Genomic DNA, 72,089 nt, shown 5'->3' with positions numbered 1-72,089 from the left:
ACTTTGCCGGCCTCCCATAAGGAGGTGGAGGCCAGTCCCCCTCTACTTTGAATCCAGGCTGGACAGAGTGGCTTGCTTGTAACCAATAGAATGCAAGGGAAGTAATGCTCCGTGGCTCTGTGTTGGGTCAGCAGAGGCCTTGCAGTTCCTGTCTCGGTCTCAAACACTCCCTCTTGGAACATTTCTTCTTGGAATCTAGATGCCATGCTGTGAGGAGTCCAAGCCCAAACAAGAGGCAGTTGACAGCTACAGCAACTGAGATTTGCTTACTTGGCAGCCCAGCCTTCCAGTCATCTCAGCTCAGGCACCAGACACAAGAGTGAAGAAGTCTCCTGATGGTTCTAGCCTGAGCTGAGTCCCCGATAGCGGAGAGCATAAACTACTCAGCCCCTCTCTGCCTTGTCCAAATTCCTCACCCACAAATCTGTGACCTGAAATAGCCCTTGTTTTATACCACTGAATTTGGGCTAGTTTATTAAACAGCAAATGAAAATGACAGCAGCACCCATGATGTTCAGATAATGCATTGCTGGAGGTCAAATTGGGAAACAGGAGATGGGTGGTATGACCATATAATTTATTGTTTAACCTGGAATACTTCTGAAAGTTTAAGGGGCACTATTAATATACATGTCACAATAATGAGCATAAACTGGAATTCTTCTGGAATCCTGGCCACCCTAGTAATGGGTCTACCTCATCACTGATGCTCCTTTCCTTCTCTTCCTGTTCTGTGGGGAGAAAAGCCTGGGCTTGGCTTTAGAAGATCTGAATTTATCTTCCTGTTGTCATTTTACCAGCTGAATGGCATTGGATACCACTGATACTAGATAATCTCAGATGACCTTCTAAAACCTCAGTTTTCTAGTCTGCAAAATGGAAATCATAGTTCTTTTCTCTCTTCAGTCTTCAAGCCATAGCAATTAACTTCTTCATCCTATGGCGTTGCAGAAATTGTCATGGAAGGAGTCCTCAGTGACTGGCTCATGGCCAATCCAAAAAGCTCTGTTCAGTTCTCACCTTACATGACCCTTCAGTGGCATCCAACTGTGATGGTTCATTTTGTGTGTCAATTTAACTTGGCCATGGGGTACCCAGATATTTGGCTAAATATTATTCTAGGTGTGTCTGGGAGGGCATTTCTGGATGAGATTAACACGTGAATCAGTAGACTGAGTAAAGCAGATGCTCCTCTAGGCAACTTTAAAGTAAAAGGATGGAAAAAAGATACAGCATGCGAACATTAACCAAAATAAAGTAGAAGTGGCTACGTTAAGATCAGATAAAGTAGACTTCATGGCTAAGAAAATTTCTAGAGGTATGAAGGGACACTATATAATGATAAAAGGGGTCAATCCTCCAAGAAGGTAGAAATCTTAAGTGTGCAAGGAAATAGTGAATTACATAGACGGCGGTCATATTGTTGTGTGTCTTGAAGGATGCCTCATCTAAGAAGACAAGGAGAATGAAATGAACAAAGACACTGTGTACAATTGGAGGACTGGAAGATGATACAGGTGAGAGTGAAGATGAAGTAAGATGAAGAGCCAGAGGTGGACCACCTCTCATATCACCCTAAATGCCACTCTAAAGATATCAGCACATATCTGTAGCTGCCAGAGAGTGTGGATGGCCACAGGCTGAACAGTGACATTGAACCAATTCCCTCCCCCCTCTACTTTTTCAATCTACTCTTAAAATGTCAGTTGATAAATTAATCAACATTGACAGTAAAAGAGTTTGTGCTGGACTTTTCTGTCCTGATCCCCTGTAATTCTGTCTGAGGAGGAAAACTGGGCAACTCGGCTTCTCTGGCCTATATTAGATGTTGATGAATATTTGTTAAGATGAACAAAGTGTACTTTAACACAAGTTGAACTAAAGTCGAGGCCTCTGGGAAAACTTTGGAACACTAATGAAAATATCGTTTTAGATGCTTAATGAAAAATATTTACCCTTAATGAACCTTAAGTGAGCTGCAAATTATTCGTATTCAGTTCAGTACCTGGTGGTTATTTAGCTAAGTCTTGATTACATGTAATGTAATTGTCAATGGATAACGCTGCAGTGCTGAGTTTCCCCTCCTCCCCCTGCCTGGACACACTTTTCAGAAAAGGACACTTTCCTGTTTGGACAGCAGATGGAGGCTCCCATGGGAATTCTCTGTATGCCCTGCAAGCAGTCCAAGCATCTGACTTCCATTCTCCACTCACAGCTGGGGCAAGTGCGAGACGTCAGCAGAAAGTTGGAGGTTTGCTAACAGGGGGGTTATCTTGGCACTCAGTTGCAATTAAATCCAGTGGGTTAAAAGCTTCTGAAGGCATTACCCTCCTTTAAACAGGGCACTTCTAAAGAGTGTTTCCACAATGAACAATATTCATCACCAATGTTATATACGGCTACCTTTTACCCTCAAATAATGTTTTCTTTCCTTGGAAGGGAAAGCAACTTTCCCATCATCATAATTGAATCCAAACATCTGTCACCCACAAAGGCATGGTTTTAGAGGTCAGCTAATGGATGGGTATCTGGCTTACAGAGCACCCTGAACCACAGGGTGCCACACATTTACACCCACACCTACATGCACATGCACATACCCCAAATGCATTGCTCCAGAAAACTATACTTTTCGCGATCATTTCTTTGAATAAAGGTAAGACAGCAATGAATGTAGCTGGAATAGTCAAAAGAGCAAGGGACCTGGGGACAGCAGACCTTGGTTCTGCCTTCACATCACCATAACCTCTCTAGCTCTCAATTTCCACACCTGTGAAAAATGTGACTGATGAAGCCACCCCCACCATTTAACGCTTGTAACCCACCAATGACCTTATGTGTTCGTGCATTTGTGCATTGGCATGAAGGTCCCTCCACCAGCTGCGTTCTACTAGAGGCTTGTCATCCTTCAAGGCTCAGCGTTTTTGATGTTGCTTCCCCAAGGAAGCCCTCCATGGTTCCCTCAGGTAGAGTGACCAGCTCACTTTTTAGCATCCCAGAAACCTTGCAACTAGTTGCATTATTGTATCATTGCATTCTATGGCAACCACTTACTCATGTGCCAGTTTTCCAATCTAAACGATTAATCCACAGAGAACAGACCAGGGCTTATTTTTCTCCATTTCCCTGGTGGCAAGCAAAGGATTAGCACAATGTAGGTGCTAAGAAAAGGTTGAAGGAAAGAATAAACAATTGGATGAGTAATTACTTGAATGACACAACACCCTAAAGACAACATCACATAAGAAAATCTGTCAGCTGACCCCCAGGCTCTCCCCCTCCACAATGATAAGAAAGTGGTCTTGCTGAAATCCATTGCTTGTCACATCTCATGCTTTTGGTTCATCACCTTCAGGGTACAGCCCAGACTCCCCATCAAGGTAACCCATGTCATTAGGACTGAATTGTTATCTCTTTCACCGCTCTCCTCCCCTCTCCTGCCATCTGCTACGTTCCAGGGAATACAGTCAAATTTCCTGACATACTATGCTCTCTCATACCTTCAGGTCTATCCCTCTGCCCTACCTCCATCTTCCCTCTTCACCTAGCTAGTCCCTACCTGTCTCCAAGGCTCAGCTAAACTGACTCTGCCTCCAGAAAGCTTTCCTAGATTCCATAAACTTTCTATTCTCTGCCTGCCAGAATGCCATCCTTGACCTTAACAGGTTTGTCTGTTTGAGGGTCTGTAAGCAACTTGAAGACAGAGGCTGGGCCCTCCCTGCCTCCTGCCCTAATCTAGCGCTCTGTGCACCCAGATCACCAGACATAAGTTTCTGCATCTGACAAGGATTTCTGAAATGGAGTAAAACAGCAAGAGCAATGCTCAGAAGACAGTATTAAAGCAGACTAGGGGAAGGTATACTTCAGAAGAGAGTATTACAGCAGATTGGAGGCTGGGCCAGCCTCCCTGGGTTCTTAGGACGAACGATCTGATCCCAGGAGGAAGGAAGTTTCTTGGGAAGGGGGAGAGGAGGAAAAACACAAGCAATTTTAAAATGTAAATATTGGAAGCAGTAAGACTTTGTTTTGTACACCAAGCTTATGAATTGCCTCCATTATTTTGAAGTCAAGGAAACCATGGCCGATTACTGACAGGAGAAGATGGCGGAAGAGTAAGACGCAGAGATCACCTTCCTCCCCACAGATACACCAGAAATACATCTACACGTGGAACAACTCCTACAGAACACCTACTGAACACTGGCAGAAGACCTCAGACCTCCCAAAAGGCAAGAAACCCCCCACGTACCTGGGTAGGGCAAAAGAAAAAAGAATAAACAGAGACAAAAGAATAGGAACGGGACCTGCACCAGTGGGAGGGAGCAGTGAAGGAGGAAAGGTTTCCACACACTAGGAGCCCCTTCGTGGGCAGAGACTGCGGGTGGCAGAGGGGAGGAAGCTTCGGGGCCGCAGAGGAGAGCACAGCCACAGGGGTGCAGAGGGCAAAGCGGAGAGATTCCTGCACAGAGGATCGGTGCCGACCTGCACTCACCAGCCCAAGAGGCTTGTCTGCTCACCCGCCGGGATGGGCGTGGCTGGGAGCTGAGGCTCGGGCTTCGGAGGTCAGATCCCAGGGAGAGGACTGGGGTTGGCGGTGTGAACACAGCCTGAAGGGGTTAGTGCACCACGGCTAGATGGGAGGCCCTAGGTGGCCATGAGAGGACATGGCTGAGGCTGGACATCCCTCCTGTAAGGTCCACTTGGGCACTTTTAGTTTTTTAAGGAACCTCCATACTGTTCTCCATAGTGGCAGCCATAAAAAGAAATGAAATTGAGTTATTTGTAGTGAGGTGGATGGACCTAGATTCTGTCATACAGAGTGAAGTAAGTCAGAGAGAGAAAAACAAATACCGTATGCTAACACATATGGAATCTAAGAAAAAAAAAAATGTCATGAAGAACCTAGGGGTAAGACGGGAATAAAGACACAGACCTACTAGAGAATGGACTTGAGGACACAGGAAGGGGGAAGGGTAAGCTGGGACGAAGTGAGAGAGTGGCATGGACATACATACACTACCAAACGTAAAATAGATAGCTAGTGGGAAGCAGCTGCATAGCACAGGGAGATCAGCTCGGTGCTTTGTGACCACCTAGAGAGGTGGGATAGGGAGGGTGGGAGGGAGGGAGACGCAAAAGGGAAGAGATATGGGAACATATGTGTACGTATAACTGATTCACTTTGTTATAAAGCAGAAACTAACACACCATTGTAAAGCAATTATACCCCAATAAAGATGTTAAAAAAAAAAAAAAGGAAACCATGGCAAAAATATTTATTTATGGATCGAATGCATGCTTATTTAGCACCTACTTTGTGCCAAAACCAGAATTAGGCTTTGGGGACACAGGGAATCAACACTGACTCACCTGCAAGGAGCCCCTGGTCATAGAGGAAACACCTCAATCACCCTTGCTGATGCTATGTAATGTGTGTAGAGTGATAATGCCTGGATTGATCGGAAGGAAGGCTTCCCGGGGGAGGTGTCCTATGGGCAGTTCACTGAGGAGTGAATGAGAGCTCATTAGGAGAAGAATGAGGTGTCAGGCGGCGGCCAGCTGTCTTTATTCCACATCTGTGAATGTAAGAGTCTTCCATCCAATGGGTGGGGCTGAGCCCATCTGTGACCACAGATGGTTCCAGGGAGGAGCTGGCGGTCACCCACACTGACTGATGTGAAATCTGCAGTTGGGGACGTCTGGGGGTGTGTGCAGCATGCTCCAGCATCGGAACTCTCCGTCCTGCACTTGGCATGTTCCCCTGACATGGGAACATTCCCCTTGCATCTGGCCGAACTGGAGCTGGTGCTGGAGACACAGAGACCTCCCCAGCCTGGCGGGCCCCTCTGCCCAAGTGGAATGCTCCCCAGGAGGAGACCCATCAGCAACTCCTGCCTTCATCTGCTTTTCATCATCCTCCCTTCTCGTGTTAACAAAACATTTTCGTATTCGCCAACTGCTTGATGCTGGGTCAGGAAGCTCACCCTCACGTGGGAAGCCCAAAGGGTGAAGCTCCTCGACCAGGCACTTCTGTAAATCGCAGTTTATTTAGGTCTAGGGGTGTGGTCCCAGCGCTGGCAAGCCCTGCACCATGCTTCAGATTCCCAGGGCAATCTGGTTCGTATCAGCTGAGCAGTCCCCAGGCCCCAGCTGGCTGCAGAGCGCTCTCTGGCAGAGGTCTGAGCTCTAACAAGGCTCTGTTTGTCTGCAGACCACATTTTGGTACCTGCTAACAGAATCAGGGTGCATCCGGGATCATTCATCCCACAGTTTCTTAAGTTGCTGTCAATAGGACTTTGGCTAAACCTCTTCCTCATCTCTCCAAATAAGTTACGGAAAGAGCAGCTTTCTGGGCCATCACGCATGTCAGCAGTCAAGCGACAGCCCCTGGGAGGTCCCACAACCCGACTGAGGGTATTGCTGGTGAGTTGGTGTTGTTTGAAGCCAGGATCTCAAAAGCACTAGGACGCCTTGGAAAGGGAGGAATCCCACCATCACCGCTCCACTGTGGAGTTAGTACACCCTAAGGGGTTTTCCAAGAAACAGAGGCACATGTACAGAAATGCACAGGAAAACAGGTGACTGTCCTCTCTGTTGGTGGTGACAATGGCAGGGATGCTCAGGCACCTGGGAGAGCACATGGAAATATGATGGCAGTGTTCTGGGCCTTCCATGCTGTTTGTATGTTTTGGGAATTTACGGTGCTGATTCCCAGCACCCAGATTCTCACCATGGACGGGAGTGGGCTTTCAATGATCGCATATGCTTCCCTGGCACAGAGATCCAGCAGAAAACGGGTCCAGCCAGGTGGAATGCAGGGAGTGGGATGCCCTGGCTGTCAACCTTCCTTCTGAGCTCTGACGCAAAGTGAGGACAGCAGGAGAAGCAGCCTGGAGAAAGGTCCCCGGTGCAGGTGAGGGCTTGCAGCCTGGCCAGTGCCTAGGGAGGGCGGGAAACCTAGCAAAGGGAGAAGCCCGCTAATACATAAAGGAGCATGAGAAGCTGGAGGGAGCTGAGACCTTGGGTCAAGTTAAAATTAATAAATACTGAGAGGCAAGAAGAGATGCCAGTAGCAAGTGAGGGGCAGAGGAGTCCAGAAACCCAGAAGAGATGCAGTCAAGTGAGCTGTTGGGTTGCAGCGATTTTTATTAAGCTCAGTTCCTATGGTAGATTACCAAATGGCCCCAGAGATTCCAGCTCCTCCCATCCAGTGCCGAGTCTTTCTTCACCCCCTTGAGCTGGACTTGTGACTTGCTTTGGCCAATGGGATAAGTAGCCCATGTGACACAAGCAGAAACTTGCTTGCCCACTAGGGTTCCCCCTCTCACTGCTCTTGGAACTCCACTGTCATGTGATTACATCTGGGAACCTTTTGGATAATGAGAGACATGGAGTCCAATTCTCCCTTTCCCCCTCCTCCGCCTCTCTTCTTCTTCCTTGACTTTTTACTGTTAAGTTTTGAGAGTACTTTATATATTCTAGATACTAGTCCTTTGTTGGATATGTGGATTGCAAATATTTTGTCCCAGGCTGTAGCTTATCTTTTCATCCTCTTAAAAGGGTCTTTTGTGGAATAAAAATTTTTGTATTTATAAAGTCTAATTTATCAATTTTTCGATTTATAAATTGTGCTTTTGGTGCTAAGTCTAAGAACTCTTTGTCTAACCCTAGGTCCTGGAGGTTTTCTTGGGTGATTTTTTGTTCTGTTTCTTACATTTAAGTCCATCATGTATTTTGAGTTTGAGTTAATTTTTATAAAGTTGTAACACTTAGGTTGAAATTCTTTTTTCATTCCTTTCCTTTACTTTTTCTTTCTTTCTTTCTTTCTTTTTTTTTTTTTTTGCAGTTGGGTTGGGGGTGAGTGGGCCATATGAATGTCCAATTGCTCCAGCACTTTTGTTGAAAAGGCTATCTTTCTTCCATTGAATGTTTTTTGCACTTTTGTCAAAACTCAGGTAGGCATATTTTTGTGGCTCTGTTTCTTAGTTTTTTATCCCATTCCACTGATCTATGTGTCTCTCCCTCCGCTGATACCACACAATCTTGATTATCATAAGTATATAGTAAGTGTTAAAATCAGGTAGACTAATTCTTCCCATTTTATTATTCCTTTAAAAATTTGTTTTAGCTATTCAAGATCCTTTACCTTTTCATATAAATTATGGAATAATTTTGGCTATATCTGCAAAACAATCTTGCCGGGAATTCGATAAAATGGCATTAAACCTGTATGTCAACTTGGGGAGAATTGACATTTTTACTATATAGTTCTTAGCATACAAGTCCTGTACATATTTTGTTAGATTCATACCTAAGTATTTCATTTTTCTGAGCAATTATAAATGGTACTGTATTTGGTATATTTATTTAAAAATAGAAGTTTATGTTTGCTATTCCATAAATGAAAAACAGGTATCACTTGTCATAAATAGAGAATAATCACAAAAATACAGTCAAACGTCATTTAATTGTGCCTTACTTTATGGCTCTTCGCAGATACTGTTTTTTACATATTGAAGGTTTGCAGCAACTCTGCGTCAAGCAAGTCTTTCGGCGCCCTTTTTTCCCATAGCGTTTGCTCACACTGTGTCTCTGTGTCACATTATGGTTATTCTATCACCATCTCAAACTTTTTCATTATTATTGTATTAGTTACGGTGATCTATGATCAGTGGTCTTTGCTGTTATTATTGCAACTGCATATGTGGTAGAAATAGCAAGAGAACTAGAATTACAAGTGGAGTCTGAAGATGTGACTGAATTGCTGCCATCTCACAATAAAATTTTAGTGGTTGAGGAGCTGCTTCTTATGGATGAGCAAAGAAAATGGTTTTTCGGGACGGAATCTACTCCTGCTGAAGATGCTGTGAAGATTGTTGAAATGACGACAAAGTGTTTAGACTACTACATAAATTTAGTTGTAAAGCACTGGAAGGGTTTGAAAGGATGGACTCCAATTTTGAAAGACGTTCTACTGTGTAAAATGCTATCGGATAGCATTGCATGTTATGGAGAAAAGGGTTTGTGAAAGTAGAGCCAAGCAGTGAGGAAAACTTCACTCTTGTCTTATTTTAAGAAATTGTCTCAGCCACGCCAGCCTTTAGCAACCCCCGCCCTGGTCAGTCAGCAGCCATCAGCATCGAGGCAAGACGCTCCACCAGCAAAGAGACTACGATTCGCTGAAGGCTCAGATGATGGTTAGCGTTTTTTAGCAATAAAGTACTTTTTAATTGAGTAGATACATTTTTAGACATAATGGTACTGCACACTCCCGGGATGTCTGTTTGCTCAGTTCCACTCACTAGGTGAGTGTCTTTGAATAAATAGCCTTGTCTGAACCTGGCTGGGGAGGCAAGGGGGCTAAGGGTGAGGGAGGTAAGGAAGCATGGGGCAAAGCAAAGAGAAGCCCCTGAGTTCACAGCTCAGACCTGCCACGCAAAGAGGGGAAGCAATTTGTCCAAGGATGCACGTTCATCAGATGAGAGCCGGGATTTGGACTCCAGGTTTACCTGGGCCCTTCCCACATGCCCCTCGGCCTCTACGGAGATTCAGAGGACCAGGATGGAGCAGTCTACAGTGCTGAGCACGCAGGTGATCCAAGAGCAGGAGGGGCTGCCGCCGAGCCCCCAGGCTAAGGGGAGGACGTGTGTCTTCCCTCTGCCCTAGACAGCGCCCAGCTAGGGCCCATACTGCATCCTTGGAGCTCCAGACAGAGGTCTCGTCCCAACTTCTTCCCCAGCAGGGCTGAGCGCGCTGCAACAGTTCAGCGCAGCTCCCAGCAAACCCCAAGTGAACCCTTGGGGGCTTTATTTTCATTTCTTCTTGGCAGGACGTAACTTCCTGCTTCTAAGAAAAACATCTTTCAGCAGAGCCATGAACCAGGCCCAGGGTGTCCACACATCCCCCAGCTCTGACGGAACAGCAACGTGATGAGCTAAACGGAGCCTGATTGGAAGCACATGGAGCCTGTTTCCTTTCAAAATCCCCGAGGGTCTCAGGCCTGGAGGAGAGAGGTGTTTGATAAGTCATGTCGGAGCTTTTATCAGGTCCACTGTGTGCGAGCAAAAGCCAGGCAAAGGAGGAGGAGACCAAGGGCCCCACTCGGGAGGACTGAGGAGCCGGAGCTGCCAGGCCAAGTTCAGGACCAAAAACCAGAGGGAGACCAGTGTTTACTGAGCCCTACTATGTGCTAGGTGCTGGGCTAATCCAGGGTCAGGAGAAGTAAGACAAGTGCCCGTCCCGACTGGTGCAGAAAAGGGTTCACAGACCGTAGTTACAGGGCACAGAGAGGAAAGGCAGGATATCTTACTGTGAGCAGATGTCCACCTGGCACACCATGATGCCGAGCTGTGACTGGTGCTCTGTCCTCATCCTCACCTCTGTGGATAAAGCGGAGGTGTATTTGCCTGAGCCAAGGGTGCACTGTTCTGAGTCTTCCCCCTCTCTCCTCCCTTGTAGCAGACAGATCTGTTCCTGGCCCAGCGTCTCAGGGAGCTCCACACAAGAACAGAGAGGTTCAGGGTAGGACAGGGAGGGGCAGTGAGGAGTTGGAAGAGGGAAGCAGCTGAGGGCCTGAAGGGTCCAGCAGTGCAACATTGTCTGTAGGAAGCCCACGCCCCCCTCCCTAGGCAGCTGGGGTGGGGTTCCACGTCTGGACCTCACCAGTAAGAGCAGCACAGCTTGGTCAGACTGGGGTACCTGCAGACAACTGGTCTTGCCAACTATCATGGCCAGGTTGTAGGTCACACATAGTAGCCACTGGGTTTGTCACTAAGCTTTGGTGGCTTGTAAACAAATATCCTTTACAATATAATTTCCTTTCCAATATAATCTTCACTTCATTAATCATTTCCTTGCAAGCTCTGGGAAACAGCATTGCTCCTAAGAACATTACAGAGGCTCTTTCTTATACATATATGACAGGAAAGGGTTCTAAGACCACTGGACTTGGGAATCTGACAGCAATGTTTCCAATTGTACTTTCTTGACTGACTCAGTCTTCAGTTATCAGTTTTCTTATCTGTGAAATGGGAACAAGACACTTATCTTATGGATTTGGCGGGTTATTTTCATTATTCATGTATTCCTTTTTGTTACAAAAAGATTAGATTTCTTAGGATACATAAGATAGACTAAAATGGTATAAAAATAAAAGATGGGGAATTCTCTGGTGCTCCAGTGGTTAGGGCTCTGTGCTTCCACTGCAGGGGGCACAGGTTTGATCCCTGGTTTGGGAATTAATATCCCACATACCACGCGGCCAAAAAATAAAATTTAAATTTAAGAAAAAGAGGGGAGGGCTTCCCTGGTGGCGCAGTGGTTGGGAGTCCGCCTGCCGATGCAGGGGACGCGGGTTCGTGCCCTGGTCAGGGAGGATCCCGCATGCCGCGGAGCGGCTGGGCCCGTGGGCCGTGGCTGCTGGGCCTGCGCGTCTGGGGCCTGTGCTCCGCAGCGGGAGAGGCCGCAACAGTGAGAGCCCCGTGTACCACAAAAAAAAAAAAAAAAAAAAAAAAGAGGGGAGAGAGTCAAAAGAGAGGGTAGAAATTGAATTCAAAACTAAGGCCAACAACCACTTTCCATAATGATATTTCACTTTCTAAGGGTGAAGAACAGTTTTCTCTCTAAGAATTCTTGCTACATGTGAAAATAGGACCCAGTGTTTTCTGCAGTTCATGGAGGTCATATGATGATGAGGGACAAGTGCCCACAAGAATCTCAGCAGTTCTTGGTACCTAGATGAGGCAGCAGTTAAGCCTGGAAGTCTTTAAAGAGAATGCCGTGTGGGATCATGAATGATGTCCTAGGGAAATAGTATCAGTTCTTAGACAGGGAAAACTTTCAGGCTGGATCAATAGCATCATGCAACAAAGCAATTTAGTAAAGCGATTGTGCGCTGCAGGTGCCCGAGACTCTTGGCTTAGCTGTCCTGGTGTAGACGCAGATGTCACAATACCAGGAAGAATGACATAGCTAATGATCTTTCAAGAAATCATCCTTATCACATGTCAACAAATTGAAGATTGTCCTCTCCAACAGCTACAAGATGGGCAGCTGCTCTCAGTTGCTGATTAAATGCAGACCCCATAAGCGTTGGCAAGAAGTTGAGCAGAGGAAGTGTTGGCCTCCTCCTGGGAAAATTGAGATGCCCAACAATGACTCAGGCCTCAGCTTTTGCTTAGGGGAGGGTGTGTGTGTGTCTGTCTGTGTGTTCCGTAATCATCTGTAGAAAATTAGTTTGAATCCACTAGAAAATGCAGACTTTAATGGGGGATCGAGGCCGTAACATATATATACCTTATTAAAACACTATCGTTTTAGTCTTGAAAATATTCAGAGCTGGTGAACTCAGTTAATCAAATAATCAAATAGTTAATCAAATAATCTCATAAAGTACTCCAAACTTGAGGTTGAGCAATGCTGTTTCCCAGGAATTTTTAGTGAAATGAATTATTTAAAGAGATTATTGTTTGTAAACCACTTAGGTTGAGAATTGTCAACGAAAACTATAACTTGAGTTTTTTAATAGCTGGTTCTACTCTCAAGCAACACGTAGCTATAATGCATAGTCGTTTGGGCCACAGACTGAGATACTACAGCTCATCATCCGCATAGAATACGACACATGTATTTATATTACTTACATTCTCTATACCAGGCAATTACATGTCCATTTTAACTGAGGATCTTATAAGATAATGAATAATTTTGGAGGTATATTTTTCAGTGCTAGAATGTATTTTTCTAAACTTTAACTTTATAACAGTGATACACTTAGTAGTAAAAAATCCAAACAATGCTGAAAGTGTGGAAGAAAACTCTCCCTCCACTTTCCCTCCCTATGCAACTCTCCAAGGGCAATCACTTTTCAAAGATTTTGATTTTGCTTTTCCTGTCTGTGACCTCCACTCTCTCAATAATATGTTCAGAGCTCTATTTCTTGACCTGTCAACTCTCAACAGTGCCTCTTGGCTCCCCCTATTAAAAAAAAAAAAAAGAAAAGAAAATTTAAATTACTTACACCAGATTTTACTCAGCCAAAACTTTATTTATATATATAATTATATTAGTTCTCCTTTAGCTCTTTTAGCTTACCTTCACGATTTAAAAATATGCTCAAAGCTATTTCTTGATCTCTATTTTACAGGACACGTTTTTGAGTCTCCATCAGGTTAATTGAAGAAATTAAGACTTCTGCTTTCCCTGCTCTTCCCCTTCCTCCCTCATCTCGTTTTCTGTCATTTCTATTTTTAATTCAAACTGTTAAGGTTTATATTTTCTTTCTCCTCTGTCAATATACCGTATTTTATTGAATATATAGCGCATCATCAATTCTATGGCACATCATGGTTTGATGTTCCATTAAGTTTAAAAAAATGCTGCCAATGATATTGCATCAATTATAAAATTTGAAAAACAGTATCTTTTTTATGAGTTTATGAAAGATGGCAGTCTCCTGTGCTTGCCTATCAGTTAGTTCTAAAAATAAAAAGAAACTACTTCTATAATATTATTATTGTGTAATATTCCAGTAGAGTGATTAGGACCATAGAGAAGAAATATAAGCTTTTGTCACTAAACCAGTGCTTCTCCAGTGGAATTGCTCTATGTCAGGGAGATTCCCTTTTCTTATTGTCCATAATTTTCCCCAAATCATGCAACATTTTTGTGTTTTTCATGTGGTTTTCTTATACACCTTTCTTGGAATGTTTATTGTATATATTTTTCTTATCATTTTAAAAAACAATGTTTTGCCTTCACCTTATCACTAAGATTGTCTGGTCTTGAAATCATATTATATGTTGTAAAATCCACTTTTTCCTTGAAAATATTCTTCTTGGGACCCTCTGGTTGGACCAGTTGGTTTCTAGACCTACCACATATCTGTTGTCCTTAGATTTTCTCAGCATTGAGTACTGGTTTATATCTTCAATTTCTCAAAAGCATACATTTTCTCCTCTTCATTAGATAACTTCTTCATTATTTTGCAGCATAGCCTCAGGTGATTTTTTCTCCAAAGGAGTGAAAAGAAAGTGTGTATTTCCAGATCTGCAAATACTCTGAGACATTTTCTGACTAAACTTGTTTATTTATCTCTGCTTCCTCACCAAACCCCACTAAAACGATAGTGATGTTTTTAAAGCACAAACAGTTTTTTGAAAGAGATAAGAGAGTAGCTAATATCAACACAATGTTGTAAGTTACAGAGGCGAGGACAAATGGTATGTGGCTGAGCAGAATCCACGAGCCTCAAATGGTAAATGGCTCAGCATTTAGATAATGGCTAGTCCACCACTGTCCTCCACAGGCACAGAAACTGGTAACCCAGCTGCCTCTGGGATGAGGGTACACAGGGAGTTTGCCAGCAGTGTATTTAAGCTTGTTAATGGTTCCCTCAGGATCTGATGATCTTTGGTTCCTGTTTATGATTGAGTTATGATTATGACTAAAGAGTCAAGCACAGTACTTTTTAATATGCTAGTGCATACTCTTCCTGTTCTCACCGCCATTGTGAAATTTCCCCCTTCTGTGTTCCTTCACTGTCATTGCACTAGAAATTTAAGGAACATCAAAGATAGATAGATAAATGGATAGATAGATGATAGATAGATAGGTAGAGATGATAGATAAATAGGTGATAGATAGAAAGTTAGATAGTCAACCATTTTGAATTACTATCACTGCTGGAAAAGTTTAAGGTTTTGCCAAGAGAAGGTTCCTCTTGACTCATGGTACAGGTCCTGTAAGCTTGGTCCATGACTCAGAAGCAAAACTCTTTGTTGACCTCATATAGCTTTGTCCATAACCAAGTTACATCAATAATTTAAAGGTCACTGAAGGTTAATGAAATCCACCACTAAAGCAGCAAAATTGTGATGTTCCCCAAAGTGGCAAACAGTTGAACATTAGGTTATGTGTAAGGTCTCTGGCTATATCTGGAAAACACTGGCTTGAAAAATCCTGACCTATAATGTATCAACCAAGAAACAGAAAAACATTTGTATAAACTAAATTGTATAATTGTACATTGTATAATTAAATTGTCAGGGAGAAGAGGGAGGTTTTTTAAAGACAGAGTCCCCTTTCTCATACCACATGGCACCATATCTGTAGAGTTAACAAAGGTGGGCAAGGGTTTCAGAAGCAAAGCCCACCCCACTATGCAGCCCTTTGTGGCCTGGATTTTTAATCAGCCCCTCAAACTAAGGGACCACTGCCCAGTTGGAATGTTCCTGTGTTAATCTGCTGGGGCTGCCATAACAAATACCATAACCTGAGTGGCTTAAGCAATAGAAATTAATTTTCTTGCAGTTCTAGAGACTGGAAAGTCTAAGGTAAATGTTCCAGTCAGGTTTGCTGTCTGGTAAGAACTCTCTTCCTGGCTTGCAGACAGTTACTTTCTTGCTGTGTCCTCACATGGCAGAGAGAGAGAGAGAGAGAGAGAGAGGTCTGGTGTCTCTTCCTCTTTTATAAAGACACCAATTCTATTGGATCCAGACTCCACCCTTATGACCTCATTTAACCTCAGTCACCTCCTTAAAGGCTCTATTTCCAAATACAGTGACATTGGAGGTTAGGCCTGCAACATATAAATTTGATGGGACACAATTCAGTCCATAGAAGTTCCTTAGGCTCCAGATACATGGGGACCAGTGGCCATTATTCATAGAAGAGAGTAGAATAAATCTCATAGGTGTCTCCAGTGATCTGGGACTCTCTCACCTCACTAGGTGTACCACCAGCCTGTTTCAGACTATAACAGCTTGTCTCAGCTCTTCCACTGCAAAAAGACTTCGGGGACTCAAGTTCCATCCATTCTAAAGCAAAGAGTGGCTGCTCCTGGTTTCTACCAAGTTCTTTCGTGTCAGTGTAGTATTGTGTGGCTATAGGCCACAGGGGTCAGTTCTGATCCAGGCTCTCCCATTCCCTACTTCGGTGAGCTTAAGCAAGTTATTTAACTTCTCTGAGCCCAATTTTTCCTTTTCTGTAAAATGGGGATCATAGCGTCAATCTCAGGGCTGTTGGGAGGATTAAGTAGATAGTGTATGTCAGGCATGCAATGCTGTACATGATGCGGGGTGCAGCCCACAAGTGCTCCCTGCTCTTTCCCTGCCCTTCACAGGACGAAGGACACCCTGTGGGTCCCTTCTCATTTGGGATCTTGCAAAATGTAAATGCCATTCAATATCACTCATTGACCCTTTGCCTGGGAATACTTAGACGCAGCTGGATCTGCACGGAGGCTGCATCTCCAAGGATGAAAGCCACCCCTGACCCAGGTTCCCCTGGGTGGCAGTAATTTCTGGGTTTCTCTTTCACCCTCTTCCAAGGCAGCCCTGCTTCTGCCCGCCAGTCCCCTCTGATATTACTCTCGTGAGATGGTACGCCAGAGCAGGGCTTCTCCAAGTGTGCCCCCACCAGCATCGGCATCCGTGGGAACCTGCTAAAAGAGCACATTCTCAGGCCCCACCACACACCACTGAATCAGAAAGCTGTGTGGCTCCCAGCATCTCCCTTTAGAAGATGGCAATACACATTTGAGAACTGCTGCTTCAGTGAGTGACAGGTGAGCAGGTAGGGACTCTAGGGCCCTGGAGAGGACAGGAAGTCTCAGTATGCCAGCCCCACTCCCGAAGTTTCCACAGTGTCTTTTCCAGCTCTTACCCCAACACTATAAGCAATACTTCTCCAAGGAGGCTTTTTTTTTTTTTTTTTTGGTTCACTGCTCCATCCCTGGTGCTGAGAATGGTGACCAACGAGGAGCAAGAGCTCAACAGAGACGGGTGGAGTGAAGGAATCAGGCCAGAGCCCGAGAAGTGACTCACCTTCGTCAGGTGGACCCGTGAGACTCAGGAGGGCGGAGCGGGATGTGATGGTGTCAAGGTACATGCTGTGAAGATCGTGCAACACGATTCACAAAGGAAAGGCAGGTGGAAGAGTTAGAGCCGCACTGTGGGTTGTGAGATGGGGCTGAGCATGTGAAGTCAGGGTCACAGGAAGTCATGTGTTTCCCATCCCTGAAACACGCTCTGCTTACAGCACCAGCCTTGGTGCTGACGGACAATCTCCGCGTTCTGCCCGGGGTTAGAGCAGAACAGCAGTTACACCCAGCTGTGGACTCACCCTGGATTCTGCACTGGCCTCTCTGTAGGCGATGGCTGCTAACAACTCTGCTGACAACTCTGCTGGGGGACTTGCGCCCCTCAAGCTGTTTCACATCCTAGTAACGGAGCTCGCGGGGGCCTGCATCCATCGCCTGGATTGGAATCTCTGTTGACTGTGTGGCCTTGGGCAGCCTGTGCCTCAGTTTCCCTGACTGTAATTTGGGGTCCCGGTCTAGTTAGCTGATCCCACCTGTGCTCTCAACCTCTCCCTGGACTTCCCCTAGAAACTTAGGCTTTGCCTGGTGGCTCGTAATGCCCCCTGCATGTACACATATACACGCACACATACCAACAGTGACCCTGAACGGCTTGGAAACAGAGTCTTCACCTCTTCATTTCCAGTCCCAGCCCAGGGAAAATTTACTGAATTGTGTATGAGAAAGCACTTTGCCAATGGCACGTTTCTACACGAATTGAATGTCATCAAATACCAGGCAATGCTATCAAAGCATGGCCCTCCCTTCGAATTCCTTCTAGCAGTGGAATTTGTACTCTGATGAAAATCTCCAAAACGATGGGATGGAGTGCTCCACTGGGCCAGACTGGCAGTGAAGGGCCTCATGCCCTTGAGGACAGGCTCTGCCCAACATGGGCAGTGCCCTCCAACCCACTTCATTTCCATTTGAGAGCTCCAAAAGAATTGGCATCTGTCACGTCTGTGGGTAGTTCCACGGGTGGAAGGATGGGCAAGCCCCCGGCAGGCATCTCCATTGTTGAGGCCGAGCTAGAAGTGTGACTGGGAGACAGCTCAAACACCAGCGATCTGTTTGATTTTCCTATGGTCCATTAGCCTTTATTTCTAAATACCCTGGGGTCACAGTGCTTCCATCAGGCAGCCTCTCCAAGCGCTGTGCCTCCTGAAGACAATGCCTGACGTAATGAAGATTGAAGGTCCATTGAAGCCTGCTGGGCCTTTCCCCACTGTGGGAAGAGGGACTGCGAGGACTCTGGGAGAGGCAGGTGTCCACTGCTCCTCGTGGACACAGCCCACTAGCAAAATGGGATGTCTTGCTGCTGGTCTTTAGGAGCAGGTTAAAAATAAACTTTGATGAGGTCATCTCCTGCCCCCAGCCCTGTTTCCACGCACTCCAAAGAGACTCTAAAATGTAAATGTGGCCTCTGGGTCAGGCTCGTGCTTGGTTACCTTTTATTACTCCCTTCAGGATAAAAATCGCAATGGACACACAGAGCTTCTCCGATCAGCCCCGATCTCTTCTTCCTGGGCGTTTCAGTACCTCTGAGCTGGTCCTAGTTCTAGGCCTTGTCGTCTTGTCCTGGGTGGGGACAAGTGCTCCTAGTGTCTGTGTGTCTGCAGATGACTGAACGTGCCTCCGCTCATCCCCTTTTCCTAAGCCTCTCCTGACTCCAACACTTAAATCTGTCACTCCATTATAATACTATGCATCTGTTCCCTCCTCTGTCTCATCATTCTGTGTATTCCATTGTCCCTTTCCAAACCTTTAGTCCTTTGTTTTCTAATTACCAAAAGGCTACATGTTTACTATAACATAGAAAGCACAGGAACACGTGAGTTTAAAAATGGTTGTTCCACCCAGTCAAAAAATGGGCAGAAGACCTAAATAGACATTTCTACAAAGAAGACATATGAATGGCCAATAGGCGCATGAAAAGATGCTCAACATCGCTAATTATTAGAGAAATGCAAATCAAGATTACAATGAGGCATGGAAGCAACCTAAATGTCCATCAACAGACAAATGAATAAAGAAGATGTGGTGCATATATACAATGGAATATTACTCAGCCATAAGAAGGAACGAAATTGGGTCATTTGTAGAGTTGTATATGGACCTAGAGACTGTCATACAGGGTGAAGTAAGTCAGAAAGAGGAAAACAAATATCGTGTATTAAAGCATATATGTGGAATCTAGAAAAGTGGTACAGATGAACGGGTTTGCAAGGCAGAAATAGAGACACAGATGTAGAGAATAAATGTATGGACACTGAGGGGGGAAAGAGGGGGTGGGATGAATTGGGAGATTGGGATTGACATATATACACTAATATGTATAAAAAATAGATAACTAATGAGAACCTGCTGTATAGCACAGGGAACTCCACTGTACAGTAGAAACCAACACAACATTGTAAAACAACTATACCCCAATAAAAAAAAATTAATTAAAAAAAATTGCAATGAGGTATCACCTCACACTGGTCAGGATGGCCATCATTAAAAAGTCTACAAAAAACAAATGCCGGAGAGGGTGTGGAGAAAAGGGAACCCTCCTACACTGTTGGTGGGAATGCAAATTGGTGCAGCCACTGTGGAAAATAGTATGGAGGTTTCTTAAAAAACTAAAAATAGAGCTACCATATGATCCAGCAATCCCACTCCTGGGCATATCTGGAGAAAACTCTAATTCGAAAAGATACATGCACCCCAATGTTGATAGAAGCATTATTTACAATAAACAAGACATGGAAGGAACCTAAATGTCCATCGAAAGATGAATGGATAAAAATGTGGTATATATACACAATGGAATACTACTCAGCCCTAAAAAAGAACGAAATAATGCATTTGCAGCAACATGGATGCACTTAGAGATTATTATACTAAGTGAAGTAAGTGAGACAGAGAAAGACAAATACCATATGATATCACTTATATGTGGAATCTGAAATATGGTACAAATAAATTTATTTACAAAAAATGAATTTATTTACAAAATAGAAACAGACTCACAGACATAGAAAACAAATTTATGGTTACCAAAGGGGAAAGGGAGTGGGGGAGGGATAAATTAGGAGTGGGATTAGCAGATAAAAACTACTGTATATAAAATTGTTTATCAAGGTCTTACTGTATAACACAGGGATCTATATTCATTATCCTGTAATAAACCATAATAGAAAAGAACATGAAAAAGAATATGAAAAAGAATATATACACACATATATATATATATCTGAATCATTTGCTGTACACTAGAAACCAACACAACATTGTAAATCAACTATACTTCAATAAAAAAGTAAAAAAAAAAAAACTTTTTTCCCTGTAATCCAGCTACTTCAGGCTCTCAGTGCATATCTCAGTTATCTTGTGTTTACATCTCTGTCTCCCCCATGACAGGGGTGCTCCTAGAGGGGATGTGTCACCTCACGCCCCTCTGGAGCCCTGCTCAGTAGAAGAGGGTGGTGTAGAGCTAGACAGAGCAGATGTGAGGACCCCACTCACTCTCACAGTCAGGTTCAAAGCCTATACACCTCAGTTCCTCTGTCCCAGATGCTGTGTGTCTTTTTCCTACAGTCCCGCTGTCCTAGTAAGCCCCTGGAAAATGACAATGTAAGATCAATTTCGCGACACATTTAGAGCCTGAGCGGCCTTTTTGCTGCAAATATTTAGCTAGGAGAGACACAGTGAGAACTCTGATTTTAAAGCCCACAGGCTCAGGGAAGGTGTGGAAATTCAGACCTCCAACCTGGGATCAAGGGCAGCAGAGTTGAAATTTTTTTGAGCCTCATGCCACGAAGAGCAAGGTAGGAATACTACGAGCCATGGATTCGCCCAAAGCTGGAAGATTGAACTGAGACTGAGTCCTAGGCCAGTGTGGTGCCTAAACTTGCGCTCTGCCCACTGCTCCACACTACCCCCCACCCAGCAATAAACAAGAATCGAATTATTTCGATGAGACTCAGCACCCAGTGTCAGATGCTGACATGTAGACGGACCGTTGCAAATCAGGATGACTCATGCAATGGTGGCCTCGGTGAGGGGCCATCAGCGTTTGGGTGGGTCCGCAACTGCTTCAGAGTTAGAGCTTGTCTTCAATGTATTTTCCACACATCTTGTTATCCTTCTGGCCTTTTCTAGAGCAGATGGTCATTAACCTTGAACATAAGGGATCTGGTCTTGGCTGGATGTCCAAAGTTGACTCCATAGCAATGTCTCATTTGAGGACTTCAAAATAGAATTCACTTAGTCAACAGGGCTTTGTGTTAAAAGTAAACAGGTGGAAAATAACAGATCATGCTTTCAGCCCAGTAATAGCACATGACAATATGACCTATGTGTTACCAGGCTTCGTGGAAATGTTCCGCACGGTTCCAATCACTCTACGTGCTCTGGCCGCTCCAGGAAGTGAATATTAAATGATGTGTACACTCATTTGCAAGGTCCACGGCCAGCTCAGAAGGAACATTGCCTGAATCGCTGAGTGAGAAGCCAATAGGACCTGTCTTCAGGCACGGATTTTAAGAACCTACTTGCACTTCATCCCAAACCTCACAAATTTCCACGTCTTTATAATCCCCATGTTCACAGCCCACCTTCCTGAGGACCTTCTCCCTACCCACTCACGTCCTCTTCATGTCTTTACTTCCTTTCCCCTAACAGGTCCCACTGGGAGAGAAATAAGGGTCGGGGGAAGTCAGCCAGAGGATCTTCTGCCTGGGGAACATTTGCTGATGCTTCAAGTGCTCAGAGATCCCTAACTCCCCAATGGACCATGCCAAGCTCTTTTTCCTTAATTTCAGAGGCCCACGGTGCAGTTTAAAGAAAATCTAATCCATGTGTTTCTGATCCATCTCCACACAGCTCATCCAAATGTTGGATTTTAAGAGTTTGCAGGTATGCATGATGCTTTGGGAGTCAACTTCACAAGCCTTACACGCTCCCATTTCTATTGCAAGAGGAAGCCAGGTTTTGCCAGGAGTAAATGAGTTGGCGTCTCAGAAGGTTCACGTTGTGTCTGTAACATGGAAGCCACAAGACTTGAGTAGAGTGGAAGCTCGGCCTCAGAGAAAGTACTCTCATCCCTGTCCAGACTCAGAGCTTTGTAGGAGGGGTTGAAGCCCTTACGTCTTCAGCCTCTGCATGTTTCATGCTCACTCATTGCAGCTCCCCATGGAGCTTAGCAGGGTTAAGATAGAATCTAACACCTCTGAGAGGTTCCCATCAATCAGGGATGCTCTTTGGGGATGGTGGAAATGAAGCTTTGGGGATGGTGGAAATGAAGCTTTGGCAGAGAACTGATGACTTTGCCTTCTGGTTTTGAGGTATTGAGAAGAGAGGTACAATGGTCCCCAAAGCTGGCAAGTTGAATCCATCACCAAACTGTCAACGCATAAGATCCACAACTGTTGAAGCGGAACAGTTCAAGGGGCAGAGGAACATGACTTTGGACTTCAATTCAGCTCCTTTCAAATTATTATCAGTAGCCAGGAAGAACTGTGGAAGGAAGCATGGTCTTTCCGGAAAGCCATGCACTAGGGAAGGAAAGAGGAAGGGGGAAGTTAGGCCCCTACCCAGGTAAAGCAAGCGGCACATCCCCTCCAGTAGAACCCTGAGACGGCATGAATTGTGCTGCTCAGGGTCTCTCCAGATCTTCCACAGGGCTGTGTAACTGACACACAGTGTTCATATAAAGAAGGAAGCACGTGCATGGACAAGGCAAAATGCATGGTGCTAGGAACTTTTCTTATTTCCATGCAAGCCATGGAAAGGTAGGCTCAGGGTATAGTACAGAGGTGGTGGGCTTGGAGGCAAGTGAATCTGGGTTTACATCCTGATTCTCCACCTAATAGCCACGTGACATCGAGCAAATCGCTTCACCTCAGTTTCTTCCTCTGTAAAATGGGTATAACAATATTAACCTCTCAGGGTAACTGGGAGGAAATACACTAGAAAATACACAAAGTGCTTAATAAACAGTGTAATAATACATGAGGATGGTGACAGGGCTGCCATTGGCAGGTGAGTAGGGTTCCGTGGCCCTGTGAGCTGGCTGGCTGAGGTCTCAGGAGCTCTCCTCTCCAACTTGGTCCTGGGGCCTTAGTGTGTTTGCAAGGAGCAAAGGCAGAGGTCTTCAGAGCTCACAAGTGAGGCCATGCAAGGCAAGAGCAAGGAAAGGGATTGGCTATGGGAGTCCAATGTCTTGAGTCTCGGCTCTGTCTCCGGAGGTAAGTGGCTGAATCCCTTGGGGCCTTAGCTTCTTTATCTAGAGAAAGGGGTTCATGTCACTGGAACCCCGGAACTGCCCCAAGGTTTGCATGAGAAGAGGGACACGGAAGTGGGTAGAACTCTAGGCAGAAGCCACAAAGCCAGTGTCCGTGGGGACCAGTAGGTGCAGGAGTGAGGGGCAACCTGGAGGAGGAAATAGTGGTGGGAATGGGGGGCTGGTGCATGCCTGGACCAAGGGCATTCACCTTCACCTTTACAAATGGCCCCACCACCACTAGCAGAAACCACACTCACTGTGTGACCCAAACAAAGCAGACCAGCTTCAGGGAGCTAAGATAGAACCAACCTCTGGACAATTGATGCCTATACCTTTACATTCTACATTATATGAAAAGTCCTACAGTCAAGGATGGAATTCTCCACTGGCTGCCAATAAGTCAGAGGGGGTTGGAAATCATCAGAAGAAACCATGTATCAGAGGGTGCCCATCCCACAGTCACACCAAGATCTTGGACAAGTCATTTCCCTTGTTAAACCTTAGTTTCCTGTCTGCAAAACCAAGTGTCAGTGAAGATTAAAGGAGAATGCAAATACCAGGCACCTGGCACAGGGTAGGGCTCTTAGTAACTGTCCTGGCCTTTTTCTTCCCACACAGAAAAAGTCAAGCTGCCCCAAGTTTTTCTATTGGATAGTACAGGCTTTTCTTAATATTGGTGGCCAATTATATAAAAGAAAATTTGGTTGTAGATGAGGCCAGTCTGAAGGCAGCCTCCTGCAGTAGCCCAGGGAGAAAATACAAATTGGATGTAGGCGCTATTTAACTTCTCTTAGCATAAAATAGAAATGCACGTGCCTGCGAGGACTTCTCTGTCTCACTTAGACAGACGGGTTGCAGGAGGAAAGCCTGCTTCCTCGTGGGCTCTTCTCACAGTTGACTCCAGGCAGGCAGCTCTCCCATCTTCCTGGCGTGTTTTGATTCGGGAAGCCCTGCCAGCCACTAACAGAGTCCCTATTCACTGCCGCCTTGGAAGAGTAACAGAGCATTTCACTACTGCATGCAGCAGGCTCACAGAAATCAGGTTTACAAAGAGTTATATTTTTAAGGACAGATTTTTTTAAATTCCATTTCCTTCTCTCTCACCCGTGCCCAACCCCCATATCCTTGTGATTGGACCAGGAAGTTCTGTGGCCAAGCTTTCCTTGGATCGTGTGAATCAAGATCAATAAATCTCTGTGCTGGAGCATGACTTGCCCCAGTGCCCCTCTGCGTTCCGGAATAAGGGTCCTGGTTGTACACGGCTGTGCAGCCCTGGTGCGCGCCGGCTCTTCCGCTGTATGTGTCTGTGTTGCTTGCACGCCCATCAGGCTGCCAGCCCCCAGAGAGGAAAGACCCTGCTGGGGCTGGGGGTTAGGGGTGGGGATTCCACTTTGAGGGCAACCTCCCAGGAGTGTTGCCCGTCTCGGGGGTGAGGGCAAGGAAGGGGCTCCTTTAGTCTGGGGTTTCTAGGATACATTTTCAGGCCAGGTGGTCCACAGCTTGATTTCACGTGGTTCATGAGATGTTCCAGGAGCAGCTACATATGTGGGTTCTTAGGTAGCAGCACGATTCCTTGAAAGAGTAAGGAGTGGTCTCTGTCCCCCACCTCCCCTTCCTCGCCCCTGTCCTCTCTTTAAGGTGCTCTAATCGGGTGTTTGCCCCCGCTGTGCCACCAGAATCACACCCACGACGCCATCTTGTCAAACCCAGTGGTGGACTCTTTGTCTTCGTCTGGCTCAGGCTTTCAGCCACATCTGGCAGCTGCCACTCCATCCTTCGTAAACACATTTCCCTCACTGTGCTTCCACGGAACCCCAGAGGACCAGAGTGGGCTGCCTTCCTTCATCACCCTGGCTGGGCCTCCTCTTCTTCCTGACTCGTTAGTGTGGGAGCATCCAGGGCCCAGGCATCCATCCACACTCACTCCTGAGATAATCACATCCGGGTCTGTGGCTTCAAACACCATTGATGGAATTAACACCCTACATTGATCATTTCAGTCCCAACCTCTCCACACTGACCTAGCTCAAGCCATCATTCCAATGTCTATTTGGAATCAATATGTCCAAAACATAACTTTGATCCATCACCCCTCCCTATGGCGTATAGACACTCCACTCTACTCTCTTTCTGTGCTTTGTTTTCTTCTTACAAATAGATTTTTTTTCCATTTATTTACTTGTAACTTTTCTGTCTTCCCTGCTAGATCATTAGCTCCACAAAGAAGACACTTTATCTATCTTATATTTAATGCTTACTCTTAGTCCCAAGGACCATCCATTCAGGCACCCAGTAAATAGTTAATGAATGAATGAATAAAAGAACACTGAATTTTGTAATGTGAATGTTATTATCTTTCCAGTTCTCTTTTGACCCATAAAAGCCTGTCTATAACACTGCTCTAACACGTGGTAATTTCCCTTTTTAACAAAGACAGAATAGTTTCAGTCTGAAAAACAAGGCAAAGCAGTATCTCACTAGAATTTAATAAACTTGCCTTATTTTCATTGTCTTTTTAATACAGCTCCATTCTATTTATGGTGAGTCTTCATAATTCTATACTTATATTTATGATACAATTTCCTCTTAAAGTTTACTTATTTAGGCAATATGAGTGAATCAACTTAAAGTAGATATTAAGTAAATAATATACTAGACATTGGGGCTGGCTGGTAAGGGAGAGACATCTGCCAACACCACCAGACACAGTGTCACTGGGCTCCAGGGCCACAAGGAAGGGAAATGAGGCCAGTGTCTCCTCATTACAGGACCAGGGAGGGGCTTGATGGGGGGTGGTGGTGGAAGGACCAGCCCCCAAGGCAGGGTTTCCCAACTGGGAAATATCTTCTTGAATATCTTCTTTCAACTTCTGCTTGGCATCTGGGACCCTACCTTCCTGTCAGGGTACCGAGGAGGGGAGTTTGCACATGGACAGAGTTGAATGACCTCAAGAGCCTTCTGGGAAGATTTTAGGAAGGAGGAAAGGAAGGGGAAGGAAAAAAAAGGTAGGGAGGGGGAAGAAAGCAGGAAATATATTAAGCATTTATTATTTGTCAACCTTGCAAATTATCTCAATGAATCTACTCTAAATGTTTGATATCACACAGACACAAAGGAACAATTGTCTAATTGCTTCATTTTCTGCTCTGGGGCCAGGTCTTTGGCAATAAGACCAAGAACTGTCCCTCCTGGCATGAGGCCCCTGATCTGTGCAGGCTGCTCTCTGAGATTGGGAGCCGGCAGGGCCTCAGTCTATCTTATGCCTCTTGGTGGTGTCCCCAGAACCACAGGAATGCTCAGCTGCTCAAAAGTCTTTATTGAATAAAGGAAACAAAATTGAAAGTGAATGCGGGAAAAAAAAATCCCTGAAGATATCAAATCTCCACTAATAATTGAAGACAAGATGATACAGGAGCAACTCAATAAATGTGTGTTGAGTGAATGAATGAATGAATGAATGAACAGGCCATAAAGAAGTGCTGTGAGGTGAAGGTGAGGCTGGGATGTGGGGTGTGGGTTTCTCAGTTCTCCAAGGAAGACACTCAGAACATTCTTTTACCAGGGTTTCCTGCCTCTCCAACTATTGTAGTTACATAGCACAGAAATTTCACAGCAGAGATATTCTGTGTGATACCGCAGGTTCCATGGGTCAGAAAGGGTCTGGGTCACCTCCTGACTCACACATCTGTGTGTGTAGGATGGCCAGAGGGCAGAGCTGGGGTTCTCCAAAGCAGCAGGTGTGGTGAGCTGGCTTTACACCAATTATGGTGACTTTGCGGGGAGGCACACAAGCATGGGCGAGGCTGGCAGCCGTTCCTCAGGGTTAGAGCCCCACCACCACCAGTTAACTCCTCATATGAAGGTTTTCTGGACGGAAAAGAATGTCCCCTGTCAAAGAGAAACTATACAGACACTTGATTAAAAAAAAAGGTAAGGAAGACTTTATTCAAGATTACTGCAATAGGGGAGAGACATTGAACCCAACTCCAAATGCAGAGAGAGACAATGGGAATTTATAGCCAGTGGGCAGGGTGAGGGAGAGGGTAGAAAATTATGAAGAGGAACTTGGTTGGGTACCCACGGTGGAGGGAAGTGGAGCTTGATTAGACGTCAAGGTTGAGGTGAGGGGGTTTTATGATAAACTGGCTAAGAAGGATTCTTTGCTATACCTGGACAAAGCTTAGTCCAAAGGAAGGCTCAGAGGAGCCTGACTACAGTTTGGTCAAGGAGGGAGACCTTGTTACTACTAAGAGGAAAAAGGCTTGCCTGGGGCATGGACCAGGCTGAGGGATGAAAGGGAGAGAATAGATTTGAGGGTAGCACTGCTATAAGTCACGCTGACATCTCTCGGGCCCCAGGGATATACACTAAGTCCATGAGTTAGAGAAATGGTCTGGAGGATATGTCAGGGAAAAACTGAGCCCCACGGTCCTTGATATATAGCCCAATCAAGATGCTTTACAAGAGTGAGCAGGGAGCATTCCCCCCACACACCCCACATTTCAGCCTGTAAGACCCTAGTGAGCTGCAGGGCGAGAGAAGGGAGAGAGAAGCAATGGCTTGAGGCCAGGGCTCTTGAAAGGGGTCATGAGCTCCGAGATTGCAGAGGGCATGGGATCCACAAGGTGGAAGATGAGAGCTGTGGTGGACCCTCAGGGGACACTTTAGGGACCGGTGGATGGAATGGAGGTGTTCTGATGGGGATGGTGGTGGGTCTTGGGGAATTTTATGACTTGGACAAGATCCAGTGAGTACTGAGCTGAGGTTTTGGGGGGCCAGTTCTTTGGTCAGACCCCCCCAGGCTGGCCTGCCCGTTTGGGGCTTGGTCCATGTCACTATGAACCTGGAGTAATAACCAACAGGCAACATGATGGCCAAGGCCTGACTCCATTTTCACCATTAATGAAAGAGTGAGTTACTTTCACCAGACTGTGGCATTAGGGTGAACGAATGCTTTACTTTCCAAATGAATGTATGAAAAAGGTAACGTTTCATGGCATTTCTGCCCAGGTATTCCACTACTGGGATCCTAGCCAAAGTAAATAATATTAAACTGAAAACAAGCTTTATGCACAAAGATGTTTATTACAGTGGTACTTATGCTAGTATAAAATTGCAAGCAATCTAAATGTCCCACCACAGGAGATGATGGATGATTAAGTAAGTTCTTTCATAATACACTTTAAATATTTATTCAGTCATTAACAGTGATGCTTACAAAATCTACAACAACATGAAGGAATGTTTAAAATTAGTGAAAAAGTGGGAAACAGAATTCACATATAATATGTTTGTATCTGTGTACAAGTAAGAAAAAATAAAATCCCATGCTTTCAGAATTCTAAGAATTTTTTTTTTTGGCTGCGCTCCTCGACCTGTGGGATCTTATGGGATCTTAGTTCCCCGACTAACAATCGAACCCACGCCCCCTGCGTTGGAAGCACAGAGTCTTAACCCCTGGGCCACCAGGGAAGCCCCCAGAATTCTAAGAAATTTTAATACTCCTCATTTAACCAGAACTCCAAGCTGTCCCAGACATCCTTCCCCCAGATAATTCTCAATAAGGTATCATTGCTGCAAGATCTAGACCATCATGCATGTTAGCCAGGCAGACTCCTGGGATGAATGCCTGCATGAAGTGGCCCCGACAGGCTCCTTTAGTCAGTATGCAGTAGGCTGTGCTGCAGTAATAACCAACAATAAAACGACACAGGTCGATTCCTTACTCAGGTTACAGGTCCACAGCTGGTCAACTGGAGATGTGCTCCTCGTTGCCCTTGCTCAGTGCAGGCTGACAGCCTCCATCACCTGATGCAGCTACAAGATCTCTAGGGAAGTTTTCTTGGTGCCAAGGGCTCAGCATCACCCTTGCTCTTTTGACCACCATTTAAGAGAGGCAACACCAGACATTTGGTTCCAGACTTACTAAGAAACCATAGCAAACTACCTCCCTCCCCTCCTCCTTCTGTTTTCCAGCTGCAAAAAGGAGATATTTACCTTCTACAAAATTATTCATTCTTGGGCACTTTACAGAGTGTGCAGCATTTTCATACCCACACAACCTGAGGTTTACGACCAACACGGAGGTACACAGGGTCCCTGCCCAGATAGGCTATTTGTCCATGGCTACCTCTCCCTCCAGACCTAACTCTTAGTCTGCAGAGATGCTCCATTCCCTGGGGAAAAAGTTCTAATCAGAGCTTGTAAAGACTAATTTGTTTCATTCCTGTGGCTATTAGAATGAAAAGGTTTGAAAATAAACGAATAAGTAAAGCAGAAGCAAGATGACAGTGTTTAATGTAACAAAAGTACAATGTCTTGAAAAGCTACAGGAGTCTCTCTCTCTCTCCCTCTCTCTTTCTCTTTCTTGCTCTCCCTCTCTCATTACTGCCCACCTCTGTCCCATAACCATGTTGCAACTTCATGTGGTAGATTAATGGTTAATTTTTTTCTATCAAACATGCTTGAACTGAGATACGTCTCCACCCAATGAGGTGCCAGACTTAGGTCAAACTTTATTTCACATGCCCTGAGAGATTTATCAATAGGAGAAGACTGGGAGAGGATACGTTGGTTTTTGATTGCTGTGTAATGAATTACCACAAGCTTAGTGGTAATTTCATCTTACAGTTTCCTGGGGTCAAGAGTCTGGGCACAGGTTGGTAGGGACCAATGCCCAGGTTCTCACTAGGCTGAAATCACGTTGTTGGTTGGCTTCATTCCTGTCTGAAGCTCATTTGCATTGTTGGCAGAATTCAGGACCCTGTGGTTGTAGCACTGAGCCCCCATTCACTGAGGGCTGTGAACCAGAGGCCACTCTCAGCTCCTAGAGAGTCTGTAGTTCCTCATCATGACTCTCTCCATGGGCAGCAAGAGAGCTGATGCTTCTGCTCTTTGTCTTCTCTAAGGCTCACCTGATTAGGTCAGGCCCACCCAGGGAATCCCCTCCTCCTTATTTTATCCATATAGAAATTTATTTTGCGGAATTGGCTCACATGAATATGGATGCTGGCAAGTCCACACCTTTTTTTTTTTTAAAGATTTAATTTTATTTATTTTTGGCTGTGTTAGGTCTTCATTGCTGTGCACAAGCTTTCTCTAGTTGTGGTGAGCGGGGGCTACTCTTTGTTGCAGTGCGCAGGCTTCTCGTTGTAGTGGCTTCTCTTGTTGCAGAGCACGGGCTCTAGGCACGCAGGCTTCGGTAGTTGTGGCGCACAGGCTTAGTTGCTCCGTGGCATGTGGGATCTTCCTGGACCAGGGCTCGAACCTGTGTCCCCTGCATTGGCAGGCGGTTTCTTAACCACTGCGCTACCAGGGAAGTCCCAAATCCACTTCTTATAAGGCTAGTTTAGTGGTGATGGACTCACTCAGTTTTTGTTTGTCTGGGAGGATCAGTATCTCTCCTTCACTTCTGAAGGACTGTTTTGTCAGGTATAGTATCCTTGGTTGGTAGTTTTTTTCCTTCTTTTAGTACTTTGAATATATCATCCTACTCTTTCCTTGCTTGCAGATTTCTCATGAGTTGAGACAGAAGTGGGCCACTAAGGTAGTGTCAGATACTGAGGAAGTTGGACGTCTTCCTTGGTCTCTATTGCCCCCACAGGAGAACTTGAGCACCCAGGAGATCCTTCTCAGCCCTGTGCTGTATTGGCTTGAGGGATGGGTGATATGGATAAAGTGTCCCTCTTACCCATTTTAATGTGGTTTTTCTAACTTATTTTTGCTCCACTGGTATGCTATAACTTTTCCTCTGGATTTTTTAATTCTCACAAAGAAATTCTCGTTCCTGGATAGTTGCTTAATCAGTGTTTCTGTCGGGTGAGACTAGGGCTGAGGATCTTCTGTTCTTCCACATTGTTGACATCACTGAGGCTGGCAAGTCCAAACTATGCAGCACAGACTAGCAGACTAGAGACCCAGGAAGAGCTGATGCTGCGTTTTAAGTCTAAAGGTTAGCAGGCTAGACATCTAAGAAAATCCAGTGTTACAGTTCCAGTCCAAAGGCTGTCTTCTGGAAGAATTTCTTCTTACTTGCTCTGATTGGATAAGACCCTGCACATTATGGAGGGCAATCTGCTTTGCTCAAGGTCCGCCAATTTAAATGTTAATCTCATTCCCAAACACCCTCACATAAACATCTAGAATAATGTTTTACCACACATCTGGGCATCATGACCCAACCAAGTTGACACATAATATTAGCCATCATATACCTGGGATGGGTTTAAATGAAGGTATAGGGGGAAGAGAAAGTGCTGGGTTGTGCAGAAAGTGTTGCACTTGAATGGAAGGGGTCCCTTTTTATTAAATTGAAGTCAACCTATTAGGGACCCTAATCATATCTGCACAATCTCGCTTGCCATATATTGTACCCTAATCACATATGGAGAGGAGCCATATGGCATTGTAGTCACAGGTTCTGCCTACACTCAAGGGGAGGAAATTATTAAAGGCGTGCACACACAGGGCAGTCCTGGGGTCATCTTTGAATTCTGACCACACCAGGGGCTTTTCTGCGGTCACTGGATTCAGTGCACAGTTGGAGGGAACCTCCAAGCTGGTTGCACTAAGCTGTCCTGGACACTGCAAAGAGCCACGTTTTGCTCACAGAGTTCTTTGTTCTTGCATGCCCGGCCCTTGGTCAAAGGGGATCATTCTGCAGCCCAGAACGGAGAATGGGAGCTGGCAGCAGGCATATTTCCAATTTCCTTCTTTCTCCCTGCTGCTTCCTTAGGAAGCTCAGGGAGGGCCAGGACAGCCCTGGGGGAGGGCAGGGCCTTCAGAGCAGGGCAATGCCACACACAGAGTGCTTGCAGGCCTCAGGCCCCCGGGGCAGCCATGCTAATATTTTCTTCTCACTAGTCAGGGGAAGCAGAGGGCCGGGGAAGTGATAGCAGACGTGTGCAGGGCTTGGGCTGAGAGAGGATGAAGTGGGGGTGTCATAGAACTAGCCCCCTTTGGGAACAGACTCCCTGGCTCTGTCCAGAGGCTCCAAGGGCTTCTCTCAGAGCTGTTTCCCCACTTACTTCTCTGGCATCTTGGAACCCATGTGGGGAGCTGAAAGGCAACCAGGAGTCCCAGGGACTATCCTGGGGTTGGAGCCAGGGGCCTTGGGCTCTACTCCTGCTTTTCTTCTGGGTGTTGGTCTGGGGCAATCACTGAACCTCTCTGAGCCCCAATTTCTACCTCTGCAGATAACGGTGGATGCACGATGGAGCGAGGTCCCTTAAATGAGGTGGATTTCTAGTCCACCGTGCACTCCACAGATCTTTTGCTCCTGGGTGTCTCGCTGCAGATCTGGGCCAGTGGCCACCAGGTTTTGCTCAGGAGAAAGTAAGGCAGAGTCCAGGTGGGCCCAAAAGGATGCTCTCCCCCCTCTACCTACCACCTCACCCGCACAGTGACAGCCTTTGCCAGACTGAGTCAGGGAAGTCAAAGACGACCCCATGGCCAAGAGGCCACATGCCTGTGCCAAGCCCTGAGCCAGAGCCATAGGTCAGGTCCAATTAAGTCGGGGCTGTATTCAGTGCCTCAGTTTCCGCATCTCAGAATGTGGTAGTTGGGTTGGTCCTAAAATGTCCACTGTCGCCTGAGGTCCAGGGCTGAGCCTCTCTGAATTGGGTGCAGCCTGCTGTAATTTTAACACCTTTTTTTTAAAACTAAATGGTCTAGCATCCATTACTTAGTGCCCCAAATGTTTACTTACTGAAACCAGGTTGAACAGGAGAATCTGCAGCGAGGACTCCCGCACCCCCAAGTTGGAGGAATCTCTTAAGTCTAGCAAAAGTCAACTGTGTTGGGCTTCCCTGGTGGCACAGTGGTTGAGAGTCCGCCTGCCAATGCAGGGGACACGGGTTCGTGCCCCGGTCCGGGAGTATCCCACATGTCGCGGAGCGGCTGGGCCCATGAGCCATGGTCGCTGAGCCTGAGCGTCCGGAGCCTGTGCTCCGCAACGGGAGAGGCCACAACAGTGAGAGGCCCGCATACTGCAAAAAAAAAAAGTCGACTGTGCATTTGAAAATTCCATCACTGAAGACAACACCCCAACCCAAGCAGGGGCCTTGGCTCCACCCTCCCCAGGGCTGGAGAACTTGCTGTCCAGAGGCCTCATTTCACTCTGTACTGTACAGTTCTGCCTTAAGTTGAAGCCAACCTCCCTGTCATTCTGCATGGCAGCATTCCCAAATGTGAATGAAGAATGTGGCCTGCCATATCAGTAAACAAAAGATGTTGTGGCCACCAAGCTGTCAGCCACTGCGGCTACCCCCAACTGTGCACCCTGAGGGGACTCACGATGGAAAAAAGCAGGATTCTGGCCCTAGATAGCTAAGATGCATATCAAAGGAATGATTTCAGTGAGCCCAGACTCCTGCATCTTCCCATACATAGAAAAGCACTAAATTCATTAACTTGAGAGGCCTGGTTTTCTTTAATTAACAGTCATCTTTTGATTTTTCCAACTACTTGGTTTTTTTTTGCAAAAACTCCTGTGTATCATGGCTCCTCCCTTACCTCTTCTGAGCAGGCCCTAAGAGCTAGCTGAGAGGCTGTCTTTTGGGCTTAAGTCTGCAGAAAATCCACTGAATAAAAAATAATTCTCAACTTGTAGGTTGTGCTTTTTTTTTTCAGTTGACAGAGGGCTTGAGGAGCCTGTGCAGTGCCTGACTTGTGCTCACCTGGGGCTGTAGGTTGGACATAGCTGTGCTGTGGTGTAAAACGGGAGGACCCGAAACTCCACGCCTGGGTCCACCACCTGCCTCTGCTGGCTGTGGCAGCTAAGGGGGACCACCTGCCTTTCCAGGGCTTCAGCTTCCTTCTCTGTAAAATAGAACCAACAAACCCAGTTTCTTATGGGTAGAGTGAGAATGAATCCATCCGGAATGGACAGTTTACAGGGTGTTATGTTTGAAATTGTGTCCCTGAAATTTCCATATGTTGAAGCTCTAACACCCAGTACTTCACAATGTGACGGCATTTGGAGATAGGACCTTTAAGGAGGTAATTAAATTAAAATGAGGTCATTATTAGGCTGGGTTTTAATCCAATATGACTGATGTCCTCATAAGAAGAGGAGATGAGGACACAGAGGGAAGACTGTGTGAAGACACAGAGAGAAGATGGTTGACTACAAGCTAAGGAGAGAGGCCTCAGAAGAAACCAACCCTGCCAACACCTTGATCTTGGACTTCTAGCCTCCAGAACTGGGAGAAAATGACTGTCTGTTTTTTTTAACCCTGCAGTCTGTGGTATTTTGCTATGGTAGCCTGAGCTCACCAATATACAGGGGAAGATTCCTTTATCTTAGGCAGAGAAGGGGAAGGCCCAAGAGAGCTGGAGCTCCACATGCAGCTTTCCCTGCAGCCAATTCCTGCAGTCCACCCTCTGTGGCCCATGGCCCAGTCTGCCCAGGCTGACCTGTGGCCTGCAGCACCAGGTGCCCGACGCAGGACAGTCAGCCGGACCACGGGTAGGGTAACTGACAGCGCACCACTGCAAACTTATTTTGATTGTAGGCAGCTCTGCTGAGAGGCTGCAGAACTCCGCCAACTGGTCTAACATGATTCTGCGAGAAATGTTGACGCTGAATTATAAGGACTTAATTTTTCCAACCACAGCTAGTCAGTAAATGACTCTCTGAAATGACAGATGGAAAGTTCAGTTAATATGTTTATCTTCTGGCTCTAAGCAGCCCTGCCTCCCCCAGCACTGCTCAGGGCAGCCAGCACAGGGAGCAGGAGGTGAAGACTGCTGTCCCCCCAGAACCCCAGGCTCCAGGTCCCTCCAAATAGCCAGTTGGGCCATGTCCCTCTCTGAAAAGTCAACTGAGCTATTCTGAGGCAACAATGACCTGGCTTTGTTCCCAAGGTGGCAAATCTCTCGGCCTGGTGGTCTACCGAATAGTAATACAAAACTCTCTCTGCCAGCTCTTCAGGGAGATGCCAAGAACAGATCATAATTAAAACAGCCAAGGTCTCCATAGCATTTTCTATGGATCTGGCACTGTACAACCTGGGATGTAGGTGTTATTACTGTCCTCCTTTTATTGTGGAGGAAACTGAAACACAGAGAGGTTAAGCAACTTGCTCGAGGTCACACAGGAACTGGAACTCCAGCCTGGCCAGGCTGGCTTCATGATTCATGCTCTTGACTTAAGAGAGAATCCAGGACAGAGCAACAGTCTGCACAAGAAAAAGAAGGTGACGTGGTGGTGGTGGTGATGGTGGTGAGGTGTGTGTGTGTAAGCCCGAGAGAGTGAATTGCCAAGGCATAATGGGGAGACCAGCAAAACCAACAGACAGACAGACAGATGAGGCTGGAAGGGGTTGAGGAGGCCTGACCATACCACCTTCTGTCAAGGTCATATGTGCCAAGGTAAGGAGTTTGGGTCTCATCTTTTAGGGGATGCATCTGTTGTTCATGGTAAAACAGACGTAACATAAAATTTGCCATTTAACCATTTTTAGTGTACAGTTCAGTGGCGCTGAGAACATTCACATTATTGTGCAGCTCTCCCCTCCATCTCGACATCTCTCTGCAGAACTTCTCCAGCATCCCAAACTGGAACGCTGCATCCACTAAACATCTTTCCATCTCCTCCTCCCAGCCCTCCGCAGCCACCATTCTCCCTTCAGTCTCTACGGATGTGACGTCTTGAGGTAAAGGGGTTCAGTCTCAACCTGCGAAGTGTGACATGGTGAGGGGTTGGCCTTCCCCATCGCGGTAGCTGCAGAACAGACGGTGGGTGGAAAGTCCAATCCAAAGGCAAGGGCTGCTTTTCCGCTGAGAAGGTGGCCGCCAGCAAGTGCCCAGCCTGTTCTCTGTCCAGTACCAGGTTTATACCAAAGGCTTGACATGATCTGTCTCAGACCAGCCTCGGGCCTCTTTAGAGTGAGTGACTCTAAGTCAAGGAAAGTGAGGCTTATTGAGGTTCAGGGCTTACAGCCCAGTATTTGCAGCTGAGAGAACCTCAGCCCAGGGCCCAGCGCAGAGGGACTGCTCATAAATGTGAATTTACTTACAATTCCTCCATAAATGTAAATCAACCGTTATGCTGAATTTCTCACACGAATGCACATATCAGTCATTCAGGTAAATGGTACTTTAAACTCCTGGATTTGCCCTAGAGTTCAAAGCAATGTGGCCTCAAAACAGATCCATTTCAGCACAGCCATGGTCCCTGCAGGAAGCCCCGGCTTCTGATGAAAGGCAGGGAGGCCCCAAGACGCTGTGCAGGGGCCTTTGCCTGAGGCCGATGGAGGGTGCTCTCGCTCTCCTCCACCGCGAGGATGTGAGAGGCAGCAGTGCCTCGAGCTGGTTTCTGGGGACAAGAATGTCATGGTGGCTTTTTATTGAGCACACCAGCCCTCTGCTACCCTGGGCAAGTAACACAACTTGGACATGGGACAGCACACGAGAGAGAAGAATGTGTCCACGTCACGGCTGTGAGGAGGAAATGGAACTCCATGAGCTGGAGTGGCTGGAGCCAGGAGGTCAGTTGGTGAGTCCAGGCTGCAGGATTCTTTTGAAGGGGCTGGCAGAGGATCCCAGCATGTCACGGCCATGAAGAGGCAGCAAACAGGCTGGAGCATGGGCTCTGTTGCCTGGGTCATGTGCTCCCATTCTTCTCCCTCCCCCTCATCCTCTGCAATGCCCCACTGCCTAGTCTCACCTCCTGGGCTTGGTCCCCTGGCCTCTTGTGATCCAGCCCGTGCAGTGCTGTCCAGTCCTGCTGTACTTACCTCTCCCCACATGCGCTGTGCTTGAGGCAAGGAAAATGCCAAGTCCCAGGGACTTCCCTGGTGGTGCAGTGGTTAAGAATCCACCTGCCAATGCAGGGGACACGGGTGCGAGCCCTGGTCCAGGACGATCCCACGTGCCACGGAGCAACTCAGCCCGTGCGCCACAACTACTGAGACTGCACTCTAGAGCCCGCGAGCCACAACTACTGAAGCCCACGCGCCTAGAGCCCGTGCTCCGCAACAAGAGAAGCCACCGCAATGAGAAGCCCGCGCACTGCAACAAAGAGTAGCCCCGCTCGCCGCAACTAGAAAAAAGCCCATGTAGCAACCAAGACCCAACACAGCCAAAAATAAAAATAAAAAAAATTTAAAAACCCAAGTCCTGTCCATCCTAAGACTTCTGTGATCTAGTACCTATGAGTGGGCTCTGCCTCTCACCTAGAGCTGTTTCACTTTCTTCTGCTGACCGAATCTTAAACTCAAGTCAATGTCATCTCCTTCAGATGCCTTCTGGGATTCTCCCCATCCAATGGCCTCCTACCCACTCCCCAATCCGCCTCACACCAAGCCCTATGCTCTCACAGCACTGGGTTCTGCCTCTAGGGCTACCGTTCCACATGGTAATGTAACACATCTGACCACATGTCTTGTCCCTGCAGATGGGCAGGAACGGTGTCACAGTCTGCATGGCCACAATGTCCAGCATGGGCCCTGGCACAGGGTGGTGTTCTGGGTAAGCACTTGCCTGACTTAAGCAAGGTGTTCCAGTCATCCTTGCTGGGTGACAAACCATCACAGATATGGTAGCATAAAACAATAATTTTATTATGCTCATGGACGCTGTGGGTCTGGAATTCAGTCACAGCACAGTAGGATGGCTTGTCTTGTTTCCACGAGGTCTGCGGTCTCTGCCGGGAAGCCGAGTTCAGGCGGGGGTGACTTGAAGGTGGGAGGCTGGAATCACCTAATGATCTCTTCACTCAACTCCTACATGTGGTCTCTCCATGTCACTGGGCTTCCTAACAAGATGGAGGTCTCAGGATAGTCAGACTCCTTACACAGCAGCTCTGGCCTCCAGCATTAGTGTTCCAGTGGAGAAGGAAGAAGATACATTGCCTTTTCTCCATTCTAGGCTTTTCACAGGCCCATCCGATTCAAGAGAAGACATGAACCCTGACCATGTGAAGGTGGCAAAGTCACCTTGTAGAAGAGCATGTAGGATGTACAGTATTATTGCACCCTTCTTGGTAAATGCGATCTGCCACAAAATGACTAGCAGAGAAATTGAAATATATAGACTCGACTGAATTTTTCTTTTCTTTCCCTCTACAGAATCCACTCGCCCCCAACCCCCTTTATCCCCATCTCCAAAATCAGATTTTCAGCACAGGGAGGAAGGAAAGCACCAATAGGCTTATGCAGCTGAGCCCATGCACGGCTCCAGAAATACGCTAAAACAAAATTCCTTTGCAAGCACATATCCTCGTGCATATTTAAAGTATGACATCCCAGATCCTGTGACAAAAAAATTATGTCTCCATCTTTCCTACAAAGTAGTTTCCGGAATCAGACTGGTTTTTGATCTAAGTTTGCAAACTGCAAGAACATTAGGTCCTAATCTCCATCAACAAATTCCTTCCAGCCAAGAACTCCCAGGTTCCACTTTGTTCATTTCTGTAGGAATTTGGACAAGCTAAAAGAGATACTGTTTTTTAACTCAGGATCTCCATCCCATGCAAGTGGAATGAATGTCAGATTTAAAAGGGGGCAGGGGGATGGTGGTAATTTCTTTAAAGGCGTGTAATAAGAAGGAAGGAACAGAGAACATCTAAGAATAAATAATGATAGAATGCTGGATGTTGAAAAGTGTGTTTGTTTATTGAACAATTTTAAAGAAATTAAAAATGCCACTGGTCTTATTCTTTAATTAAAGATGAGCCCGCGAGGTTGGGGATGTCGAGGTTAGCTGAAAACAGGGATGAACTGACCTCAGTCTAAACAGAAGGAAAAATAGTGTAAGCACCGAAAAAAAAAAGCATTTGATTATTTTTCTTTAAATGTAAATAGTATTTTTGGCCAGTAGAGAGTTGAGGACAGGCTAAACCTGCCTTTGCTGCCTTTAGTAAATAAAACCCTGTTTAAGACACAGGGTAGACTCACCAGCAATTTAGTCTCTTTTCAATGTTGTTTGACTTATTTGAGTCTTTCTCTCATTTAAACCGGTCTGGGACCTTTGGGTAACATCTGGAAGGCATGTATGCCAACAAATGCCAAAAAGAACATTTTAATATCAATTCTCTAGAATAAGCGAAGGGAAGAGAGGCATTCTTCAGAAACGATGGAAAGATCAAACTCATTTTATTGGTTTGGAGAGCAGCCTAACCTCGAACGCATCTTGTGATGCTGATGTAATGTGATCAAGAGGTACGTTTCTCTAGCTTCCCTCCACGTTGTACCATCGCTGTCAACAAATGAGTTTGTGGAAGACATGAGGTTAGCTCTCATTTATGAGAGCACCCACGGTGATTGGGTCGGTCTTTGGTTTTTCTGGGATTTCTTGAAGGACAGCACTACCATTTAGCTCAGCCAATGGAGCACAAAAGGAGGGGGTCTCGATAAACCTGGGGTCTAGGAACGGAAGCTGATTGAGCATATGGCATGTCCTGCTCTTGGTGAATCTTCTTCCAGCAGCCTTTGTAATCTGTCCTTCAGTTTGTACTTGAATACCTGCTGAGATGGGGAACCCACTGCCACCTAAAATCTCCCTATTCCATTAGGAGTCTTTGTTGGTCAGCTCTCCCTAATACTAAGCAGGAATATCAGCCCCTCCAACAAGTCCCCCTCAGTTGTTGGACAAAATAAAAGAAAGAAATCAAGCTGAGCTTTTTCTCACTTGCACGCTCTGGTCATGCTGTTCTCCCTGGACTTTTGTAAAAGGAGACCAAGACAGTAAACCAGATGGTGAGCATTGCCTGTGGGTCATTCTCCATGTGGGTGTTTCTCTGCTAAGGCACCAGAACTTGCAGGACCAGCACATGGGGATTGTCTTAACCGAGATGCAGGACAAGGTACAGGGTGCTATGAGTATAAGATGTGCGGTCTGGAGTGAGTCAGCCTGTACCTCGCTTATTGTATTAATCGTTTAGGAGAACCATGCAAGTCCCACAGGACATGGAAAGGCTTCCCCACACACTGCTGCTTTGCTGAAGAACAGTGAAGTGGATACCTGGGGGAAATTAGGAATGGCATTTAGTTTTTTAATGTTTGAGAACGCTTTCACTGTTCAGATCTTGCAGGACTTTGTAGGACTCTGTACAGGTGCTGCTCTTACTTTGTAGAAATGGAAGCCATGGCAGAGTCTTGGCAAAAGAGTGACAAAACCCAGAGCACAGTGAGAGGATTACTCTGAGTACTGTTGAATTTTCAAAGCGTACCTCCAATGCAAAAACATTGAGTGCCAAAGCTTTATTCATCAATTTAACAAATATTTATGGAACACCTATTATGCATCAGATATTAATTGTCCTCAAGGTTGGGGACAGGGCAGGGAACAAATCAGACATGTCTTTATCATCTTGAGGCTCAGCATCTACCTGGGGGAAGCAGCAATAAATGAATGGTGATGTGTTTTATAAGGACGCACAGCAGGCTGAGGGAGAAGGAGAGGAGGGAGAATGCGAGGACCTCTTTAGAGAGGACATTCAGCTGGGAGATGCTAGGAGGAGAGCATCTCAGCAGGTCCCTTCAGAGGGATGGCAAGTGCAAAAGTCCTGTGGCAGCAACATGCTGGGCCGTCAAGGACCAGCAGCAAAGAAACCAGTTGTTACGGAGGAAAGCGAGCAAGAGGGAAGATGATGGCGAGAAGGTCAGACAGGTAGTGAGGCTCTGATGACACAGGGCTTTGGAAGCCATTGTGCAGATGTTACTCTGGTTTTGTAGGATGGAGGCTATTGAGATTCTTGACAGAAGACCCATATGACCTGTCTTGCATTGTGAAAAAATTACTCTGCATGAGAAAAATTGAGTTTAGGGAAGCCAGGAGGAAACAGAATTCTATTTCAATAATCCAGGCAGGAGATGATGGTGGCCCAGACCAGTCCAGGCTGGGCCATCTTCAGCTGCAAATCTGTGAGGGTAAATATGTCTAGCTGAGCCCACTGTCCCCTGAATGCAGAGTCCTAAAGAGGAAGGTGAGAAAGGATACAGTTTAGGCAGCTGCAAGGGCTGCCACAGCTCCTGTTTACCATTAAGTCCAGATTTGGCTTTTCAATACTAATTTCCACCAAGAGGCATCAGGACCCTTGTCCTCAAATCTTAGGGCAGGAAAAGTTTTAATGAATATGGAAGATGTTGGTAATGAGGATAAATAAGTTTGCTTTCAAAACATGACAGTAAGATCACAGTTGAAAGGACAAAGGAACCACTTTGAAGAGATCACATCCACCAAGCTGAGCATAAAAAAGAAAATAATAATGAAAATTACCTTAAACAGGTTGATTTTGTGGAAGACCAGGAATTCATAGCAATACTCAAAAGAGGAAAGTTAACATAAATGTATGCAAAAAAAGAATCTATATATTAGGATTTGTTTAATTTTATTGCTTTTAATGAGTAGAAAAGTATTTGTAGTTTTCTGTGATATTTACAAAGTACAGAATTATATTTCTCACTCTCTCTGTAGATAAGAAAGAATAAACACAGGGAACTATAAATAAACTAAAATAATTCCCCAAACACGGGTTCTGCATCATGTAATAAGCAGATGGAGGAAAAATCAAGCAATTGATTGCTTTTGTGGTCCTACACAGCAAGCAGTTAAACCGAGAATCCCACAGAGTGTTCCAAGATGATTAATTAGCCAAATGTTGCATACACCCCCATCGCTCATCTTAGCGTATGGAACCTTGAGATGGCTCTACTAATTATAATGCAATATTGATAAGGCATGCATAAGTTTCCAATTAATATCTATAGACTAGGCCAATTTATCACAATGACAGGACAATAGCTTAGGTATTGCCAACCATAAGAAAGTTTCAGAAATACATCATTTCTGGGAATGACACCAAGTTTCAAAAAATTAAATCTTTGAATTTAGATTTTGAAAGGAAGGGACTTAGAAGTCTGGATATAACAAATAGAAGTTCATTATCAAAAGGAACTCAGCCAGTGATTTGGTTTAGATCACTTTAGACTACACAAACATGTCCTAGATCAGAATGCTGTGTGTGCATGTAGTTTAGGGTCTCCTAAGATTATTAGTATCCGATAGAATTATTGAAGCCCTATGTGGGTATAAAAATGAAACCTTAGGAATATTATAAATAAAGATAAAAATTTCTTTTCAATGCAGGGAATTTATAATTGTATGACCATTTTTACATATTAATGATTTTGTTCACATTTATGTCTTAAAAAGACTACTAGTGAGGATAGCCTAGGTTATGCTGTGGTTATAAATAATCTCAAAATCCTAATAACTTGACACAATAAAGATTAATATTAATACATAGCTAAAATGACACTCAGGGAGTATCAACCTGGTTAGAAATATTAAGATGTATGTCTCATTTCTCTGTAATAGCTCCTTTCCTGCTAAGTAACTTAGATAACACAGAAGCAAATAACACAATGTACTTAGCCTGATGGATCATCAAATCATGGTTCGAAATGATCCTATTATATTGGGGAATGGTCTCAAGATGAAATAAAGTATATTCACTGAGAGCCTTTAACCAGTGGACAAGGCCACTTTGTCTTCTTTACTCATTTCTTTTACAATCTGCTTCATGGCCTGTAGAAGAGGCAGAAATCTATGTTCCTTCTCTCTTGTTGAAGTATAGACAGTCAGGCCTCAGAACTTGTCTTCTGTAAGGACACCTGGCCATCTTGCAGTGTGTGTGTGTGTATGTGTGTGTGTGTACACACCTGTACATGTTTCAGCTTCTTTATCTTAAAATGAATGAGTGAGTTAAGTCAGCCTCACGCTCTTTCCTAGTTGTCTTCAGTGCAGATGGAGAGAGTTGAGGTCACCCTTCAACCTTGGAGAACCAAAACGAATTCTCTGTTCCAGTTTAGATCACAGACGCCTGCCTTTTGTCAATCTTGGGATGCATGCCCAACCACTAATAAAGCCTTTTTGTTTCAATTTTCATCTATTTTTGCCTACTGGACAGAACCCTGGAAGGGAAGAGGGGTAAGTCTTGGGCTTCAATTCCCAATAGGTCCAGATGGAATATAAGCTCAGAGTGTGATGTGTCTGCTGGGAAAACTAATGTTGTCTCAGGTGGCATTGCTAGAATTGTGCAGAGTCCAGAAAAGAGCAGTGATAACCTTATTTGGCAATGGTAAGACTATTGCTTCTGAGCTCCTCACTAAAAGGAAGTGATACAGAGAGTGGGGATCAGTACAGTGAGAAATGAAGGCCATGTCAGCGGCATTGGAGGTACCTGAGGCTATGTAGCCTGGACTGAAAGGAGACATGCTGATGGCCTCAGTCATTTGAATGGTCTTGGAAGAGAGTATGTGGACAGAGCCAGCTCCATTTAAGGCCAGAGAGTAATCCTGGGAATTGGCTATGCCAAGAACACAGGTATAGAGCAAGAAAGAATTTTCCAATCGGGCTGTCTCAGTATGGAATTTTCAGGCTCATGAGGTGGTGAGACTCCAACATTGGAAGTGGCCAAAGAGAGGATTTTTTTTTTTTTTTTTTTTTTTTTTTTGCGGTACGCGGGCCTCTCACCGCTGCGGCCTCTCCCGTTGCAGAGCACAGGCTCCGGACGCGCAGGCTCAGCAGCCATGGCTCACGGGTCCAGCCGCTCCGCGGCATGTGGGATCCTCCCGGACCGGGGCACGAACCCGCGTCCCCTGCATCGGCAGGCGGACTCTCAACCACTGCGCCACCAGGGAAGCCCCAAAGAGAGGCTTGATAGTCATTTGTTAGGATTGATACCAAGGATCCTAACTTAGGATAAGTTAAACTCGTGGCCTTCAATTCATTTCTCACCAACACTCCATAATCCTGAGTCTGGCCAACCGAAAGATAAAAGCTCCCAGGTTAGCCAGATCGAACTCTTTATCTAATCAAGAGAGTTTGGGTCTATATGGTCAACAAAATTAATGTTTGCCAGTATCTTTTTCTCCTCTAATTTCACATACACAGAGAATTGTAAATTCTATTCCTTGGAGTTAGATATGGCCATGTAACTAGTTCATACCAAAGAAATGGAAATGAAAATGATGGGCCAAACTTTGAGGCAAAGCAGTTAACTACAGATGTTTGATCTTCTGACTCTTTCTTCATCTGCAACCGTGAAGAGTGTTGAGATGGAGAGGCTAAAAGAAGGAAACCATGTGATCTGCTAAATACAGAGGAGAGCTGCCCTAGAATGCCACCTAGATCTACAGCAAACTTCATAAGAGTGAGAAACTGAGCAAACTTCATAAGAGTGAGATTTTTTAGATGATTTGTTATTGCAGCAAAATTTAGCCTATCCTGACTGATACACTTTGGGAACACAGGGCATGTGAGTTTCTAATAGGAAAGGAACTAGAGAAGCTGGAAGGAGGTCTGATGAGACAGATAAAAGGGAAAGCCACACTCAGTTCTCCTGGGACTGTAACTTTTCATGGAACATTGGAGCATTATACACGTTTCTGAAGTTCCCTCTGAGGCCCAAAATGCACTTTTTAACTGTTAAATGAGGAATATCTGACATGAAATTTTTGGGACAAAGAAGGCTCTGAATAGTGAAATGAAGTTAAACTTGGCTTCTGGAGTTGCCACCTTGGCTCTGGGCAAAGACCAAAGACTTCTTCTCTTTTGTGAGAAAAAACCAACCTCATTGTGTCTGTAATCACAGCACATCTGGGGCTACATGGAATCCGCTGATTTTATAAACTAATTCCTGCCAAAGAATCCAAACTAGCCTTAGTTTATAGGTGTAGAAACTGAGGTCCCTCAGGTTCCAGTGACCTTGAAACTGGGTCCTTTGGGTTTCCGTCTTTTCACCAGGCCAGGCTATGGTGATTGCACAGTGTAAGTATTTCTTCAAAGGAGAATCAAACAAAACCCCCAGACTCCGTGTCGACAGCCCTGGGCTGGAGAGGAAAGCAGGGCTCCTCACAGAAGTTCGGTTTACAGCAGGGCTCCCCCTTGGCCCCAAGACTGCTTTGATCACCATGAAGTTTCCACAAACACAGAATGAATGAGGAAGAAGATGGTTATGCTTTTAACCTGATCGACACTGATGAGAAATGAGGCATATACCGTCTTTCCTGTAGCGTCCCGCTTCAGACAGCTGTCACCTTTCCCTTTAGGGTATAGGCTTAAAATGTTTGTATATTTTGTTTGCTTTTTAACACTTCTCATCACATAATTAAGATATGATAGCAAAAGTCACTTATGACTCACTGATACGGTTCAGTAGAATACAAGGCCAGAAAGCAGCCTGCCTGCCTTCAAATCCCAGCTCCCTGCTTCTAATTTTCTGACTGTGTGGCTTTGGGCAAATTAACCACTCTGCACTTCAATTTCCTCATCAGTTAAATGGGTATCATAATAGTATCTACCTCATAAGGCAGTTATGAGGTAAAATGTGTTAATATATGTAAAGCATTTGGAAAAGTGCTTGGCATATGATAAGTATTCAAGAAGTAGTATTTATGTTTTCCTAAGTTCTTGGCTGGCAGCCAACCAAATTCCAAGAACTGTGAAGTCTCTGTGTGCTCAAGTCTACGGGGCTTTAATATAAGGTAACTCAGGGGGCTCCCCTGAAGGCCCTAAAAGTCCATCAGAAAAAAACTAGACTAAGCAAAAATTCAACGAATATTATTAGGAAGTTAAGAATGGTCAATAGACAGGAAGCTAACAACATCTGCTAAAGTTACAGGGCCACATGACCACCTTTGGCTATAGGATGCTGGGAAAAAAGAATTTTTTTAAATGGCCAGTGAGGCAAAAGCAGACACCTACAGGGGCTTTCTGGCAAGTTTTGCTTTCCTGCTCTAAGTGCTGCACCTTCTTTCTTGTCTCATCTTCTTCCTCCCTCTCAGAAAGCAAGATTGTCTGTTTCCAGTTAGGAAAGGCCACAAGAATTTCAGACACCTTGGTCCTGACAGTCCCAAGCCTCTGAACCAAGACCCAGTGCATGAGGAAAGAAAAAAACCCCACCAAACTGTAGTAGGTTTAGATGCTAGTCTTGAGTGGGTTTTGTTATTTGTAAGTTATCAGTTTTGTCCATCAAATTGGCAAAATTTTAAAAGAATCATGTCCAGTGTTGTGTAAGATGTGGGTAAACACCACTTCATGCTCTACTGATGAGAGTGAAGATGGACCCAATATTTTTGAAGGATATTTTAAAAAATCTTTAGGATAACACGCATTTATTTTGACAAGGTAATTCTGCTTCAGGGTGTTTAACGTTTGGAAATGATCCAGTGATCATAAAAATGTGTACATATGGGGAATTTTATTAAATGATATTTATAGTAGCAAAAAATCAGGAGTGGTGCATGTCTTCAGCAAAGAGCTGGGGCAGTAGGGAGAGCTACATCCTGCAGTGGTGCCGCGCAGGCTGCTGGAGCCCTGCGTGGGTTCGTGGCCGTGCTTTACTAAGTTCAAAATTCAAGTGATGGTAGAAAGTTTAAACTTGATGATGTTTTTTAGGATTTCATGTTTATGATAGCATTACTTTATGTAAGGCAGCTCTATAAAATAAAGTAACTTACTTTATTTTCCTTATTATTGTCTATCTGTATAGTTTATAATCTATGTGGTACTCAAAATATATAACTATGCTTAGATCCTTATTCTAAAGTTTATGCTTTAAATTTATTTACTTATTTTTAAATTTTCATTGGAGTATAGTTGCTTTACAATGTTGTGTTCGTTTCTGCTGTACAGCAAAGTAAATCAGCTATACGTATACATATATCCCCTCTTCTGGGACAAGGTTGATGCTAAAAGCAGATTGCAAACTGGAGTCAATAGGGAAATGGGTTTTGTTTTTCTTTTGATTTGAATTTTTGCTGTTTTGGAAGATTTTCTTTATCACCAGTTTAGAAAAATCTTTGTATTTTTATCGATTAAAAATAAAGTATGCCTCTGGTGAGGATTATATCAACTCAATAAATATTTGAATGCTCAAAAAAAAATTCAACTGATGAAACAGTGTGTTTTGTAGGATCCCGTTTGGGTGAATATCCGTCATATATTAAACGTAAATATGTATTTTGAAAGTGTTTGGGATTATATAAACCTAATTGCTATAGTTGCTATCACAGACTTCTAGAAGTTTTGAGGAAATTTTTCTTTTTAACTCTCAGAATCGTTAGACATCTTCTTTACAATTCATTACCATTTTAATCAGAAAAACATAAGCACAGCCATTTTTGGAGGGGGAGAAGGGAAATAAAGACGGCCTCCCCACTGAGAGCCTCCCTGACTCAGTGGTGTAGAGGGCAGAGAGCTGAGTGTTGGCTCAGAGCAGGTGTGCTCATTTTAAAGTCACGAGGCCAGATAGCCAACCAGGCATCTCATGAGTGCCAGATCAGGACTAGCCATTTGAAACTCAAGTCATCACTTTTGGAAGGTTTCCTATTATTCAGCTGGATGCATTTGGATAATGACCCTGCGTAGGGTCAACTCGTTCATTTACTTAGAGGTACTTTTTATAACTACTTGCTCTTGGAGTGTTCCTCAGGAAATCACGTAACTGAAAGTGAGACGTCCTTTTCTAAGATTTACTAAGGCTTTTATGACTAATGTGAGCATTTAGTAACACCTATTTTAGATTTTCCAGCCTAGAATTATTACTATAACAGAAAATCCTGGGCCTTTAATGCACTTTGTCTCTTGATAAAGTAAATCCCAATTCATGTCTTCAATCATTAATTCTCCAAATATTCTTCTAGTTTGCTTTTGTGCCTGACATTGTTAGGAGATGCCATGGTTGAATTATGTCCCCCCAAAATTCATATGTTGAAGTCCTAACTCCAAGCACCTCAGAATAAGACCTTATTTGGATAAGGACTTTACAGAGGTCATCAGTTAAGGTAAGGTCATTAGAATGGGCCCTAATGTGACTGCTATCCTTATAAAAAGGCGAAATTTAGAGACAGACATACCTATAGGGAAAATGCCATGTGAACATGAAGATGGCCATCTACAAGCCAAGGAGAGAGGCCTGGAATCAACCTTGGCCATACCTTGATTTCAGTTTTCTAGCCTCCAGAACTGTGAAACAATACATCTTTGTTGTTTAAGCCACTCGGTTTGTGACGCTTTGTTATGGAAGCCCTGAGAAACCAATACAGGTTGCAAACAAACCAGGTGTGGGTCTCACCCTCAGGAACCTCCCTGTACGGGGCGGGGGGATAGGGGTGAGGAGAAGATAGCAACCTGATCTGCGCACGATGAAACTTAGCAGGGGTGGAGGGGCAGGCAGGTGATTTGCTCTTCAGGCAGGTGTCATGGTCAAACAGCTGTCCAGCCTTCTACAGGATGGAATCTGGGCTTCAGTATGGCCACACATGTATGGGTATTACTCTTAAACTAAAAGGCAGTGAAGACCACCTTCACTCCAGGTTTCAGAGAGTAAAACCTTGAAAACATCATCACTTCATGATTAAATGTTACTTTGAGACAAATATTATTCCTCGACGATTGGGTGAAGGATTTAGCCAGAGCAGCATGGAACAACTTCTTTGGGCCCCCTTCCTTCGAGCTCCTTTCATATACCTATACTTCACAGAGCACAGGCACATGTAAAGCAAATGCAAATACACCCAGGGAAAGTTCCAGTCCCTGTCCCTGTGAGGATACTAATAAAGGACACTGTCCCCTGTCCTGCACAGTGAGTGCTCAGTTACAGGCCAAAGGGACATGAGTCTCAAGTCCCGGCAGCATAAACTGAGTATGCCTCCTGGGTAGCTGTCACGGTTTGTTTATACTAAGGGCACTGTAAGTCATGTTGCATGATTGTGTTTTCCTCCTCCTATGGGCTGCTTGGAACCTCAGAAACACAATTAAGAGCCCCCTGGCAAGAGTATGGGAACTTGAAGGGCACATTCATATTATTTCCATCCTCCTAATCCACAAATGACTTTTATTTTAACCCATATCAATTTTCATAAACGCCTCCTCTAATTGTTCATGTGAAAAGGGGCATAATATTTAAAATTAAATAGACAAGTTAATTGACTTTGGTCACCACTCAAAAATATTTTGTTCAGTTATTAAAAATGATACAGCACCAGGGGTAAGTATTTATATTTAATATTTTGTGTATTTCTTTTAATGTTAAGAAAAGGAAAACCCATTAAGAAAAGGAAACTCCAGTGCGAACTTCTTTTTCCAGCAATGTCCCCATCAGCCTTTGATGTGAAACAGACTAGGAGTGGGTCCAGGAGCCCCAGAGAACAATTCTGGTGACACTCCAGGGAGTGGAACCAGACTGCAGTCAGGGGCATTTCTGAGCCCAGAGCAAGGGCATCTGGCAAAATGGCCTCACCTCTGTCTCCAAAAGGCTCATCTCATTATAGGATCAGGCTCTTCCAAGTTAAGGATTTTATCATCAAAGTCATTCCCAGGGATTTGCAAACTAAAAAGACTAGTCGCCCCCATCCCCACCCTAAGATACAATGATGAGGCAGAAGCAGAATAACTGCAGGAGACACTTCCACCAAAAGGGGATGCAACTGAAATGGAGCCACATCACAACTACTGCCATCCAGCTGGGCTCCTACAGACCCCGTGCTGTGGGGTCAGGGACATCCCTCTTTAGAGGCTCGTTCTTTTTCCTGGAAATGGCTCCTAGTTCACTGCTCTCGCAAGCTCTTGGGCCCACTCTCTTTGAGATTCTTCCTTTTCTATAAGAAATGGCCATGTTTGCAGCAGAGTAGCTTTCTCAGCCTGATTCGTGCCTGGAGACTTCTGGGGACCCAGAGGTCTTTGTGCAAGTTTCACAATCTTAGTCCCTGCCATGGCAGTGCCGTCATTTAGATCCCCTGAATGAATCTCCTCAATGAGACAAAACAGTAGATACAATTCAAGAAACATCTTTTCAGATGTAATGCTGAGCTAGCACAGAATAATACTAAATTTGTTATGATTTATCAGAATAAATACTACAGTTATTGGAATAAATACTAAATAAAAAAGAGAATACTAAATTTTAAAAACAAAATGAGGCTCAGCATCTTGGAAAGAGCTCATAGAGTGAAGAGTACTAAAACTCATGTTTCATTAGCTTCACAGTAAATCTTCTTCTCGCAAGTAGTAAACCCAGAAAAAGTGAATTAAGGATATCATTTTAGATGACATAAAGATATTAATAAACTTTAGACATTCTTAAATATGCATATTGAAATAGCTAAGGTGATCATTAATAGAGAAGACAGAGAGTGTATACCCTTACAACAAGTAGAGTGAAGACAGTGGAATCAGATTTTAAGGCATTCCATCCAAAGTAAGGCACAAAAGGAGAACACAAAAGAGAAAAAAGAACGAGATAAATAGAAATTGCATAGTGAGATTGCAGGCATAAATCCTAATAGTACTAGATATACATGGACAAAAATCTTGCTTAAAATATGAGGACCATCAGTCTGAGAAAAAGAAAACACAAATCCAACCAAATAATGTTTATAACAGATAACTGTAAAACCTAAAGACACAGAATATTTAAATTAAAAATGGAATAAAATGTGTTAGGGAAAGGATAACCTGAAGAGAAAATTCTAAACTTACATACTACCAATAGCAACCTCAAATATATACAAAGCAAGAATTGGCAGAACCATGAGAAATGGACTAATCTACCTTATTAAAGGAATACTTTAACACATCTTTTAAATAATTGATACAACAAGCAGCTATCATACCTAACAAATAGGGAATGTACACTTTTCTCACATAGGAAACATTTATAAAATCTGACCACATATTGATAATAGAGCTATCCTCAACAAACTTCAAAAAATTTGTATCATATAGACCCCATATTCAGCTCACAATGTAATTAAGTTAGAAATAAAGACAAAAGAGATAACTTAAAATATATTTTAAAATTATAAAGACATATTTGTAAAGAATTCATGGGAAGAAAAATAAAGATAAAAATGAGAAAATATTTATAAACGAATATAATTAAAAATACTGTGTATGACCTTCATGGTACTTAGAGGAAAATTTATAGCCTGAAATACTTATGGTAGAAAAGAAGGCTCAAAATTAATGACTTAAACATCCAAAATATGAAATTAGAAAAATAACAGCAAAGAATATGGAAGGAAGAAAACAAATTTCTGCCCATAAAGCCCCCAGTGTGGCATTTTGTTATGGCAGCCCTAGCAAACTAACACAGATATGTAGTGTAATTCTTATGGTGGATTCAGTCGAAAACGTTAGACAGTCACCGGCTTACATTATCTCTAAGAGCCCCTCAAAGTTTAAAACTCCTCGGAGGTTGGAAAGAATAAAGGCCTGTTCTTCAGTCTGAAGAGAATCTTCCCTAGGGGTCTTCATTACCCATCAACATCTGCCGTGAGCGTGCCCCATGCAATGCCCGCAAGGTCGAACTGAGGTGTGCAGTAGGCCTCAGAGCATCTTTGAAAGCCTGTAACTAAGACTCTCTTTATGAAGATGGAAACACACAAAGCGTACGGGAACTAGCCACAGGGGCCCAGGGCCAGTCAGCGCTTGGCAGCAAAGGACTGAAAAAGAACCGGACTTTTGAAAGATTTAGGGCCAGGTCCTCCTCTGAGGCAGTAGGTGTTTCTGGTTGCTGCTCCATTTCCTCCCATCAGTGCACCCCTGAACACCATCCCAACATAAAGGAGGGTGAGTCCTGCCCAAGCAGAGCAGGCCCCATCCTGGCTGGAGCTTCGGCACGCTCACCGCAGGGAATCCCAGAGGTGAGTCTGTAAACGCAGTCCCCAGAGCGCCATTTGATGAGAACCTCCCCTGGGCAGGTTTGCTTGGAGTATGCAAGAGTCTCACTCCCCTAGTCGCTGAGTAACCGCCAATGCCTGCTGCTAAAGAGGTTTCTGTGTCCAAAAATAATCTCTAAATGACAGTTAGCATGACCCTGGCATGATCCATCCCCTCCAAATAAGCGAAAGGCAGCTAATGCCCAAATCCTGGCACAGACACAGAGCGGGTCTTGGAAGAGGAGGTGACTGTGACTTCAGTCCTTGGCAGAAGGCTGCAGACTGGATGGGAAGCCAGGCCAGCGGCAGGAGCATGGACACAGGATGCCTGACATGGGCATTTCCTTCTGCTGGGGCTAGGGAACAGTCCCAAGCCCCTCTGCCATTCTGCATAGAACTTTGGATATCTGTCACCTGAATTGGCCACACCCCCATCCCTGGATATCACCAGGGTTTCACTTTTCCAAGATCTTCCTAGTGTGTACTTGAGCCCCAAGAAGCATTCGCCTGGTTAATGGAGCTGACCCCTGATTGTGAGAAGAGCCTGACTTGGACCTCTCCCTGACCCTGGGAAGAGACCAAAGATCCCTGCCCATCACCCCACCTTACACATATTTTCGCTCAAGTCTGATTCTTAGGACTAGAGATGTATTACCTGTGCTGAGAGAGGGATGCTGTTGGCCTCTGCATGCTAGCTTTCTTCACAATCATTTTCTCAACCATTCAGGGCTCTTGATCTGGAGCACTTTGAGGGCGGGAGGAGATGGAGGATGGAGTCCGCAATGGAACAGGAAGAGGTTATTCAGCATCCTCAGTGTGCAGTTTATCTTTCCAACAGCCCTGGGAGTGACAATTAATGTACACACTTTGCAGATGAGGAAACTAAGTCCTACAGGTCAAATAACTTGCTCCAGTTCACCAAGGTTTTGTGAGTCATTCAAACACAGTTCATTTTGGTTGGGATCTATGATCTTTGCATTCTCCCTCATGCTGAAGCTGGAAAATATATGTAATTGGTCCTGAGAGAGGCAGATAGGAATAGAGTGGGGCCCCAAGGATGAAGATGATGGGAAGTCTTCAGGGGCTTCCCCAGAGCAATGAGGGGGATCCCAAATGGCAGGTCCACAGCCAACTGCAGGTTCACGCAGTCAGTTCTGACCTTGAAGCAGCCATCCTTCATTCCACTTTAGAGGCGGAGTCTTGTGATGGAAAGCTCAGTGCCCAGGGGTTGGGTCCAGCAACACGACTCACTGGCTGAGTGACTCTGGGCCAGTCATTGGACCTTTCAATGTCTGTTTCCTCCTTCTCTATCGCTCACCACTTCTGGGAGGATTCAGCCCCACGCTGGGCATCCCTCCCCCTCACCCCACACATGTAGATGGCATGTGTGTGCTGGCTTCTCACCCTCTGCTCAGGACATTTGGAGGTGTTGAAGGCAAATGGAAAATGTATGCTTTCTCCACAGAGCTCTCCTTGTTTGAATGAACTGAATCTTTATTTTTCTTTTTCAAGCAAAGAGGTTTTCATTAATTTGTGCCAGACCATTTAATATATTCTTAGGTTTCTACGGTGCTCTTGTTTCACTTAATTTTCTGGATTTCCAAGAAAGTTTCAGGACCTGGTTTGGTGAAAGACTTTGAAGGGACTGAGAGGATAAGAAAAATGAGAAGCAATTTCTTCATAGCAAGACTTCTCAGTGTAAAGATCTCACCAAGAAATAAGGACAATTGGGTATAGGTAGGGGTTTTCCTTAAAAATCTTGATCTTGGTTCTTTCTGGCAAAGTAAGATGGGTAGGAAATCAAGCCAGAAATTCAAAGACACAATGCATAGCTTTGTTTGATTTAATTTGGTTCATTTATCAGCAGTTAAAGCCATGGATAGTGGGGAAAAATTTGCTTTTGAAGAACTATTCACTGTAACCCACCTGAAAACTACCTAGAAATGTCAGAAACCCAATGGGGTGGTTTTTCCACTGAGCACCAAGCTTACGTGTCTGGGACTGTTCTTCCTGTTCTACAGCTGAGAACACTGAAGTACAGGGAGCTCTGGTGATTTGCCTGAGATCTCAGAGCATGTGAGAGGAATTTAGTGGACCTCGAAGATTCCAAATGCTTTCATTGCAGCTGGTTGTGGGAAGGGGGAAAGATGGAGGGGGGAGCAGAGAAAGGGAAAGAGAGGGAAGGAGAGGGAGAGAAGGAAGGGAGGGGGAGAAAAAGGAGGGAGGGGAAGAGAGAGGGAAGACGGGAGAAAGATAAGAGACCGATGGAATCCAACTGTGCTGGGATGCAGAGGGAACTCAGGGAGCCTTAGCTTTCCCTTCCCAATAGTTGCCTTACAAGGTTGCTTCAGAGAATAAACTATAAAATGGTGAAGTGATGTAGCCCATTGCAGAGAAATGCTTCCCTGTGCAGACTTGAGGTAGGGCAGTGAGCTTGGCAGTCCTCCAGCTGTGTGACCTGGAGCAAGTTTTTGCCCTTCTCTCCAAGGATCACTTTCCTCACCCATGAAATGGGGCTAAGAATAGCCTCGACCTTAGAAATGGTGTGCTAAGAAGCCGACACTTACTGGGTGACCCATCAGAAATACATCCATACCTGTGATTAAGGCTACGATGCCTATTGAGAATTTAAACATACAACGCAAATAAACATTATTGTCACGATTTGCATGAGATAGATGTATACAAGGAAGCAGCTGTATTTTAGTCTAGGAAATAAGGAGACTATTGACCAGAGGACAAGGGAGAGGGTGTCACTGTTTCATGGACAGTGGCCATCAACACCTCTGGCAGAGAGGCAGGCACAGCTTGGGAACCCTGGGAGCTCTCAGAAGCCACTGCTGGAAATTTCCCCCACCTGGCCTGGGCCTGCTCACCTTCTCCTCCAGGTAGGGCTGCCAGATAATTTAAAAGGATGCCTAGTTAAATTTGATTTCAGATAAGTAATGAATACTTTTTTAGTTGAAATACGGCTCATGCAATATTTGGGATATATTTCCAGTAAAAATTTGGCATTTATCTGAAATTCAAATGTAACCAAAACATCTTATCTTTTTATTTGCTAAATGTAGAAACCCAGCCTCCAGGGAGAAAAGCAGCTTCCTATTCCATTGACTTTTTGTTATAATTTCTTTTCTGATTATGAAAATAATACGTGCCTCTTGTAAAGTCTAGGAAATACTAAAGTACATGGAAAAGAAAATAATAATTCATTTTGTAATACTATGAGCTAATGTTTGAAAGTCTCCAATACTTGAAAATATTTGAAAATTGTGGCCTATTTCCTTGTAGTCTACCCAGTTGAGATGATATTTTACGTATGGACTTTATATTTCTTTGGTCTAACATTATACATAATCTCCCTGTCACCAACTGTCTTCTCCATTGAGTTTTGTTATGCAGCATAACCACCTTTCCTTCTTGCTGAAGTGGGTGGTTTCCAATGTGCATATCTGTACATAACACTCTGTCCACACGTCTTCAAATAATCTCTCAAGTGGCTTTTTAAATTATTCCAAGATATATATGTATATATATAAAATCATGGCAATTTGAAAGTGATAACATTTAATATCTCACGGCGATTTTTTCTAAAGCTCTCATGGGTGTAGTCAAAGCTTCCCTCCCAAGGCCAGCTGAGCAACCCTGCAGAAGTTCCACCTGCTCCCACAAGATGATGTTCCACTGGGATTGGGGAAAGCCAGTGCTCAGCCTTTGTTCCTCCCTGAGCCCACAAGCACTCGATTCTGCAGAAGATCATTGGCTTGAAAAACGCAAAATTAAGATCTCCAAGATGGCGCCTTGTTTTCCAAGGTGGGGAGAATAGACTTTAGGTGTCTTCCACCTAACAGGCTGGGACACGCGAAGAAGAGTTCACCTCCCCTTTGAGACAGTCCTCAGACTAGTGGTTCTCAACCCCAGCTATACACTCAAATCACCAAGGAGGTTTTAAAGCTGCCAGACCTCCCAGCCCCACCCCAGCCTAGTCAATACTGACTGACCTCTGGGGCAGGGGTCTCAGGATCAACAGCTCTTTCTAGAGTTTCCTGTGTGACTGCAGTGGACAGTTGGGGTCGAAGACACCTGTGTTAGACTTTGATGCTATCACTCACAGGGAGTCAAACTGGAGGAGGCTGGACAACAGAAGGATGCTGGGGACCTACCCAGAGCTGGGGCCTCAAGGTCGCCATGCCCTTGAGTCCACCCATGTAAGGAGCCTGTCTGCTGGTCTCAGCAGGCACAGCTTCTCTTCAGGGCCTCCACCAGAATCTTCCTTGCGCTGGGAAAGTGGCCTGGTCCTCCTGAGGCCTAGCTCAAGTGCCACCACTTTCCCCAGGTAGCTCCTCCCTCCCACCCCACCCCTAAGCCTCCCCATCCCAGCAAGCAGTTAACATGGCCTTTGCTGAGCCCCTCCTGTCCCCAGCACTCAGCTCAAAGCTGGGCCATGGAATAGAGCTGAGGCTGCTTCTCTTTTATCACTTGGCGGGCCTCTCCCCACTTCATCTGAAGAGACAGCTTCAAGGATCAGGGCACGCAGCTTCCCCTGAGGATGGAGGGGTCTGTTTTCTGAATTGCAGACGTCATTTCTGGGCTAACTTTTGCTCTGTGGGAAGCCAGAGCCATTCGTCTGATCATTCAGTGTCTTTTGCAGCAGGGACACCAACCCATCCTAGGATGGTGCACACAGGACAAGAGGGGGACTTTATGACTGTTGCCAGGGGCCAGGCCCAGGGAAGCCGGGGGTCCCAGAGGATGCTGTCAGGGGCTGTCTTAGTCAGTTCCGACTGCTTTAACAAAACACCATGGACTGGGACGCTTAAACAAGAGACATGTATTTCTCGAAGTTCTGGAGGCATGGAAGTTCAAGATCAGGATGGTTGGGTTGTGGTGAAAACTCTCTTCCTGGTTAACAGACACCTGTCCTCTTGCTGAGTTCTCACACACTGGAGAGAGAATAAGCTTTGGTCTCCCCTTGTAAGAACACTGAGCCCATCATGGGGGTGCCACCCTGTGACCTCATTGAAATCTAATTACCTCCCAAAGTCCTCACCTCTAAATACCATCACATTGGGGGTTAGGGCTTCAAGATATGGATTTTAGGGGGACACATTCAGTCCATAGCAGGGAACATAGGAGAAGTTAACAGGGGAGAACCAAAACATCTCAGGAGAACAGCCACAGGTTTGGGAAACGGCAAGCCATGTAGATGGTCCCTCACCAGGCAGGGTTGCTGGGGTGAGCGTGCCATGATGATGGGAGTTGGAGTAAGGCAGGGGCAGCCCCTTGCACCTCTCATCTGGGACCTCCCGAGTTATGTGAGGAGATGAGAGAGGACAGAAGGGCAGCCTCTCATTCGGGGGAGTGAGGGGCCGTAGGGGCTGTCACTTACTGGGTTCCTTAATGATACCTCCCAGGAAGGTCCAACTCCCCCTGTCTGCCATACCTATTTGCCAATCAGGAAACATGTAATGAGTGCCAGTTATGCCCCAGGCTCTGTATAGTGAGCAGGACATGCAAGTTTTCTTCCTTGTGAAACTCACACTCCTGAGGGGAGGAAAGGCATCACAGTCACACAGGTGCACAGGCCTAAATGTGAGGTGTGCACATCTTCATCCCTTCCAGCTGCGTTCACCCAATGGGGCACCAGGCGGGACTGAAGGTGGAGGAAGGAGGGAAGTGGGCTCTGGTTCCCCTGGCTCCCTGCCTGCTGCACACCTGGGCTGCTGCATCCTCTATAGAAGGCTCTGCTCCTGTCCCCCCACACACACCCTGCCCCACCGCCAGCTGCATCTGGGAACCCCGGACCAAGAGAGAGAGAGTTCCCCCAGCATAATTTAGCCCTGCTAGCTCAGAGGACCGCCCCACCCCTCAAGGCTTCCCCTAACCCTGGCCCACATCTTGTAGGCAGTCCCTTCATTGAACCCTCATCAAATTACCCAATTTAAATATACCATCTGTTTCCTGCTGGGATCCTGCCCGGCCCAGTGACCTAGTCTGGGAGGTCAGGGAAGCTTTCAGAGAAAAGGATGTTTGAGCTGAGCTCTGAAGGATGAAATTCCAATTGCTCTTAAGGGGTGGATCCAACATGTGTGTTTGGTCAGTAAGGGGGGGGTCCTGGTAAGCTCGAGGCTACAGTGAGGGGGGTTGCAGGGGGCAGCAGAGGACCCCATGAAGCCCTCCCCATCTTAGCCGCGACTGGCCAGGGCATCACTGAGCCTGGTCGCAGCTGTAAGGAAAAAAGGGCAGCAACTCTCATTCCTGAAGCATCACTGCAGACGCCAAGAGTGTCTGGATCCCCGCACCTTCCGTACAGGTAGACCCAGAGGAGGCCAATGTCTGGTGCTCTGGGTTGTGAGGGATGCTCTCTGAAAGGCCAAGGCAAGCAACAGGACGGCATGAACTCAAATTTGGGGGACACTGTGGGAAGCTCTGAACCCCTTGCATGGATTTAAGTTTGCCTTCCTGAGTTGGTACCTCGGGAAAATGTGAGTTAGAACTAGTCACATAGACACATATTCCAAAGTCCATTTCATCATCCTAAAGTTTCGTTATCTCGGTGTATTAGTTTCCAAGGGCTGCTGTGTAACAAATTACCACAAACTCTGTGGCTTAAAACTATGGACGCTTATTCTCTCACAGTCCCTGAAGCTAGAAGTCTGAAATCAAGGAGCCCTCGGGCCTTGGGGCCTTGCTTCTTCCGGAGGCTCAAGGGGAATATTCGTTCCTTGCCCCCCTCAACTTCAGGTGGCTGCCGGCTTCCTCGGGTTGTGCCACATCACTTCAGTCTTCAAGGCCAACATTCTGCTCAGTCTTCAAGGCCAACATTCTGCTCAGTCTTCACATCACTTTCTCCTCTGTGTGCGAAAAATCTCTCCCTGCTGTCCAGCCCAGGTTGACAGAAAACAGCTGCCTTCCACTGCAGCTGCTGTTCCGCAGGGCGATGGATTATTGAGTGGCGGAGGCCTCCCAATCCGGGGAGCTTCTAAACCGTAGAATGGCTGTTCTCTGGGAAGTCCTTTCTCTGGAAATCTTGACCAGTCCGTGAGATTTCTAGTGGTCAGAGGACTCAGCCGTGGCTCTGTAGCCAGAGGGTTGAGGCCGTGATACGGTGACCTTTCAAAATTCACGACAATTCCTTGAATTATAAAAACTACTATCAAGATTGCCCTTGATACATTCTGTCGCCATTTAGACAAGGAATGTAAAAAGAATAAAAATAACCCGATGAATTCAGGATGGTGGAAAATGTCATTACTGGTCATTAAAATTACAGGAAGCCTTGCCGACTCTCGCTCCCTCCCCAAGACTAACATGAGAACATGTTTTTTCTTCTGATGCAATAATTAAGTTTGCCCAAGAAAACATCTCTCTGTGCACACCTCAGGGCAGGGATAAATGCAGCCTTTAACTGATAAATGTGATCATCTCAGTTACTAAACTCTCTGGGCAGACAGGCTTCCCGGGTGGATTGACTGAGCAATGATGTGGGGGGCATTGGGGGCGGGGGGCTCTGGAGAAGGGGTTAGAGATTCCTGAGGCCCAGAAAGACTGACTTTGTTAAGAAATGGAAGAGGGTTGGGGATGACCTCTGTAGCTAGTGACAGCCACAGTTCTAGAACCAGAGCCTGAGGCCAAGATGCCAAGATGGAAATAACAGCTCGAAGTTTCATCAGCTGCCACCGGGATAAAGAGACACATTCTCCCACACGGAGCACAGACCAGGCGAGGGCCCTGTGCAGACACTGCAGATACACGGAGAGCAAACACAGTCCTCCCTGCCCGCACTGAGGTCTCATCGAATGGGGAAAAACAGATCTCAATCTAGGGGTCTCCCAGGGCACTCAGGAAACTGACCAGGACTGAGGGTCAGGTGGAGGATGCTCAGACTTCAGCGAAATAAAACTGGGCAGGAGTCCAGGGACTGTGGATCCATACACCAGGACAGAAACAGACAATTACTCAGTTGCAAAACATGCAAATGAGTAAAAAAAAAAAAAAAAAAAAAAAAAAAAAAAAAGGTTTAGCCTCATTAGCTATCAATGAAACAGTAAGTAAAAGCCTCCTAATGAATGATTTCTCTCCTCTGGAGGAATACTCAAAGGATGGGCAGTGTGTAATGAAGTGGGTCCTCCCTGCCCTGTGGGTAGAAGCGTAAACAGGAATGACCCTTTTGAAAAACAATTTGGCATCCTGTGCCGGCCCACGTGTACATTGTGACTCATTCTTTCCACCTTTGGGAATCTACTCTAAGAAACATTTCACCATACCAAAGGCTTAACGCGCAAAGGTATATACTGCAATGCTATTTACAAGAGCCGTAAGCAGAAGCCAAATTCTCCTCCTACAAGCACAGATAAACAACTTTTATGTCCCAGAATAGGCATACACACAACAGAATATTATTAGACCATTAAAATGAAATTAATAAAGAGATCAAAAATTTCAGTGAAACAATAAGTGAAATACATAAGATAGGAAATCATATTCATTTTTGGTAGCAATTATGTAAAAGTAAAATGTTGCATCAAAAAAAAGGAAAGAAATTTTTTAAGTGTTCAAATTGTGGTACTACAAAAAGCGTTTTTCTTTTTTTTTCCAGTATTTCCAAATTGTCTATAATGCGTATTATTCTATAATAGAAAGAGTTTTTTGTTTTTTTTTTTTAAGGAAGAGGTTAACTCTATTTTAGTTGCTAAATGGAAGCCATGGTCAATTATCGTGGTCACTCTCCTTGTCACCGATATACTCCCTTCACTCACATACACACACAAACACACAAACTTTCTATAAGCAGGATGTGTGTGTGCAGTTACTCTGATTGAGGGGGTAGGGCGACAGCCGTACATGGTAGTTTCATCCTGTCTTTCTCTGGAAAACACACAAACGGACAATCTGACAGGCCCCTCTCTGGGACCAGGGCAGGTCTTTGTGGAATGGTGGACCTGAAAGAGATTTTTATGCTACTGGGACTAGAGAAAAGATGCTTAAACCCTGTATTAGTTATCTATTGCTGTATAACAAATTACCCACAAACTTAAAATAGCAATCATTTATTACCGTACCATGTCTGTGACCCTGGACTCAGCCATGGCTTTTCTGCTTCTGACTCAAGGTATCCCACGAGGCTGCACTCAAGGTGTCCTGTCGGCCTGGGCTGTTGTCATCTCAAGGCTCAACTGGGGAAGATTCACTCATGGGGTTGTTGGCAGGATTTGGTTCCTCACTGGCTGTTGGCTGGAGACACCAGTTCCCTGCCAGATGGGCCCCTCCCTAGGGCCACTCACAACATGGCTGTGATTTCCTCAGATGGAGGGCTCCTGAGAGTGACGTACTAGAAGGTGAGCAGGACAGAAACCAGTCTTTGTAACCTAATCTCGGAAATGACTCCCGTCACATTTGCCATTTTCTAGTCAATACAAGCAAGTTTCTAGGTCCAGCCCACATTCAAGGGGAGGGGATCCGACAAGGACATGAATACTAGGAGGCCGGGTGCATTGGGCTATCTTAGAGCTGCCAATCACAAACCTCATAAACAAACATTCTTTCCACATCTATGCTGTTTCTGTACTATATTAAAGTGAATTCAATGCACATCACTGCTCTTTTTCAACACCTTTCCCATTCAGTTCTTGCATCACAGGCATTGGTCTTCTGGCAGATTTTCAAGGATTAATATCCCTGAGTTCTTGCAAGTTTGAAAATATAGGATACTACTTAGGAGAGCAAGATCTGGCCTCAGACTCCTGTGTTCGAATTCTGGTTCTGCCATTTCAAGCTATGTGAACTTGGGAAGTTTATTTAATCTCCCTAGGTGTCAGGAACCTCATCTTTAAAATGTGGCTAATAATGGTACCTATCTTATGGGGTTTTTGAGATATTTAGATGAGATCATATGTGTAAACACTCACATAGGGTCTGGAATTCAGAAATATTGCCCATGGTATCATCATTATTATTTACTTTTAAATGCCAGCATAACTTGGTTAAATTCTTAAGTATTGTTTTATTCTCTAAAGATTATTATATTGCCTTCTAATTTTGAAAGATTCTGCTGTGAAAACTGCTAGCAATTATTATGGAAATTTCTTTCCTTGTAGTTGAGTTGTTTTTTTAAAAACCTGGGCATCCATTGAGTTTTTTCTTTGCATTCTAACTCCAGTGTCTTTATAAGAATGTCTCTCATTTTTAATTGTTCTATAACAATTTTTCTAAGTCATGAAATTTCAGGTAAATGTAGATCTTTCTTTATTTGAGAAAGGTTTCTTCACTATATTTTTATTTTTCAATTATATTTCTTCTGCTATTGTCTTGAGGAAAATAAATTATTTATATATTAGACAATATTTATCTGTCTTTCAACTCTCACTTTCTTCTAATCTATTTTAGCTCTTTATTTTTTCATTTCATTTTGCTTCATTTCCTCAATTCAGTCCTTGTCACTGCCTATATATTCAACAGTATCCAGTCTCCTTTTTGATGACTCTCACGTAACTTTTTTTTCTATAAAGTTTTTAATCTTATTGCTATAGGCTCATATTTTTTAAAATCTTTCATTGCTCTATCATCTCTTTTTCCAGCCCTCATACCTCTTTTTTGAGCTCTTTTATTTTAGAGGGGTGACATTTTCTTTAATTTTATTGATTTCATGGAATTGGTTTAAGTTCATTTGCTTGGATGGCATAAGGCTTAAGGTGTGTGTTTCTCACGTGCCCTGTCTTAATCTTTTCCTTCTTTTGTTGGTTTCCATATCTTGCATAGGTACCATGTTGATTTCTTTCTGGTCATTGCTTATCTTTGAGGGGAGTCCTATCTTCTTGCTCCAGCTAGTTGTTGAAGAAGAGCTGGTGAGCAGGCAGCTTGGTTTTGGCCTATGGTCTACAAACACATTCTCACTAACATTCTTCCCTGAAGAGATGATTGAACTAGGTCAGGAAATCTTCCAGACTTAGAGTGAAGCTCTTAATGTCATGGTTGTGTGCATAGGATTTATTTATGTATCTATATCCATATCTAAATCCATATCTCTAGCTCTGATTTCATGTTTACTTTCCTTCTGGTGACCAAGATCAGTAACTGAAAGTCAGTTGCCCTCCCCCTGGGGACGAAAAATTGTCCCTCACCATCTGCTTCTACAGGATGAAGTCAATGGCCACTGCAGTCGCTGACTTTCAACACACCCTGAAAGGATTTCAGGGCAGAGATCAGGAATGAGGCACTCTGTGCTCTGGGAAAAACTGGAAGAACAGGCCTGGAGATAGTTAGATATGTCCAGAAGATTTTATGAACCCAATTTCTTGCATCTTCTTATATCTAGAGAAGCACTAAAATCATTAATGGAAGCACCTGCTCCTTGTGACTAGCGGCGACCTTCAGCCAAAATGTGTGCTTGACTCCATGTATTCCCCCTACACCAAAATCACATATATATTGACCTCCCTCCTTATGTCTTCAGAGCAGTTGCTCAGAGCTGTCTGAGAGCCTGTCTCCCAGGTCATAGTCTTCATTTTGCCCCAAATAAGACTTAACTCACACTCTCACGTTGTACATTTCTTTTCAGTCAACACCTTCCTATTTTGGCCTCCACCTTGGTATGCATATTTTTGCAAAGACACATGTCCATGTGTTTCCACCATGTTTTCTCGTTAAGCCCGGACTCCCAGCCCTCCTCAGGCCACGCTGCCCTCAAGAACCCTCCAGTGTCCCTGACCGTTGTCATTCTAAAGGAGCGGTCATTTGTTTGACCCTTCAGGCTGTGCAACTTGTTTTTGGAGGGCTGCGCAGGCTTCTTCTCCAATTGTGTCTCAGAGGTGTGCCTGATTTCTAGTTTCACCACATGTAATTTTTTTCTATTTTATTTCTCCTTAATGGTTCCAAATCATTTCAAAAGATAAAGGCAGAGACACATTCTTCTATCATCTTTACCTGGAATTTTCTTATAAACCCTCCTCCTAAGTAATTACACATCTATTTATGATCCAGATTTTAAAGAAAGGGCATAGCTTGCCATAAACGAATGAGGAGTACATTCCAACTAGAGAAACTAGAGACCCCTTGATCAGAGAAGTCCCCAGGCCTGCATGGTGTGAAAGCTAACCAGCAGGCAGAGAGTAAAGTGAGGCTGGGGACACGGAAGAGCTGTTCCTCTCAGCTGAGGGATTTCGATGGGTATGAAAAAGAATAAAGGAATAAATTCCACAGGAGAACTTAACATAACATTGCTGTTGCAGGTTTTAAAAAAATCTTCTGAATAGGGCCTTTCAAGATCTTTAGGGAAAGGCTGGGGTTTCCTACTCTTTGTAATTATTTCAACATTCTAGATCTCAGCACCTACCCCTAAGATTTAGAACAAGGAAAAAGAGATGCCTCCCATCCAGTAAATCAGATCCTTCCCCAAGCAGAGATGATGAGCTCCAGAGTCCTACTGGGGCAACATGGCTAGAGCCAGACCACTAATTCCCCAGATCTTTAAAGTCTTGCTTCTTCCTTTGGCCTGGGGGCTGGAAACCTCTATAGACAGCTCCTGCCAGGCGAGCTCACAGCACAATTTGCTTTATTCCAGACAGCAGAGAGATAGCATTCATCTTGCAAGCTCTATCTTTTGAATTTCATCTACTGCCTTCTGACTTATCAGCCTTTCCAAGAGATCTGAAATACTTCTGTATGCCATATATATATGGCATATAGATATATATATATATAGATCTATATATAGAGAGAGAGAGAAGTATGCCATATATATATATGTATATATATATATGTATATATATGTATGTATGTATATATATATATATGCGCATAAGAACCTCCCAGGCCAGACTGGAACCTACCACATGTCCTGGCCCTCACTGCCTGTTGACTTGGGCTCTGTGTGTTTTACATTTTATTACTGGTGGCCCAGGCTACACATAAGTGTTTATGCTGGCAACAGGGGGCAGCACTTCCTGGGCTGCGTTTCGGGGAGGAAAATCATGTTTCAGAGCTTTATTCTCTCTGTATGCTGTGAGTTTTCTCCTCTTAACCCTGTGTCAGGGTCAAAACAGAGCTTGCTTCTTGGGGTGAAAATTCCATTCTTACCCCCATGTCTGGCCTTTTTGGAAGACACACTAGCTCGCTCTACCCGTGAAGCACTTTTCTCCCAACACAAACATGGTGTAGTTGCTCGTGGGTGTGACAGTTGTGTTCTCCAGACTTTCAAGGCCAGGGTCCCAGAAAGGTACTTGCATGTGAAATTGAGCTGTTAGCCATCAATGTTGTTGGCATTTGGGACCCTGATTTCCAGACTAGCTGCCACGTGCAGGAGTCTCCAGCCAGTGTTACAGACGGTCTTCACTTGTGTTGACCCTAGTACTAGCCAAGTCCACCCCCCAAACAGCTAAGACATAGAAGAATTGGGGTAGGCACTTGGGGAGGAAGGACAAATACCAAGTCTACTAATGCAATGTTTTAAAATATCAACCGTCTCATTAAGCACACACACACACACTCTCTCTCTCTCACACACACACAACTGAATGATTTGAGTGTATTTAGGCAAAACAGGATTACTTTTCATATTTCAACTGGCTAAAGACTGGGGCAGTTTGCAGGTTCCACACACAATCGGATGCACAGAGCTTGCTCTGAGCTGGGGATCTGACCAGTAGCTAGCTCTTGATCTGTGCTCTCCTTGGACCAGTGACCTGGAAAGCAGCAAGGGAGGTGTCAGTGGGGCCAGCTGGAAATGGCCTCTTTGTCTGCCTCTGGGCAGTTCCCACTCTGTACCACCCAGGGAGGTTTTACTTTCTCAGACTCCTTTGCTTTATCCCCACTCCTGACTCCAATTTCATAGTAAGCATGGAAAAACTGAGCCACAGAGAAGTAAAGCCAGTTAGCCAGGCATTCAGCAAAGAGCAGGAGAGCCAGGTCAGAACCCAAGAGTGACCCTGTTGCCCAGGGATCATGGAAAGAAGCCACCAAGCCTTGAGAATGCCCGGGAGACTGGGGCAAGAGGACATTTCATCCACTGAGTGTATGTCCTGCCAGAACGAGTAGGCTTTGAGCTTGGCCAATGGCAGAAGACCCAAGTCACGTAAAGGAAGTCACTGAGCTGCTTCCAGTCTGTCTCTTCTCTTCAACAGAGGTAGACACAAGAGTATTCTGCCTCTCACTAACCTCTTGCTCACTCTTTGGCAAATCATGTGGATGGGAAAAATGCTTTGTAAGGTACATATGTGAGGTATCCTCACCATTTTCACTGTTGCCAAGCAACATAAGACAGGACCTGGAGAAAACCCTCATACCAGCTTTCCACAATCTACCTGGCAAGACCAGGAGACAATAGATTCCAAGCTGCAACCATCTTGTCCTTACCTCAGGGCCCTGTAGGCACATGTTACTCCTCACATCTAGAGAAGTCTAACCCCCTTTCTTGAAAATGGACTGGCCTCAGTGACTTGCCTGGCCAGTACAACATGGTGGAAGTAACATTCCAGAACTTCTGAGGCGGGGCCAAAAGAAGCCTTACAGCTTCCACCTGGGCCTCTTGGAAAACTTGCTTTTGCTCTCTTGGCTGCTCACTTCCACGCCACATGGAGAAGTCCCGGGTAGGTGTTTGGGTATTGACCATCCCAGCTGAGCTCCTAGCCCATGTCCTATATCCACAGCCGGCCATGTCAGTGAGCTGATTCGGAGGTCCAGCCTAGCTGAGCCCTCAGACACTCCAGCACAGCCTTCATCTGACAGTAGCAGCATGAGACAGCCTAAACAAGAACCACCCATCTGAGCCCGGTCAACCCAGAACAGAACCAGGAAGGATAATAAATTGTTGCTGTAAGCCATTAAGCTTTAAAGTGAAATATTTAACGGAAAGAGCTCTTTGCGAGCTACCTACAGGCATCTGGGCCTCCTGGTTCTCCTGCCTGAACCCTAGTGGTTGAACTGATCCATCATCTTCCTAGTGTGGCTTCCTTTCACTCTGTCCCAGGGCATCTCTCCCCACTTTCTGCTGTCCTTGCAGATTAGCTCAGGGGTCATCTTCAACTTAGGGCTCTTACTACAGGGACAAAGCTGTCTGCAGGAACAAAGATGAGACAACAGAGTGACAAGCACAAGGAAGTGACTTCAGGTGGGTCCAGCATGCCCTACACACGCCAGTCCTAGGCTGAGGTGGTCACTTCCTCTTTAGATGATAAGCAGGAGAAGCTCCTGAAGAATTGCAAATGAACTCTAAACTCCTTCTAACCATCACTCAAATCCCTGCCCCAGGAGCATCTTGGAGCAGAGCAGAGCGGGGGTCCCCACGTGTGGCTCTGTAGCCCGGAGCATTGCTGGCTCTGCACATCCAGGCTTCAGCCAAAGTCTGTAGCGTTTATTCCCTCCACATGCCTTCTCGGCTTTGGCCTTCACTGCCCTGGAGCGGGGAGACCGGCCAAAGTAAGGGCTTTCAGAAGAAGTGACTCCACAGACCGAGTTTTCTAGCTCTGACATCTGTGAAAGCGCCACAGATGTTAGGGCTAATTAGCCACATTCGGTGAGACCAGGCCTATCAAACATCCCAGGCAGAGAGGTCGGCTCTGGGCTGAAAGGTGAGCTGTTTATTTAAGGGTGGTGGGTGGTCTCTGGCAGGACTTTCAGATTAACCTAAGCCCTCTGAAAATAGAAAATGCAGAGCTGGGCAGCCTGGGGTACCAATGGAGATAAGGGCAAACCAGGCGTGAGGTCCTCTTTGATTTCAGGATCTTCTGGGGGCAGGAGGTAAGGGGGAGGGAAGAGGAGCCGGGCAGAATTCTTTCTGTTTCCAACCAGAGACCAGAAGGGCAGGCTGTCTTGGGGCAGGAAAGATGTAGACATCCCCTACAGCCCCATATTGCATGTCTGGAGAGGAATTTTCTGAAGCCCTTGCATTGTTGAACAACCCCACAAGCTCTCAATTGATTCCTGCCTATTTCTGGGAGCATCTCGAGTATCAGGAAGATAAAATCCCAAGCCCTGGAGATAATGCAAAAGGTAGTAAATAAGTCCAGGCTTCAGGGTTAAATACATCCGGATTCTAAGCCTGGCTCTGCCTCTTATTAACAGTGAGATGTTGAGCATCACGTCTATAGTCTCCTCTACCTTAGCTTTTCCCATCTGGAAAATAGGTATCCTACTGCCTTACCCTCCGTGTAAGGGCTGAGATGAACCACACACACAGTGCCCGCCATGGCACCAGTAAGAATCCCCTGACTTCCCCCACAACTCCATGTGCAAGACGCAGACATTTTACTAAAGGGCTTATCTCAGTGCACAGGATGCTCACACAGGCCCCTGGGAGGCAAATGTTCTCCTTAGCTGGCAGGTGAGGACACTGAGAGACTCAGTGTCAGCGATGCAGCTGGAGAGTCTGAGTGTGAATTTCAGTCCAGGTCCTGCTCATCAAAGCCCACGTTCTTGATGGCAGAGCTGTATTTTTGCCCACCATAACTGGGGTACAACAAACGCCATCACTGTCACCACCCCCGGAGAGGTCTGTGGTCCCATCTGTACGTTTCTGCAGGACCTTTGCTGCTTCTCCTATCTAAGGGCAGCCCGAGCCTCCAGGTTCCACAACAAGCCAAAGGGCTGCCTGCTGCTCCCTCCTCAGCCGTTTGGGACCCAGCAGGCTAGACTGACTCTCTGGCAAGGGAAGGCCACTGTGACTCTCAGGCCCAGTTAAAACATGGCGGGAGGTGGCGGGGGGCAGCAGCAGTTTCTGACAGTCCTCAGCTCAGGCCTAAGCCAGAGGCTCAGAGCAGGAGCAGGAGCAGAAAGTAGGCTTCCCCAGCGCCCCTGCCCGAAAGGGCAGAGAGAAGAGGCCCTACTAGGCTGCAAAGAAGGAACATAAAACTGGGAGGGGCCTCCCCTTTTCCTCCTCCGCCTCCTCCTCCTTCTCCTCCTAGGGTGCCCAGTCCAGTTCTCTGCCCCCTGGGAAGCCTCACCATCAGCAGGCAGAACACTCAGGCCTCTGTTGTCTTACAGGCCTCCAGGGACTAGGCTGGACCATCATGTGTGGAGACAGTCACAGCTGGTCGTCACTTGCAATGAAGCCCAAAAATGACCAAAGGGCCTCTCCGCCCAGCAGGATCAGGCCTCCTTCAGGAGTCTCCAGGGAGCCTCCTGTCCTGGGCCCTCCAAGGCCTGGTACTCCAGGCTGGACTCTGCTTGGCCACCCAGAGGGCACATCCAGGGTGAGGCCCAGCCTCTGCTTCACGGCCCAGCTTATGGCTACTGATGGGCCTCAATAAAAACCCAGATGGCATCTTACCAGTGTGTCATGAAAGCCGAGCCATGCCTCTCAGGACCCTCGAAGGTCCTCCTGACCTTGGTCAACAGGCAGGGAACAAACGAGGGGTGGGGCTCCCCCCAGAGGCCCCTGGCAGGAAATTTGTAAATCACTGCTCTGCAGCTCAACCCTCGCTTTCCATATCCCGAGCTCTTCCTCAGCCTCTCATCATAGTAATAGTTAAGATGCCTGAGCTCTTTAGAGTTTATACCCTGCCTCACATCCTCTCTAGCACCCTGCAGGAAGGCAATATTGTTCCTAATTTGCAGAGGAGGAAGTAGAGACTCAGGAGGCCAGGTGAGGGGTCCAGGTCAGCAGGCCTCCAGCCGGCTCTTGCGCACGTGGAAATAGGCATCTCTGCAGGGACCTGGTGAACCACGCGGATTCTCAACTTCTCGGCCAGTGATCCCTCTGCTGCTGCCTGCTGTTTCTCTAATTTCCAGGCTGAATGATGGTGCTCCCTCCTGACCCACCCTCCATCCCACGCATGAAGATGAGGCGGGGGGATGTGCCCAGAATGTGATGCGTGGAGCCCAGCTCACCCGTGCGGGACTCAGGAACCGGGCGTGGCCCCTCGTTCACGTGAGGCTTCGGGCTCTCTGGATACCCTCCACCTGCCACTCATTTTCTCATCCTGGCAAGAATGGTCCAGACTGATGCTCAGCCCCTCACTGCTGAGACTCAGAGACATAGGATGGCCACGTCTCTTCTAGTGCTGGGTCCAAATTCCTGCTGCTGCCTTGCACACCCTCTGGGAGGCCTTTGGAGAGTCACTAATTTCTGAGACTATTCCCTCCCCTGTAAAACAAGGATCCCAGAGATGCTGTGGGAATCAATGAGACGGGAGGGGTGACAGCACCGCATGTGTGCTGGGCGCACACTCAAGCCGGCATTCGTGCCGTGACCTCCAGGAAGGGGTCTCAGCAGCTGGAGTGCAAGGACGGGGCCAGCCCCGTGGTGGGCCGGGCTTGCTTCTGTACCAGAGGCCCAGGCTTCCCACCACACACCATGTCACAGTGGGCCCAGCCACAACCTCCTTGGGACAACCTGGCCGGTGAGGCCTTCAAGCGTGGCACAGACCTAAGATGCATGTCCAATGAGCAGCACTGTGACGCCAAACTTTGTCAGGAGGTGTGGATGTATCACTGGAAACAGATGCTCTAGACCAAAGTGTCCTTTTCTTTCTCTGTCGGGCTCCCTGGGCTTTTGTGACAATCCTACAGGACAATGCCAGGCAGATGGGGCAAGGACACAAACAGCTCTCAGAGGTGAGGCTCTGCCTTCAGGGAGCCCCAACCACACCTCCCATGTCCTGACCCCTGGGCTGTGTGACCCCAAGCAAGTTCCTTAACCACTCTGTGTCTCAGTCCTCTCTTATGATATTAAGACAATAATAACACTAACCTCATGAAAATTAAGCTGTGAGGATTAAGTGAAATAATTAGAACAGCTCCAGCCATTCATCCATCCATCCATCCGTTTATCCATCCATCCATCCATCCATCCATTCTCCCTCATCACCCTCTCTGAGACCCCTTAGGTGCCGGGTGCAGGAAACACATGGGTCCTAGCCCTGCCAACCTGTCCCAAGTGGTTCTCTGGAAAGCAGACTCTGAGGCAGAGTTAGGAGTATAAAAGACTGGCTGGCAGGTACCACCTATGAAGGGATGTGGGTTTGGACAGGGAGAGGTCAGGCTGTGATGCAAATATAACCAAATATAACCTGGCAGAGGCCAGGCCCACAGAGCTCCAGAGCAGGACCATTAGAGGAGACCCCATTGCTTGGGGGAAGAGCTATGTCCTGGTACCTCACCTTGCTCAGTTGATGGAGGCTGCCCCAGGGGGAGTGTGATGAGTCTAGGAATCAGCGAGGGGCCATCGGGTCACCACGCCTCTCACAGCTGAGCAGCAGAGAGCACTTTCCTAAAGGGGGACCTGCAGCGTGTCTTGGAGCCTGCCGTGCCAGTCCTACAATGGAGGGTGAGACGCATGAGGGTGAGAGCCTCATACAGAGACAGGAGCTGGTGGGAGGGCAGGGTGCTATAAAGATGCCAGAGATGCCTGCCCTGGGGAGACAGCAAGGCTTCTTGAGAGTGATCGCTAAGGTAAGTGTTAAATGGTGAGTGACAGGTGTCCAGCAGGGACAAGGGAGGAGGCCACTGGCCTAGGATCAGCACTGGGTAACGAGATGGTAGCTAGACATGGCAAAGGCCTTGGGCTGTGGCTGTAGGACTGTTCTGGAGCCCAGACCTTGGCCCCTTCCCGGAGGCTGCTGGGAGCTTTCTTGTTCATGCTTTTCCCAAAACCATAAGAGCCTGGGGCTGTCCCAAGCTCCCTTCCTCTCCATCCCTATCATCTTCACCGGGAGTGTGGGACCAGAGCATGCAGGCCCCATAGTGGGGCTCTTGTTTCTTGCAGACAGCCTTGGCCTTGTTAGCCCAGGCCCAGGGGTGCTGGTTACAAAGGCAGGGCTTGTGACGGGGTGAGTTACCAGCTAAACCCAAACCACTGTGTTAACGCAGAGTGGGGGGAGCTATTGTTTTTGGCCTCGGGAGCCTGCTCACAAGCCAGGGTTGATTTCGGTCATATTCAGCCACTGAATACCCACGTGCTCCAGTTCTGCGGGTCCATTTGTCCTTTGGGTGAGCAAAGGGTTTGAGCATCAGCCCTGAGGGGCAGAGTGAGGAAGGGCCGGGGAGGCAGAAGCACCCTGGAGGGCCCTGCCCTTGTCTAAAATTCAAAAGATGCATCCAGCCCCTCAAAGGAAATTCTCCTGATCTCCTTTCCCCAGAGTGTTATCAGACCCGGGCCTGGCCCCAAACCGTGGTTGGGAATAGTTCAACCCTGAGATCCTCCCGCCTCTGGCACAGCGAAACATCTACACTGCTACTGCTTTTTCTTCTTTCATTTGATTCCCCCTGGTAGCCCGCAAGGCTGGACCGAAAGTCATTTTCAAACAAGAATCTCTTTTGTTCGCTGAGCATAAGTTCTCATTCCATTAGAAAAAAATAT

The 72,089-nt window shown here is 45.7% G+C and overlaps 1 long non-coding RNA gene across 1 annotated transcript; it reads right to left on the bottom strand.

Moving 5' to 3' along the window:
• Positions 1–38,817: 38,817 nt before the first annotated feature.
• On the bottom strand, positions 38,818–52,492 carry LOC125961068 (uncharacterized). Its single transcript, XR_007471387.1, has 3 exons — positions 52,455–52,492; positions 48,077–48,167; positions 38,818–38,862 (listed from the first exon to the last, which is right to left on the bottom strand). It is a non-coding gene; the product is annotated as an uncharacterized LOC125961068 (long non-coding RNA).
• Between the last annotated feature and the right edge of the window lie 19,597 nt (positions 52,493–72,089).

The sequence above is a fragment of the Orcinus orca genome, chromosome 14 (genome assembly GCF_937001465.1).
Source record: "Orcinus orca chromosome 14, mOrcOrc1.1, whole genome shotgun sequence".
In the NCBI taxonomy this organism is placed as follows: domain Eukaryota; kingdom Metazoa; phylum Chordata; class Mammalia; order Artiodactyla; family Delphinidae; genus Orcinus; species Orcinus orca.
Note: the sequence above shows the minus strand (reverse complement) of the source record. Positions and strands in the feature narration are given on the sequence as shown.